The sequence below is a fragment of the Pyrus communis genome, chromosome 15 (genome assembly GCF_963583255.1).
Source record: "Pyrus communis chromosome 15, drPyrComm1.1, whole genome shotgun sequence".
NCBI lineage: Eukaryota > Viridiplantae > Streptophyta > Magnoliopsida > Rosales > Rosaceae > Pyrus > Pyrus communis.
The window spans coordinates 5,569,458-5,641,546 of NC_084817.1; the positions used below are offsets into that span (position 1 = coordinate 5,569,458).

Here is a 72,089-nt window from a genome sequence, read left to right on the forward strand (position 1 = left end):
TAAAAGGTAAGAACCTACAAGACAAGCTACAAAACAAAAAAGGAAAATCCAAAAAAAAATAGGTAAAAGAAAACCACACATCAAGAAGGGGAGATAAACCTGTAGGCCGACATACCCAAGAAATTTGATTGCAGAAAATGAAGAATCTTTATAGGAGGAGCGGCATGCCAAACAAGTGAAGATGAGAGAAGCCCTAAATTGGCCAATTTATTTATTAGCAATTGTATTCTCTTCTCGAAATGTACAATTATTCCAACGAGTCTGGAGCGACCAAAGAGGAGAAAAAAAACTAGAAATAAAGCAAGATATCACGTTAGAAGAGTCACTTTCAAGCCATAAATGTTGCCAACCTTGCGCGTGAGCCAACTCCACAGTAAGAATGATAGCATAAAGCTCTGCATAGAAAGCAGTGTTTTATAAAACTCACCCCAAGGCGCGACTAGGTGGCCTTGGAGGCGGGGCGTGAGGAAAATCACCTTTGTTTTGTGGGAGTGGGCGAAAACCCACCTAGGCTTCGTCGGGGGCGCCTGGGTGATCGAGCGCACCTGAGGCCTTCAATGGGCGTCCATTTTTTCTTTTTTTGAGTTGCCCAAATCTGAAATTTCTTGATCAGGGGCCGTTTGTCTGAAGAAGATGAAGTCGCTAGCGCCTTTTCTTTTCTTTTTTTTTAATATTTTTTTCTTTTAGGTTTAAAATGACCCTACTTTGCTAACATTTATTATCCCACTATCTTCCTTTATGTTCACTTTTTGTTTTTTATATTATTTTTTTCTCATATTCAAAATAGATAAGCATCTTTTAGTTTTAGTTTTTATTATTTTTTTAAGATAAAGAAGCATATTTTCTTGGATATTCTGCCAACAGGAAAAAAAGATAAACATATGTTTGTTTTTAATTTTTTAACGTTTTATTATTTAAAAGATACATTATCTTAGCCTTATTTTTTTTAAGACTACATATCTTACTCAAATATTACTCAAAACTCTCATAATTCATATAAATATGCACTTACTTAAGACTAAAAATGTTTGATTTCCACCCTATTTGTTTGATTGTTGATTAATATGATTGCTTGGTTAAATTTGTTTGTGAAGTGAGTTCAATTTGTTTGTGACATGTGCACTTTTGAATAACAATGAATATTTATTTTACAAAGTATTATATTTTTATATATTATATATAATTCTGTATAATATATATTAATAAAATTTAGGTCTCGTGAGGCTTTGCCTCATGCCTCAAGGCTTTCGCCTAGACGGGACTATCCATGAGACGCCTCGCTCGCGCCTCCGCCTTTTAAAACATTGATAGAAAGAAGTACAATGCCCCAAGCTCAGTGAGAAACCACTAAAAAAATAACCCGCAAAATCTCGGAAAATCCCACCACATGCCGCAAGACCCGGGTTACCTTTAGTAAGGCCATCTATATTCACTTTGACCCAAGAAAATGGAGGAAGTGTCATCAGGTATATGATTGGTTATATGTCATTGAAAAGAAAAAACATGCAGTTAACTGAAAACATCAAGGGGATGATTCAAATACTTTGCATGATATTCATTAGTGCCTCGTTTACAAAATCTGTTAAAAACCCTCGAATATCAAAATGTTGGCCAAAAAATATGAAACCTGCATCCCAAGCAACTCTCACTGTAGTGGCTTGAGATCGATTCTAACTTGAGTAACTTGAGATGAGGATGGTCGGAAACACCAACATGCAGAGGTGCGTCAAAATTTCTGTCCAAAAAAATGTTTGCTAACACATGTTGTATTTGCTAAGTGTTTAGTATCAGAAAATTCCTCTTCGACATTTATGCAAACCTCGCACCGTATGCTCTTTGTTCACTCATGAGCCATGTTACAACATCATCCATAAAATTGTATTTTTGTACAAAATCTTGTTGTTTTATGTTTAATCTTTGTGGGTGCCTTTAAAACTTTAGCTTTACTATTCAACAAATATTACGCTGACATCTTGTTCAAATCTTGTTGGCGGTGTGGGGGTTGGCGAGCTGTTGGAAGCGGCGGAAGCAGTCTCTCAAGTCTTGTTCAAATCAAATTATTAGTCAATTTTGATCTCAGCCAACTTTGCTTTGCAACAGGTACAATTCTCGTTGCCTCTAATTAATTAATTATTTATATAAACAGAGCATTTTTTTTACAAAATAAAAAAATATATATATATCTAATTTTGATTTAATTTGTTATTATCTTCATATTAAAAAGTATTTAAAATTTATTTTGTTCTATGAAAAATAAAAAATAAAAATAAATGCTTTGTCAGTAAAAGCTGTCATCAGGTATATGATTAGTTGCATGTCATTGAAAAGAAAAATATCCAGTTAATTGAGAACATCCAGGGTGGATTCCAATATTTTGCATGATATTCAGTACTTTCTCGTTTGCAGAATCTGTTAAAAACCCTCGAATCACACACTATTGTAAGTAATGAAATCTACAAGTCAAAATTTTAGTGTTGTAAATTATAAAACATGTAGCCCAGCTCTCACTGTAGTTTGTAATTGTTGCATTATTACCCTTTAGATTCTAACTTGGGATGAGGATGATTGGGGACACCAACATGCAGAGGTGTGTCAAAAGTTCTATCCAAAATAAAAAAACATTGCTACACACGTTGTATCTGCTAATTTTGGAAACACAATAGATTCCTTCAGGGGTGGAGATTAGATTACGGCACTTTGGTTCTTGAATACATACCAGAATTTCTTCCAAGATTTTTACATCAGAAGCATTCACTCACATGAACTTAAAAGCATAAATCGAAACTCGGACAGATTTCCCCCATTTTAACTTTTGAACACAGTCCTCGGCATCAAAAGTGTCAGAACAAAATTATACACAATGCTCGGCAACAAATTCTCAGACTCAAGTTCAAAAAGGATGTGATCGGAGACACCAACATGCAGAGGTGCGTCGTGTGAGTGCTCGTTAACTGTTGGTTGCCGAAAAATCTCCCTCGGCATTTATGCGAAAACCTGCGCACCGTATGCTCTCTATGTGCTAAATGGGACCCCTCTCACAAGCCCTTGTCTAGTACTCTCTGCAAATTTAGATCATGTATTAGGTCAGCATACTTGTTTTTTCTTCGGCATCTGCAAACTAGCTCCCTATTCACTCATGACTCATGCTGCAACAATATCCATAAAAATGTTATTTTATGGAAAACTTCTTTTGTGTTTAATCTTTATAGTTATCTTCAAAACTTTAACTTTACTATTCCAATTTATTCTTAAGAAAATTATTCCAATCTATTTTCAGAAGTGGTTGACAATGAAAGCTGAAGTTCCTGATAATATAAATTTTAAAATAGTCAATCATGATTAGCCCTCTCTATACAATAATTTTTCGTGTGTGCTCAAAGTATGTTACAAATATGGCTCGGAAAGATTTAGGTAAAACTATTAATTATCGAGTGATGTTATCCTATCAGTGATAGATTTTTTTCATAGGTTGCCCAACCTTACACCGTCAGATCGCTCTCTCATTTTCTCTCTCTTGTCAGCTAATTTCGTAAATGGCCTAACATAAACTAGTATATTTTACTCCATATCTTTCTGTTCTTTACTTTCTTCTCCTACCTTCTATTTTGAGGTGTCTATGTGAGAGCGAAAGATTTATCCTCTTTCTCCCTTACCATACAGCTATATAGCTGGCCTGCTAGGTTTCACAAAATAGAACAGGAAAGGGGCAAGAATTTTTTATTATTTTTGCATAGTTAAATATGGGGAGAGTGAAGCTTCAGATCAAAAGGATTGAGAATACGACCAATAGGCAAGTCACTTTCTCAAAAAGAAGAAACGGGCTTATCAAGAAAGCCTATGAACTCTCTGTTCTGTGCGATGTTGATGTTGCTCTCATCATGTTTTCTTCATCTGGGAGACTTAGTCTCTTCTCTGGAAATAAAAGGTAGTGATATTGTTATTCTTTTTGTTCAAGGAATATTGTTATTCTTTTTGTTCTTTTGTTTAATTAGCAGTCAGATTAATCTGTAAATGCTAATATATATCAAGGAATATTTGTTCTTTTGTTTTTTCGTTTGATGGTACTGAAGCATTGAAGAGACTCTGGCACGGTATATTAATCTTCCCGCCAATCAGCGAGGACGGTAAGCAGATATTGACCATCAGATTATGGTTATGATCACATTCGATCGGAGCGTGTAATATTTCTTGTGTTCCTTTTGATGCATGGTTTTTCATTTACCCTTCTGGTACGATGCCTTGATCTCCGTTTGGATCAACTTATGCAATTATAAAGTCAGCATAATCAAGAGGTAAATAAGCAGCACTCATAAGTTACATCCTTCCAAGAATTATATGTAAATTTGTTTATTTATTTGTATATATATGTTTTCAATTAGGGAAGTAATTTCACATACTCTTTTTGTCCTCATGCACACTCCTGTTTATTTCTAGCATTTGAGTTGAATAAAGAAAAAGAAAATCAATGAACAAAAACAAACATGGATGCGCAAAAAGAGAAAATGAAAAATTAATTTCCTTTCATCTATTAATATCTTTATCTCTTTCAGATTTTTATTGAAGTGATGGTTAAATATGCAGTTTCTCCAAAGCGTTCTTGGTAAATTGTGGAGGGAAGCTGATCAAACCTATCAAGCAACCAGGTCTTGGTTCCCTACTTGTCTATGTTCTTCACCCTGCTTAGTTAAATTTCTAATGTAATCTTTTACCAAAATTCCTGGTCAAATTTAGCTAGTCAATTTATTTGGTGAACAAACGTTGGTGAGTATAGCAGTAGTACTCTATTGTACTGACCGTATTGTGATTGTTGCTATGATTTCATGTAATCGATGGATGCAGTCCGATGAGTGGTACTGATTCGGATCAACTGGAGGTACTTTATGAACATATTCAAGCACAAACAAGTCGATTGACACGGCTTCATATTTAAATCCCTATTTCTGAATTAATTACAGGAGATTCAACAAGACATCGTATGCTGCAAATCACAATTGGAAGAAATGGGAAATCGACTAAGGTGCTGCTATATTTACAAAACCCTAAACCCTATAGCGCGCATGTCTCCGATCACCGACAAATTACTATAATTAGCAAGCATCCTATGTATGCATTCCTCTTATATATGAAGTGTCGATAGCAGGATCTTTGAAGCAGAGGATCTCTCTGAAATCAGGACATTGCATGACGCTGAGTACCGGGAACAGATCCTTGAGGAAACTCTAAAACGTTTGCGCGTGCGCAAGGTATGTTATATACTGAATACAGTACTTTGCCGGTATGCTCCTAGCTGCAACTACACCTGTTACTACGCATGTCGTTTATATTAATTTCAGCTGAAATTTATAACTTATGACATTAATTCATGGCAAAACATGTACAGCAAGTTCTGGAGGAGTATGATTCTTCTGCTACAATACTACAGGTCTGTTAAAGTAGCATTTTTGTGTGTACTTTATCTTTATAGTAAACATTTTTCGTCCTAACTGTATATGGAGAAACCTTTATAAGCATATCGCGGACATAGCTAGCCACATGATGTTATCCTTACAGGTGGTATAACATTTGTGGATGACAGAGTTTGATGTCTCACTTCTAGATTATATTATGCTAACACATATATTATAATGTGCATGAAGTAATAACATCACATAATGTTGGTCGTCGAAAAATTAATAACTCGTCATAAGAGCATATACTTCAAGCATGCATGCCAACAAGGAAATAACATAAAGTATTCTTTATTTAATATGTTGAACCGTGTATATACGTTTGCAGCTACCTACAGCTACAACAAATATACATGAACTTGTTACAGGAAGTCCACACAATATTCTAGTTGATTGGCTTCTACAAGGAGATCCACAAGTTCAGATTGTAAACTTTTTGAATTCAAATGGCTCTCTTCCCCTAAGGTGATTATAAATTATATTATATATACTGGCCAAACATGCATATATACAGAGAGCGCCCCTTAAAGAAACAGATGCCTTGTTTTTCAAAAAAAAAAAAGAGGAGGCTCCGGGGGGGGGGGGAATAGTTGAGGGCACCACACCACATCAGACTTCACTGGTCAAATTGTTTATCGTTCAATGAACCTCATAGATCATCTTTGCAAAATATTAGCCAATTTAGAAATATTTGAGGCATATAATTGAGTTCATTTGACGAACATTATGCTAATAAATATTGAAATTTCATCGAAACAACTATAATGGGGCAAATCTGGATTGAATTGAATTTTTTGAAGCATGATCTATAAATCAAAACTTATAAAATAGACGATTCAAATCATTGAAGTTTGAAGTAGAGTGAGTCCCACAATTAATCTTTTTTTTTTTTTTCTTTTTGCAAAAACTAAAATCGCTTCCTTTAAAGAACCTGAATATATATGCATACACACACATATTAATCTATATATCATTACAGTTATATATAGGTTAATGAAAAACTTATTAGTTTCGTTTAGTTAAATCAATGATTTTTTCCGCTTCGTGAGGATTAGAGATCAGCCAGCTGAAAGTAGATTTGACGCCATAGCTTCCCAATCAGCACTTGTTAGCGGACAAAATAGGAGTGTTGATGAGCATCGCAGCACAGGAAAGGGTTTGGAGGATGACAATAATGGTTTGCAGCGTCAAGAATTAGGACAAGTTATTGATGTCAACTTTTCCGCGTGGAAGGATTTCTATCCGACAGGTATTTCTCTTTTGCATGTTCTGATAATTATATCCTTAGAAAAAAAAATACATATATTATTTCTCTACAGTTCATGCAGCTAAACAATGACCAAGTCATGGTGCAAGGAATTGAAATAATTAAAAAATAAATAAATTTATTGACAGAAAATGAACACTTTCCTGCAGCTTCTTCAAGTGGACGAGGACTCTATATGTCATCACAGTTCAATCCACCACCAAGCATCTTGCACCCCAATCAAGATCAAAACCAACTTTGACATTTTGTATATATATTGTGGTTACAACTCGCATGATTTTACTGCCTTTCCTTCGAGTCTTATTACCATGTTGAAAGTCAATACAGAACTGTAAGAATCCGTAATGAACTTTTCCCTTGTTGCTATCATGCTATATAGTATATGCATGCATGGCGTTTTACATAGTAAAAAAAGTTACTCTTATCATATTTTTCATACCACATTTGTATCATCTTTATAATAGAGTTTCAACTCACATGTGTTGATAGGCCATTCCTCTATTAAAGAGATGATACAAATATGATGTGAAAAATGTGGTAAGTGTATTGGAAGTTAAGGTGAGGAGAAGGATAAGTATTATGTGCCTCTAGGAAACTAAGTGGGTTGGTCTTAAGGCAAAAGATTTCGAAAACACAATTTTAAGCTTTGGCATTCGGGAATAAACAGATCGAGAAGCAATGTTGGCATCATCGTGGAGACTCTAACAAAAGATGTACATGTTAAGAGGGCTGGGGATAAAATTATAGCAATCAAAATTATGGTAGGACAAGAACTCGTCAATGTGGTTAGTGTGTATGCACCTCAAGTTAGGTTAGATGAGACTCTAAAGGTGAAATTTTGGGAAGATCTTTGAGTATTGGTTCAAGGAATCTCTCACACAAAGAAGCTACTCACAATAAGAGATTTAAATAGACATGTAGGCAAGGAGACAGGCAATTACAGAAGGTTTCATGGTGGTCATGATTTTGGACAAAGAAACGAGGAGGGGAAAGACATTTTGAATTTTGCAATGGCCTATGATCTCTTTCTAGACAAGACCTCATTTAAGAAGAGAGAAGAGCATGTGATCACCTACAAGAGTATGTCATCGTAACATAGATAGATTTCTTTTTAATGAGGAAAGGGGTCATATAACTAGTAAGGATTGCAAAGTTATACCGGGAGAGAGTTTGGCTAACCAACATCGCATATTGGTGGTAAATGTACGTATTAAAAGAGATAGAAGAAGGAACAAACCCCTTAAATATCGAAGAACTAGATATTGGAATCTAAAAGGAGAAATACAAGTCACTTTCAACGAGAAAGTACTCACCCAATACATTTGCGATACAAAGGGGAATGCTAGTCAAATGTGAGATTTCATGGCTAACTGTATATGAAATGTTGCAAAAGGGGTATTGGGAAAGTCCAGGGGTTTTGGTCCACATCAAAATAAATCTTGGTGGTGAAATAAGGATGTAATTGAAAAGGTAGGCTAAGAAGGAATGTTGGAAGACCTTATACAAGGATAAAAGCACCATTCTAAAAATTGGCCTAAGAGCTAGAATTCAGTTTGCCAATGCGATTATATCCAAAACGTTAGGAAAAATCAGTGAGTTGTTAGACGCCAGCCTAGGTGCTCCTAGGCGACCTAGACGGCTGCCTAAGCGCTCCTAGGTGGAGTGCAAGATTTTCTAGGAAGAAAATCCAAATAAAACCCAAAATCGCAAAAACTCTCTCACTCAAATTTTTCTTAATAATCAGTTTTATCTTTTCTCCCACCTTCAGAAAACTAAAGCTAGGGCTCTTTCCCCTTTTTAGGAACGATAATATTCGATGTAAAGTAGAAGTAACCGCAAATGAGAAAATTGGTTAATTTGATTTGGACATGTGAACCGAAGACTTGGAAAATGGGTAAAAGAAAACCTATGAAGACTTGGAAAAAACTTTACAAACAAACATTGAGTACTTAGAGCTTACGGAAGACTTGACGCAAAATCGAGCGCAATGGCATTTGAAGATTTATACAGCCGACCTCACTTAGTGGGATAAGACTTTGTTTTTGCTGTTGTTGTTGTTTGATAATTTGATATTTGTTATTGCTAATAATTTATAGGGTAAATACCTGACACAATCTCATACCTCATGTTTTAAACATTAAAATATCATACCTCAATTTATGAATTCGTTGAAATGTCGAACATCTGTTAAATATTTATTCAATTGGAAAGGGACCATCTCCGGATCCATTCCACCCAATCACCTAATACAGGTCCTTGAAATTTTATCTAATGGCTAAAGTTAATATAACTTTTAAAGAAGTCTCATGTTTGTAGTTGTTGAATCAAATTTCAAAATTCGAATTGATTGATTGTGTAAATTTGATGGAAGTAATCCGGAAAGGATCCCTTCCTCATTCAATTTAGGTTTTGAAGATAACGGTGCAGGAGCCTCAGTCTTTATGCAATTGGAATAAAAAAATTAATTAATTAGTAAATTAAATAATTATTAAGGAAAGATTGAAAGCCATGAATGATGACAGATTAGAAATGAAAAGTTGAGAGTAAAGGATGAAGGGTTGAAGCCATTTTTCTCTCTTTCGTCCTCTGCTTTTCCTGTTTTTTCTTTTCCAGATTTATTTGTAATTGGGGAAGGTGGATGAGAGTTATGACGGGGAGAGAGTGGAATAGACAGAGTCGATGGTGAGGTGGTGAGGTGGTTTGAGTCGGTGGTGTTGATATTTTCGAATTTGGGAGATCAGTGATAGTCGGTAGAGGTGATGCGTCGGGTTTTGGGATTTGCATCTACTTTCAATCAACGGCAAGGAGAGGTGGTCCGCAGGCTCTCGCATAAAAACATCTGGAGAGGATCTGGTGATATTAAAGAAATTGAAATCCACAAGTCTCAGCTATGGTCAACTAGAGTTCAGAGGCTTTAATCTCTGATGCAGATCTGAATTTTAATTCAAGAGAGATCAGAGGCTCTGGCGGTGTGGGCTGGTGGCGATTTAGGGTGGGGGTGGTTAGCTTTCATGGTTGAGTGAGATCGGGGGTTAACGCTGATGGCGGGTTTGGGTGGGTGGGACTTTGGTGAGTAGTTTGGCTTCGACGGGAACGGCGACAAACGCCGTCATTGATTTTCTGCTTTTGCAGAAAGTAGAGGGGCGAGAGAGTTGGAGAGACAGAGTAAGAGGAAGAGTGAAAAGAGAGAGATGAAAAAAATAATAATTAATTAATTTTTTATTTAAGTTGGTTATGAAGTAAGCTTAGCTACTCTTACATCATCATTTAATAATTAATTTAACGGATGTCTAATATTATAACGAATTCATAAGTTAAAAAATGACATGTTAATGTTTAAAATATAAGCTATGACATTGCAATTACAGTATATTTCACATTTATTCACCAAGAGTTAATTCTTGAGTTTTGCAAAGCCCACTTCAAATAAATTTACACAAAGTTTCTTGTTCCTTATTCAAACAAAAGAGCAAACACCACCAAGCTCTTTATTCTATTTCTATATACACATATCATACAGCAAGTATCATCTTTAGCACAAGACTTAATTCTCCGGTTTCGAACCTGCACAAATTTAATTAGGGTGAGCATAAAAGCTTAGTAGGGACATTACACCTTAATATATATAACCATGAGGATATTATTTTCATGTAGTTAAAACATTAGAAAAATGATATGTATGAATACATAAAACTCCTTTCTTCAAACCCATAACATTAACCTAAACACTATATATGAAAATCAAAGAGGAAACTAAACATTTTATAATATGAAATTATGGGGTTTTGGCTAAAAGAGATTGACTATTGATTAACCAACCTCCTCGTACCCCCGTTAAAATTATTGGAAAGATGAATCAAATAAAAGGAATGAGAAGTCTAACCAAATAAAAGATTACTTCAACTCCTAGCACTCTTTCTCCTTCACTAGCGTTCTACAACTGAAACTATAAAGCTCTTTGTCTGACATTTTTCTTGTCGTTAATTCTCAGGAGAACTGACTCCCTATTTATACATGTGTTTGCTTCTTTTTAACTGGCTAAAAACTCAAACTAATCCTAACAATCATGAGGCCTAACTCTAGACTCTTCACACCACTTGTTTCCTAGACCTCCACCTCCTGCTTCCATAGGCTCCACAAGTTCTCCTGGAACTAACACTCAAGTGACACAAGCCACTGAGCCACATAAATTGAACACCTCATGCTTGCTAGCAGTAATAGGAGGAATTCATCTGACTCTCACATGGTAACTAGATTGAGATGAAAAACCCTGTCCAATGAAAATAACACACCTCCTGAGTTTAAATTCTTAGATAGTGGTAAGAGAGAAAGAGGTATGAAAATCACAAGCTCAATTGTACAATCAGAAGGAAATAAAAACAAATTTACCCCACGAATTACTTGTTGGCTACTCCAATTTGACTCTAGATAAGCATGGAATTATAGAACCAAAGACAAAATTAATCTCTTGCTTCTGAAATCGAAGAGGAAAAGCTATCGCTTTTCCCCCTTTTTAAGAATACGGACAATTTGAGAAAGAGGAGTTTGTGAACTCCTTTTTGGAGTAATCGTGCAGGAGGAAATAAACAAATTAAAATATAATAAAAATTAAAATAAAATCAATAAATTAATAAACAACTAACTATTATATTTGTATTTTTTTTTGTCAAATAATTATATATATCTAAACTACATATTAATAAAACACGGTTTGTCAACCAAAAACTAATAAAATTACTACTATACCCTTTAATACATAACTGAAAGAAGATACTAGAAAAGAAAACAATGTGGGCATTAAAGTAATTTTATACAAACAAGTTTTTACTTTTTTTTCTTCTAAACCTCACAGCTATGTCACTTTATCAATACGCTTTCAACTCATTATCTCTCATTCTCTCTCTCCCCTAACTATCAACCCCTATTTGTTAGGATGCCTGTCAACCTGTTAAAAACAAATAACTTCTCTCATAATTAACCATATAAATTTGCGAGTTAAATCATATAGTTGCACTACTAACTAATTAATAAAAATCAGATTCTTACAACAGAATTAAGAATGAGTATATTCAAGATAAAGTAAGAGTGACCGCAAATAAAGATAAGATGAGAAAAAATTGATTAAGGTGATTTGAACATGTGAACTGAAAACCTATAGATGCTCGGATTAGAAAATGTGACTATGAGACATATACTTAGGGGAAAAGGAGTAAATGAAAACCTATGAAGACTTGGAAAGAGACTTTAAGAAAAGACATGGAGTATTTAGAGCTTATGGAAGACTTGGCGCAAAACCGAGCGCAATAGCGTTCTAAGATTTATACCGCCGACCTCACTTAGTGAGATAAGACTTTCTTTTTATTGTTTGATAATTTAATATTTGTTATTGCTGATATTTTATATCACATTGTTTACGTTCCAAACATTGTTGAAAACTAGATGTTCAGAATATTGCCTTAATCACTAATTGTTTTCAATTAACACATGCGTATAAAATGGTAGGGTTATATTTCAATGAGTTCAAGAACTTGGACATGCACTACCTGGGATTGAGAATGCTGATAAGGGATATTTGCTTTTGCAATAATAGAGTCACCGTTGACAATACAAGCAAAAGCGCGTGTATAAAAAAAGACCAGTAAATATTAAAACCTAATAAATATAAGAGCAATGCTAGTCTTTGAACGGATTTTTTTTTTTTTGGTCAGAAGGTAGAGAACATTTATAAAATAAAGTCCAAACAGACATATTACAATGTACGTTCTAGTTCTACATGGTTTTTTTTTTTTTTTTTTTTTAAAAGAGCAATAGAGTGATTTTAATGATAGAAACTGGGTGATAAAGGGGTAACCTAGTGAGCATATATTCTTCATTGACAATTTTTTATTTGGAGAGAAATTTGCACAAGTAACACATCAAATAAATCCCTAAATTTGTACATTCTACACGTTAATATTGATGATAGAAATATCCTCTTTCTAAACCTAGCTACAGTCATCTATCGCATATGAACAAGTTTTAAAGACTCGACGCATCAAGCGTCAAGCACCACCTAGCAAAGACAATTTGACCAAACAAACACCTAGTACCTCCATCACTTAATTACAAGGTCGGAATAATCACTTAATTACAAGGTTTGGCATTATGTCCTCCTTATTTGTATTTCTCTTTTTATTTTAATAAGATTATGGGTTCAACCCTCTGTTCACCCAAAAAAAGTCATCATCATAACAACAGTCCCGATTCCCATCTAGGCAATAGTTATGTCACATCCCGGTCCAGGCCCCCACCCCATATTGGGCTCGACTCTCATACGAGAACTTCTCAGTGGATCACTCATTATAGGATTGCTCTCGCGCGCTATTCGCTTAACTTCGGAGTTCCTACAAAACTCGAAGTCAGTGAACTCCCAAAAAACCTCGTGTTAGGTAGAGATGGAAATATACATATAAAGCTTACAAGATCCATTCCCTTGGGTGATGTGGGATGTTACAATCCACCCCCCTTAGGGGCCCGACATCCTCATCAGCGCACCACGGTTAGGGTAAAGCTCTGATACCAAATTGTCACATCCCGACCTGGGCCCCCACCACATCTCAGGCTCGACTCCACCGTAGCACGATATTGTCCGCTTTGGGCCCCAACCACGCCCTCACGGTTTTGTTTTTGGGAATTCACACGAAAACTTCCCAGTGGGTCACCCATCATGGGATTGCTCTCGCGCGCTACTCGCTTAACTTCGGAGTTCCTACAAAACTTAAAGTTAGTGAGCTCCCAAAATGCTTCGTGCTAAGTAGAGATGAGAATATACATATAAGGCTTACATAATCCACTCTCCTGGACAATGTGGGATGTTACAAGTTAGGTTGGACTTTGATACCATTTTTAATAACCAAAAATCATATAAAAATGTTAGTGATCCCACAACCAATGCCAATTAATCGTCACATTCTGATCGTAAGATACATCTAAAATCAAATGCAATGATCTTGAAAGGGAATTGTTATTGACACTCAAAAAATCTTATTCTACACTCCAAACTTTCTATATTTGGAAAGAATAAAAAAAAACTATTTGTGAGGAGTGTAGAATGAGATTTTTGAAGTACTAATAACACTTCTCTCTTGAGATATTACGATGTACCGAAACAAGAAGTAGATATATCACAATTTACACTAGACCAAGTCATACATTAAAATTTCAACAAGTTAACAACAAAAAACTCTTGTTCCACAAAAATTATTCAAACTAAACAATAATGCATGGTACAAGAACCCAACTCTCCAAGCACAGTGCCCATAATTTCTTAGATTAGAAGTATCAATGAAATTGAGCATTAAACTCCACTGCCACCAATGGGAGCTTATCTTAAAACAACAAGAATTTAAGACAGAGTAATGCTATTCATATCATGTTTTTATACCACATTTCTATACCATCTTAGGTGGCATTTGATGTGGATAGCCACATCATTTGAAAAATTTACAAAACCCAAGAAAAGGAATAAGAAAAACTCCTCGTATACCACAATCATCATTTAATTAACTAGTTTTTTTTTAATTATTAGTTTATTAAATAATGAACTAAATTTAAAAATCTAATTAATTCAAATAATATGGTTATCCACATCAAATATCATCTAAAATAGTATGAAAATGTCGTACAAAAACATATTATGAATAACATTACTCTTTACGACAACACACGCACTTGGTTGTATGAAACGGGTATTTTTCCTTCTGGGTACTAAAAAGTAACAAGTCTGGTAATTAGACATTTCAAGTAACTAGAAACGGTCAAATCACTGGACACCAAATTTGACCAAGCATCCTACGTATAAGTTTCTGCATTGAACACGTGCAAGCTTTAATCTTTTTCCATCCGAGTTCAGAAGGAAACCCCAGAAAAAAGCCATGAATTTTCACATCACCGTAACATTGTTCTCTGTTCTTGCATGCATTGTTCTGAGTGTTTACTCAGCATTCACTCCAAGCATTGTCACAGACAAGGAGGCGTTGATCGCATTCAAATCAATGGCCAATGTCCCTCCAACTTTCTGGAACCAAAGCTCATCACTCAGCGCCAACTGGACCGCCGTTTCATGCAACCGAACCAGTGGGAATTAACGGGTTTTTTCTCTTGATCTCTCCGGCTTCGGACTCATTCCATAAGTCACCATGTTGGTAGCCTGACAGAGCTTCAAGTCTTGAACTTGGCACGAAACAATCTCAGCGGTCCAATCCCGCGATCCATAAGCAACCTCTCTTCCACCCTCACAAGTTTGAATCTTGGCACAAATAGTCTCACCGGTATAATCCCAATGGAATTAGGTTTTCTTCGTAAGCTAAAAAAACTTGATCTTGCCGGCAACGAACTCACCGGCACTGTTGCCTTGTTCATATACAACATCTCTTCGCTAGTTCACTTCACCGTAGCTTCAAACCAACTCTGGGGGTGAGATTCCAAGCAACATTGGTGTCACGCTTGCAACCTTCTCTACTTTCGAATTGTTTCAATCTGTTCACAGGGTAAATTCCAGCGCCTTTGCACAACAGTACAAGGATTCGAGAGCTCCGACTGTCCAACAATTTTCATGACGGTTCGGTTCCTCAAGGCCTTGGAAATCTTCCCTTCCTCAAAATGTACAACATTGGTTTCAATTGGATCGTTAGCTATGGTGACAATGCTCTTAATTTCATTACTTCTTTGACAAACAGTCGGTTAAGTTGGTTTGCAATTAACAAAATTCGGTTGGAAGTGCGTAATTCCAGAGTCCATTGGCAACCTCTCCAAGGTTCTGTCGAAATTGTACACGGGAGGGAATCTAATTTATGGTAACATACCTGTCTCAATTGGTCTATTCAGTGGCTTCTTATACCCACGTTCGTCGTCAAGCCAACGGTACTGCCTATCGCCTAGCCTGCTATGCACATAGACTATCTTCAACCGAAGGGTCTAAAGGGTCAAAGGGTCGAAAATAGCCCGAAAATCGTCTTCAATTGAAGACTAGGCTAGAGGGCCAACCGACTGGCCATCTTCAACCAACTGGCTAGCCCATTTTAGCTTTTTTTTTTTTTTTCTTTTCCACTTGCCCAGCCTTGATTCTTTTTTTTTTTTTTTTCTTTTTCTTCTTCTTTCAACCCACTTCAGGTTTAGGAACCTTTTTGTTCCTAGCCCATTTATTTATTAGGAAAATTAATGAAAATGGCTTGAAAACTTTGAGTTTTAACGATAAAGACAAAATAAAGGGTAAAGTGAATGGTAGTAAGATTGACTTTTTAGTATAAAAATGTGGTTTTTTGTTAAAGTGAATAGTACCACGAGCTTTTCGTTAAAACTCCCTTATTTATTTATTTTTTTAATAGTACACTTCTTTTTTTTTGGTTGTTTTTTATTTTATTTTTAATTTCTAATTTTTTCCTACATCATTTCTCATATATTTTTCACCATTTCATGATGTCTTATCTTATTTTATTTTAATTTTTCACATTCTATACTATAGCCCTTTGACCCTCGGTTGGAGATGGTTTTTTATGACAGGGCTAAAATGAGCCATCTAGTTCTTTGGCCCTCAGTTGGAGATGGAGGCAAACATGACCATGTACTGTTTATTAAAATATTAATATTTTGGAGAGCCAGAGGACTAAAATGAGCCCTCTAGCGAACCTTCGGTTGGAAATGGCCTTAGAAATGCTAGTCCTTGTGTTTGGTTAGATTCCCTTCCGGGCTTTGTAACCGACATCCCTTTTGAGGATGTCTTCTCTGTAATGGATTGAGCATTTGCTCCTTTTGTATGTCTTTCATCAATGAAATGAAAATCTATCGTTTTTATCAAAAATAAAAATACAATAATAAAAAAAAAAAAGGTCAATTCAGTAGTTTAACTATGCGAAATGTGAGCTACAATTCAATTTCTAGTGAAATCCCATCAGAAATTTGGCATCTGAAAGAGTTGCAAATGCTAGGTTTTGCAAGAAACAAATTGTCTGGCAAAATTCCAAACTCCTTAAGGTAATATCATGAAATAGAACCACATTGACTTACCGGACAATTCGCTCAACGGAAGCATTTCCGGAGAGATATTTCTAAACCTTCTTAGTTTGAGCACAAATTTGAATTTTCTCGCGTTGGTTTAGGAGTATTTGAGTAATGGGAGCTTGGAAGATTGGATAAAAGGTAAGAAAAAGAATGTGGATGGAGATGGATTGAATATTTTGGAGAGATTCAATGTGGCCATTGATGTGCCATGCGGATTGGACTATCTGCATCATGATTGCGAAGTTCCGGTTGTACATTGTGATTTGAAGCCTAGCAACATTCTTTTGGACGGAGATATGACTGCAAAGATCGGAGATTTCGGGCTGGCGAAGGTGCTCATGGAGAGAACAGAGAACACTCAACACTCTCAGCTCCACAAATGTCCTGAAGGGTTCCATACGATCCATACCTCCAGGTTAGTACTAATTCTACTGTCTTCTCACTTGAAAAAACATTTAGTTATATGTCCAGTCCATGGTAATTATTGATATATTTTGCATATTGTTAATATACTAAGTCCCGTAGATTGATATTCAGTCTTAGTTAATCATGATCGTTATAGCAAATGTGCTTGATTTATAATCTACTGACTTTGAGGATGAACACAACAATGTAGAGTATGGTTCCGGCCAGAACCCGTCAACAGCGGGAGATGCATATATAGTTTCGGAGTGATGTTGTTGGAGCTCTTCACTGCACATTCATGGATAAGTTTACAGCGAAGATCTTCGAAAATTCGAATCTTGCACTCTCAGGGGTTCGGATATATGAGGCTGGTTTTTTCATATTGCTGTGAATAACACATCAAAACCAATAGTCATGTACTATTTCTAACTCGTTTTGTTCCGTCATGTTTGGAGATTGATCGGTTCAAATTACAAAAACAAAAAAGAATTCAAAAATAAAAATAATGAATTAAACAAACGTCTAACAAAAAAGTGGAGAAACACTCAAGTTTTAATTGAAGTCTAAGCAGAGTAAGAAAATAACCAATCTAGGTTAAGCCTGTTTTTCGATTTAGAGAATCACGTACATGCTTCCGATCTTACTAAAGTGCAAGAAACCAACTCAAACGATCTAAACTTAGGGAAAATGAAATTCAATGTCGAATGAAATAAAGTAAAACATGACTTTTCAATTGACTTAATTCATACGTACAATACATTTGTTTTTGGAGATGAATTCTAAATTTAGGAAAGTATCACTTTAAACAAAAAAATCCAAATCCATCTCGTCCGGGTAACCAAATCACCAAACCCGCGAAGTACAATATTTTTTGCTTCGAACTTTTGAAATTTCAAAATTCGTAAGCCAAATCAGATCGGGAAAAACAAAAGAAAACTAACGAAAAGTTCAAAAAAAATTCCCTTTTAATGAAAAATCCTTTTTAAAGATATAGTTAATCATATCAAGGAAATATATAAATGTAGTTTTTCGTTAAAAGTGAACAATACCAGAAGTGTTTTGTTACTCCCAAAAAAACAAACCGGTCCAAAGAAAAACCCAACAATTTCAGGTTTACAAAGCGCGCAATCTTTTTAACTTTCAAAAATCCAATTAAAACCCCACCGCAAAATCAAAATTTGAAATCCTGTTCATGAGAAAGTCACGTGCGTTCCCCAAATTTGAAGTTCGACCAAACGAACGCGACAAACCGCTCCAAAAATTAATAAAAAAAATAAACCCTCCAAAATTCACGTCAAATCAAACAGCGCGAAAAGCAGAAAATTTTGAAGCTCTTGAAACATGGCGCTCTCCCTTTCTTTCTCAAAACTTCAAAGTCTTCAACTTCCTCTACAAATCCCCATCTCCCCCCTCACTTTCTCACACCTCCATCTCTCTCTCTCTCTCTTTCCCTCTCTCCAAGCCACAGCGAGTAAAGTCCAAAGCTCGGCACTCTCAGAGCAATGGTCTCTACCACTGTGGCGGAGCAAGTGAACTGCAGTCGGATCACCACTCGCGCGGCTGCCAAGAGGAGGGCGATGGCAGCCTTGACGGAGGATAACCATTTGGCTAATAAGAAGCGCGCGGTGCTCGGAGACGTTACCAATGTGGTTAGCGTCGGCGTTTCAGGGAACTCTAAACGGGTTGAGCTGCAGAAACCGAGTTGTTTGACCGAGAAGGAAAAGAGGGCCGAGGCGGCGCGTGAGTGTGAGGACCCCCAGCTTTGTGGGCCGTACGCCTCCGACATTTATGCCTACCTCCGCCGTATGGAGGTACTGAAAGATCCTACCTTTTCTAACTTTTCAATTTCTTCACTCGATAATTAGACTGGTGTTGGACTGTTAGATTCGATCTTGATATTGGGCTAGGGTTCTTGGGTTCAATTTTGATAATGGTAATTCCAATTTTGATGAATCCTGCAACTTTTTGGATTTAATCTCAATTAGGGTTTATGTTTTGTGAATTGGGGATTTTGGGTTTGCCATGAATAATGAGTATTTGTTGCTTAGGCGGAGCCGAGAAGAAGACCGTTGCCTGATTACATGGAGAAGGTTCAGAAGGATGCAAATGCTAACATGAGAGCGGTGCTTGTGGATTGGTTGGTGGAGGTTTCAGAGGAATACAAGCTCCTCCCGGAGACTCTTTATCTCTCCGTTTCTCACATTGATCGATTTCTCTCAATGAATGTCGTCCACAAGCAGAAGCTTCAGCTTCTGGGAGTTTCTTCAATCTTCATTGCCTCGTAAGCCTGCAAATCTGTGGATCTGTTCACTAGTTTGCCTGATTGGTTCTGTTTCTTTTGATCTGAAATTCATGATGCTTTTTTTAACTGATAGGAAATATGAAGAGATTGATCCTCCTAATGTGGATGAGCTCTGTGACATAACTGAAAATACATACAAAAAAGAAGAGGTATTTGATCTTTTACTTTCGGTTTTATACCCGATGGTTGTTTCTATTTGCATCAGTATCTTTAGGTAGATACATGTCCTTTATACTAAGTGGTTTTCTGGTGGTTATAAAGGTGATCAAGATGGAGGCTGATATACTCAAATCCCTAAAATTTGAAATGGGCAATCCGACTACTAGGACCTTCTTAAGGTAAGGATGAACATGACATTCAAAAAACTCAACTCTTTTTGATACATTATTTTGGTTTTCAAGCTTAAATGACCTTGGCTGATTGATTTTGCCCCTTTGGTGAATTGTTATACAGAAAATTCACTGATGTTGCTCAAGAGAGTTACAAAGTAAGCTTTCCTTCTCTCCTGTAACATATATGTGGATTTGAGAAGTTTATGGTCTCTTGTACTGACTAGTTGACTGTTTTGTGTGGTTTACAGACTCCCATTGTGCAGTTAGAGCTCTTGGTTGCCTACCTTGCCGAGCTGAGTTTGTTGGATTACAAGCTTGTCAAATTCCTGCCTTCTTTGGTAGCTGCATCAGCTGTTTTTCTGGCAAGATTTATGACTCAAACAAAAACACATCCTTGGGTAAGGATTTGATGAATTACTTATGCTGACTTCTATTGTTAGATGTATGAAAAGCAATTAGTAAGATACATTCATTCATTTCAGTGTCCAGAGCTGCAACAGTATACCGGATATAAAGCAGCCGATTTGAAAGAATGTGTTCTTGCCATACATGACATGTGCTTAGGAAGAAGAGCAAGAAATTTGAATGTTATTCAAGAGAAATACAAACAACCTAAGGTACTTTTATAAGAAATGTGTTTGACCTCTTATTTTCCAAATCTTGGAAACAATCATTCTAATGGAGTCATTTTATTTTTCGAATGCAGTTCAAACAAGTGGCACATATTCCTTGCCCTCAAGAAATACCAGTTCATTTCTTTCAAGATCTGAAAGCATGAAAGAGTGAACTTTTTGGCATGGTCTTATCCAGTGTGATAGGAAGATCTGGCTTTAAGTTGTATTTGACGAACTTAATGAAAGGCTGGTAATGTGGCCAATTGCCATTTTGTGAGGAGATGGCATGAGCTTCAATCTGCTTTCGGACCATCTTGATCAGTTGCACTTGAGTAACTTCTCCATGGTAGACTTTGGACAAGCTGGTTCTGTACGCATCATTTTTCGAATCAACACTGAAAGTACTGTGATGCTGGGTTATGGTTTAGCACTGAACCAAGGAGCCATTCCATCCCAAATGTGTTGCAATGATGTGTGCGTGGGATCTAATTGTCCAAGCCAGCATTTTTGAGCCACAGATGGAAATGGAACAATACACATGAGCAAGAGCGTTGCCTTGTCAAACTGAACAGCTAGCCTTGCCCTCTTCAAGCCTTCTCCCATTGATGAAACTAATTTAATGATCTCCCAGAACAAAGGACAAGAATGCTCATTGCTTATGCTCCCTTTTGAGCTTTGAAAATTATGTTTAGGTTATAGTGGTAGATAGTATTTCGTAGGTATAGAAGTGTTGTGATGCAAATTTGCAAGTTTGCTGACTTCCAAGTAAAGTTTGGTTGTATTGAGAATAGAAAATCACGAGCTATTACATATTTCTCTTTAAATTGGAAATCTCAAATTTTAATTACATGGTACATTTGAAATTTTAATAAGAAATACATTGAAAGATGGACGTGCGAGTTTGTTTAATGGGGAAGATGAGAGTAAAATAACAAACCAATGATAGTTGAGATTAAAATGATTGAGAATTTATGAATGAGGAACATATCAATCGGCAAGTATTTTTTTTAAAATCAAATTTATTCTTTTAATTATTATGGTAAATAGTAGATTGCGAGACTTCATTCAAACTAAAAATTGAAGGTCTTGGTTTGAAGCCCGTTGCTGGTGTGGAAGCCAGACTTGTGATCAGGAGAGGTTAAAATGCTTTTGTAAAGTCTTCTTGGCTCTCGAAAAGGGTGAATAACTGTGGCTTGCCATCAATTGTCTCATTTTCAAAAAAAAAAAAACTATAATGCTTGAGCAATACAACTTGAAAAAAAAAAAAAAATTAGTTCTTTAGATTTTGATTTTTAAAAGTTTAGGAAAAGATTAGTTATTTTCACCATCAGCGTCAAGGCATACCTACAACTTCGTGCCGAAATGATTTATGCATGACACTTAACTACTAGCTGTCATTGGTATGGATTAACCTAAGAATTTATATATCGTGCACCAACGAGGACTGGTAACAATGACAGTCAAATATTTTGGAGAAGGGGGGGGGGGGTGGTGTGGTGGTGGGGAGACGATACCTAAATATGACATAGTGGATGAATTAAGATTTCAAGTGTTTTTATAGTCATGAAGTTGATGGTAATTATAAATCGTATAGGTACATTTTTCAATTATTACAGGTGATATTGTGTATTTTATTCACGATGATTCGTTGATTCAAGGGTTAAAATCGTTAATATCACAGTCTCCAGGTAATTTTCCATTAGATAGCAGGACTAAGTGTCCACAAGATTCATAAACTATAAAGAAGGATTATGAGTTATTTTGATTTGGTGTATGACTTTAAGATGGATGTAGAGTTTATATGTAAAAAAAGAAAAAAGGATGAGGTTATAAATAATGTCACGTGACACGACGTGATTAGTTAAAAATCTTATCGAAATCTATTCTTAAGGATTCTAAACAAATATTGACATGTGCTGCAATGGGATTGGTTCAAAATCTTATTGAAAATCTGGACACATGACACTACAGAATTGGTTAAAAATCTACTCGAAAATCTATCCACAAAAATTGTACTTTGGATAATGACATGTGACATGATAAGGTTGGTTAAAAATCCAATCCAAAATTAAAAATAAAATTATTTTGGATGGATTGAATTGACTTTTTAAGCTTTTAGCCTTCACCTATATGTAACTCCATATTCTTGTCACATTTGAATTCACCTACAATTTATTTAAAGGAAAATTAATGAAAAAAATTTGAAAATTTTGAGTTTTAACAATAAGGAGAAAATAAAAGGTACAGTGAATAATAGAATGATTGACTTTTTAGTGTAAAAATATGATTTTTCGTTAAAATGAACAGTACTAGAAATTTTTCGTTAAAGCCCCTTTTATTTAATCTCTCGTTTTCTCTTGATTTTTTTTATTTTTAAATTTTGGTGTTGGTGTTTACCTCCACAAATCCTCATTGGAATGTCGGACTCCAAGAACACTGGCATAGCTCCGCTTTTAAGGCCAAACCTCCGGCATGGAGCCCCAATCCCAACAGCAGCACCACCACAACGCACCAGCTCACAAAGGGAAGCCCAGCCTCCTCACCTCCTTCAACATATGGCAGCCAACCCAGCGCATCCGCAGCATCGAATTAGTGTCCTTCTTGCAGTGGCTGCCTGGATGTGGACTATTACTCTCAACCCAGAGACATTCATCAAAGTGGTCAGAGATAAAGTTGCACATTGTTATTGTTCTCTAGATCGCGCTGTGCGAGTTGAGGATTTGATGCATCTGTACGTGCGATACCCGTCCTTGGAAAATTCTCCTCCTGAGTCAAAGTGGTTTCAACCGGGGAAGAACCCAAGAAAAAATGGATTACAAGAATTATCGAAGACGACCAATGCGAGTGCAGATCCAACCACTTTCACCCTTTTATGGCGCTCTACAATTCGTCTATTATGATAATATTGTAGGGCTGTTAATATTAACTTTCGAATTGCCACATGTTACCTTCCTTGTGTGGTCTAGCCTGTGGATTGTTTCATGGCGCTGTACTCGGAGAAGGGAGTTTATGGATGTGGCTTCAACTTAAGCTATAATGTGGTCTCTTGCTCTACGTCCTTCTAAGGTTGGTCATGACTGAAAAATAAAAAAATTGCGCACAACATGGGCAAACAAAGATTTGAGAATAAACTAACAATTAGATTGATCTGACAGTGTATATTATTAGTACAAAATATAATTACGAGAATGTTAAATATAAGATAATGATATATTATTATATTTAAGGCTTGATACATGACGAGTTTTGAGAGGATTGTAGTGCTATTTAGCAAAATTCAGTGGCAAGTTAAACCCTACACAAATTGTTTTCAAACACATGATGGCAGGCTCAGGTGAGAGGCGAAATAAATGTATACTATTTTTTTTTTCCAAACTTTAAAATAATATTGGTAAAGTAGAGTATTATTATTATCATTTTTGTTGGGTTTTAATTTATTTATTTGTTTTTCAAACATGGGTCTTTTATTTTTGTTGGAATGGCGAGTCAAAACAAAACAGGATAATGGTTCTTTACTTACAGTTAATGAATATTTACCATTCAAACATCATATTCGAAATTGTTTATTTTCCTTATCATCATCTAAATATCATATAGCAAAAACTTATTTAATTTTGAAATCTTTTAGCTACTTATATGCATAAAAAATAAATGAATTGTTCATCATATCTTCAAATTAAATAATATTTTACAACTATAATCATTAAATGATAATAAAGAAAATAAACAATTTTGATTATAATATTGAACGATAAAAGTTCGTTAATCATAAATAAATGAACAATTCCTCGTAAGAGAGGACGCGAGCATTATCCAACAGAACATTATTAAACATTAAGAATAATTTGTTTATTAATATCTTGAAAACTTCGATAAGTGTAAAATAAAAAGTAAAAAGAAAAAAATAGCTTGACCCAAATGCCCGAATGAATATTGCAAAAGACACATTCCAAAATTTCAAAAATTGAACCAATATTGAAGCAAAGGGCGAACCAAAACGTTCAGAAGCAGCAGAAACCCAAAGGCGCCAACTTTACTTTTCAAAATGGCGCTCTCATTTTACTCGCTACAAAACTCTCCCCCCTCTTTCTGAACATCTGACCCAAAACCTCGAAACTCACAGATTCGAGCAGAGGCAGCCATGGCTGACAAGGAGAACTGCGTGCGTGTCACGAGGTCGATGAAGCGGAGCGCCGAAGCTGTGACCCCGGAGCGGCTGGCCACCAAGAAACGGGTGGTGCTAGGAGAGCTCACGAATGCTGTTGTTCCGGTGAATAAAAGCTTCCGAGCAGAGAAGCAGATCAAGAAACGCGGCGCCAAAGGCAAGGCGAAAAAATCAGTGCCCGCGAAGGCGGCCCAGGACATTGATGCGTCGTCGGATGACCCCCAACTGTGTGTGCCATATGCTCGTGACATTTATGAGTATCTTCAGAAGCTCGAGGTAAAGGGTTATCGAATTGCAGCTTTCTTTCTTTCGAACTGGAATTTATTGGAAAAATGGGAGTTGGGTTTTTCTTATTTTTGGGTTCTTAATATATCAGTGGTTCTGGTTGCACTGAAATTTGATTTAGGAATAAAGGCTGAAGTTTTCTAGTGATTGGTTTATGTAATTTTTTGATTAGTCAAAGATTAAGCTGTTTTCAGGAACTTCTGCAGTATCTGTGTCCTGGGTTTGGTTTTAAGTGGAATTTACTGGAAAATGGGAGGTGGGTTTTGTTAATTTTTGGGCTTTTTATTTACCAGTGGTTCTTCTGGTTCCTCTGAAACTTGAATTAAGGATAAAGGCTGGATCTTTCGTGTGATAGTTTATGTACTTTTGATATGCAAAAAGTTTAAGCTTAATTAAGTAAGTTTTGTGGTCTATGTATTTTGGTTTTGATTTGAATTGGAATTTGGGGTATCTGGGCTAATGGTGATGACGGGTTAACGTTCAGGCGGATGAAAATCGCAGACCTTCACCCGATTACATGACAAAGATTCAAAAGGATGTCACTGCTAATATGAGAGGAATCTTAGTGGACTGGTTGGTGGAAGTTGCAGAGGAATATAAACTCCTTTCTGACACTCTTTTCCTCACCGTTATGTATATTGATAAATTCCTGTCTTTGAATGTTCTCAACCGGAAAAGGCTTCAGTTACTCGGTGTTTCTTCAATGCTCATTGCCTCGTAAGTCCAAGAATCAACGAAATTTTTAAGTGATGTTTCTTGTTGACATAGATCGAAATTTGTAATCTTATGATTAATGTGGCAAACAGAAAGTATGAAGAGATCAGCCCTCCACATGTAGAACAATTCTGCTACATAACAGATAATACGTATGATAGGGGCGAGGTGAATTTTCGTATATCTATTCCTAATCTTAGATTTTAATGTATTGCATCTCCTTTGGTTTTGTAATTGTAGTAGTTTAGTTAATACTTGTTCTCATTGTAAAGGTGTTAAAAATGGAGGCTGATATACTCAAGTCCTTAAATTTCAACTTGGGAAGTCCTACAATAAAAACATTACTAAGGTAAGAAGTCTTGGTACTGTTTTTCTTGGACATATTTTATCAATATGCTATTGAGATGCTGAGTTTGATAGCTTATTGGACTGATTAACGTTCATTCACGCTTTGGTTTGCAGGAGATTCACTAGATTTGCTCAAGAGAGCTACAAAGTAAGCAAAATCTCTCTTTCTTCTCTCTTTTTCTCTGCTACTTGGGTGTCAGTTCATGTGGGAAGCTAACAAATTGTTTTGTGGTCTTTACAGGATCCTAATCTGCAGTTAGAATTTTTGGGATACTACCTGGCAGAGTTAAGTTTGTTGGATTATGAATGTGTTCGGTTTTTGCCTTCTCTGGTGGCTGCGTCCGTTACATTTCTCGCAAGATTTATGATCCGGCCAAAGGATCATCCTTGGGTAAGAACTTGTTAGAGAACTTTTTAACATCATTCAACTCAAAGTATTGAATGCAATTGCTGAGTTGTTTGCTTCTTGCAGACTTTGTCCCTGCAAAGATATTCCGGATATAAACCAGCTGATTTGAAGGAATGCGTTCTTATCATATACGACTTGCATCGTAGTAAAAGAGGAGCGTCTCTACAATCCATAAGACGAAAGTACAAACAGCATAAGGTATATTCAGGCTAAAATTTTAACACTACTGATTTTGATTTCATTTTCCGCACCATAGGGATGTTCTGAATTGCATTGTTTTCTTGAAACAGTTCAAATGCGTGGCGACTATCTCTTCACCTGCAGAAGTACCAACTAACTATTTCGAAGATCCGAAGGCATGATTGTTTGAGTACAAGAAGACTAGGGTTTAGCTGCAAGATGAATCTGGGAGGCAGTTCTTTGAACTGAAAGTTTGTCAAAATCCGTTCTGGTGCCGCCGCTCATGCTAATCGTTGTGATATAATTTTGTAGGGTTTCAACACTCGATGGTTTTGCTTATTTAGTCCCCACTAGGGTTTGAATTTTCTTTGGTCTGTTGGTAGATTATTTGTTAGTGGAGAGAAGTTAGATTAGCAGGTTGATGTTGAATGGGTGTGAAAGCTTGTAATGTTCCTCGTGTTTTCAGTCTGTAGAAAATTAGAAATGTTGTTTATAGATCCCATGTCTTTTTTCCTCCTTTAGTTTCACTTGCATTCTGCTTGAAAGATTTGTATTTGGCAATCCAACACAACATTTGGCAACCAAGTTCTAATTCCCCGTGTTTAGATTAGACAATATGAGAAATGTTAGCAACATTCTTAGTTACTTTCTTGTATCAATCTTCTTACTTTTCTGATCCTATGTGTACTCTACTAGCCAACAGGATCCTCTTCGGATCCTTTTGGAGAAGATTTTAAAAATTTGTAAATTGTGTTTGTTGATCGTATATCATACGGTTTGTTTTTATCAGATATTGTTTGTATTTATTTTAAATAAAAATATTTAAAATGATTTTGATCGTACGATGTATGATGAACGAATATGATTCACGAATGATCAAGATCCTTATAAAGAGGATTTAGCGAGGATCCGGATTCCTCCATTGGCACTCAAACTAAGTTTTTAATTATATTAAATTCTTTGTTAGTATAATTAAAATTTAGTTTGTCAAACAGAAAGTAATTAAACTTTTGGCTTTGCGTTTTAGTGGAATACATGTGGCATGAGTACAAGTGAGGGTTGACATATTTCTTAAATAAATAACGGTCAAGTTGAAAGTGTTTTTAGAATAATTGAAAACATTTTTAGTGAAATTGTTTTTGGGTTTCAAAAGCTATTTCCAAGAAGCATTTCAAGTGTTTTTCCAGTATTCACTTGTATCTTTATTAAGAGTTGATTCCAAAAACACTTTCAAATGAGCTCAATGTTAATGTTATTTGTTCTTAAAATAGGATTCCACACTTAAATCGTTAATTAATATTATTATGTGACACAAATAAATCATCCGTTTCAATATCATATTAAAAGCATACAATCAATAAATAATTGGTAATCTGTGAAAAAATTTAAGAAGTTATACATTGAGATATAAACTTGGAATATTTTGGGAGTTTTATTGCTCGCCACCGCAAATTATGGTGTATGTTCATCAGACACATCTGTCACGTGTCTTTACTACCAACTATGGTTATTTTTAATATTAAATGTATATTTTCCGATTTTGAAAAAAAATTAACTAATATTAAGTGAAGGACACATAGAAGATAAAAGTTGTACGGTGAATATACACTATAGTTATAGTGTTGAGCAAAAATGCTCCCAATATGCTATGTTATAACCCCATGTCCCAAAAAATTTGATCCAGATACATAGCCAGTCCTACACCTTGGTTGATACTTAGAGCATTCCCAGTGAGGGGCTCTATATGGAGTTGAAAAAGTGGTGGATATAGCCCATTTTAAAGCTCCGAGGAATCTTTGGGGTTTTATAAAAAAATCTCTCCCAATGAGGGGCTATTTCTTTCGGGCTCTATATGGGACTATATATATTTACTTATGTAGTAATTTGATTATGCGATATATATAATTTTTTTGTTTACTTTTCTTAAGTTGATTTTTGGGCGTGCTATCTTTTTTTTTTTTTTTTTAAATTTATTTGTTATTTTTATTTTTTTTAATGAACCTTTCAACCTGAAAAAGTTCAAATTGTCACAAAGATTTTATCACTTATGAATCGTCCGTTGAATTAGATTCTCTTATCTCAATCTCATCCGTTGAAAAATACAAACCTCCACTTCGCCCTCTGATTTGATTTTCAAGTACAATACAACAATTTACCTAGCACTAATTGGTAAATTAGAAAGATAAAATTGTGAAAAAAATTATTTGAAAATTTCACCCACTAATGCCCATGAACGTTAAATCAATTTGAAATTTTAATTCTTATAGAATTTAAAACAATCATTAATTAGCCAAATTGCAAGAAAAATATGTAAGAAAAAAGAATTAAAGGAGAGTATAAGTGTATTTGCAAGTGAGGAGAGAGTGATGAAATTTTGCACACATGGGTTGCTACGTTTTTTGTGGGATCCATTGTTTTTTTAAAAGCTAGATGTAGCCCAATTTTAAGCTACCCAAGAAAAGAAGCCCAAGTGGTGAATCTAGCCCCATTTTCCAGCTCATTGTTGATGAAATTTCTCACTAAGACTTGAAATGTAGTAGTCTCGTGGAAGATAAAGCCTCCATTGGAGATGCTCTCTTACTGGCTGTGCAGAGAAAAATAGCCATTGGGCCTCCAGTGTGTGAAAGTATGACCTTTTTTCAACTGTAAGTAATAAAAACAACCATTGGGCGTCCAGCTTATTCAGTGCTAAGGCCCTTGTTAGTTATGTAACATCAATGTACTAAAATTGGCCGACTAGGCCATTTGAGATCATCTAAGCACTACGCGATTGATCAGCGTAATGATTAATTTTTTGATTTTTAAAAAATAAGAAAGGAGTTTAAACTCACCTAGTCACCCATCTAGCTTGTCTAGACTAGCTTGATTCCTCTAAGTTGACTTAAGCATGCTAGGTGGGTTTAGACGGTTTGGATGATTTTGTGACTTTTTATTTTATTTTATTTTTTATATCACTTAATTTTTTTTAATTCATTATCTCAATATAATTATGTTTTCTTTTATAATCTTGATTATGTTACCGTTGAGCCGCGATAGCCGGCGTGGCCTTTTGGTTGGATTGAGCTTTATGAACTTTTTACAGTTGGCCAAACTTAAAGTAAGAAGACTTAGGGCTGGTTTGGTATTGTTGTGTTTTGAAAAAACACTGCTTTTGCTGTATTGTGAGAATAAGTAGCTCTGAAATAAAGCAGCAGAGTGTTTGGTTAACTTTTTTCTAAAAGTGCTTTTGGAAAAAAAAAAAAAACAGTATTATAGTATTTGGTAAACTTTTATGTAAAACAACTGTGACTGTGTGAAATGATCAAAAAGAGTATAATATTTGATGTACCATTAATTTAATTTTCTTAACAAATAAAGGTGAATTACTAAATATTTTTTTTTTTTTTCAAAGCACAGCAATACCAAACTAGCCCTTCAATAGCACTTATGAACAAAAATGGTTTCTAAAAAAGCAAAATCCCACACCAAACTGAAACCTATCTTGTTATCCAGCATTTCATACTATGCTCTTTTTTGCTTAACTACTTAGCATAAACACTTCAGTTCAAGGTTCAAATAAAAAACCTCAAATGGGATGTACCTAATGTAACAAAATTAACTTTAATGAATCTCAAGATGCCATGCATCAAGTCACAACGAAGATCACCTTACACATATGGTAGAATCTAAGCATTTGGAAACTTAGCAACACAACATTGTCAAAGAAAATCGAGAATTTCATTAAGAGAAAAGAAAGGGCAAGTCTCAACACAAAACACTACACTCAACATAGAGGTATCATCCTACTCTCCTTCACTGACCACCAGACATCGTCTTGATAATATCTGAATCACCTGAAGATAATACCAAATGACAAAGTTAGCCAAATCAATTTTTCACAGGTCGGCAAACAAATTGCTTAGAATGATACGAAAACTATGGAGTACGTACATCAATGATGCTAAGGCAAGACACCCGGAAGTACTTTCCACATGTTGTACTGAGCACAGCATTGTCAGAAAACATAACAAATGGTAAGCCAGAAGAAAAATACAGGTATAGTAGGCAAACTAATTCTCATTTTATTAAAATAAAATGAATAAAAGTATAAGACTCGGGATTCTGCAACATATATGATCATACTTATGTTATACATGGGAGCACGAAGAAAGACCCAAAATACTAATCACTAAAGGGCATTCCTATTCCATACAGGATACAGAACTAGAAAATAAATATTGGGAAGCCTTACAAGATTTAACTTTAATTATCCTCAATGGTTGCTGCTGCGGTCTCTATGGGTGTTGGAATTGCAACTGAAGGAATGCCGTATGTATGATGGCTTGGGAATAATAGTTAGCATATTGTTCCTAGTGTTGGTGACTACAAGCGGTCTCTGCAATTTAAAGAACTGGACAAGGAGAGGAAAAACACAATGGTTCAGGTGACTACAAGCAGTCTCAACGATGAGCCTTTGCCTGTACATATCAGATGCGGCAAATGGATCACAAAGTATTGAGAATCTCACTCTTGCCTCTTCACAACCTTTCACCCAGTCAACTCAAATGTTGAATTTTGAATGATATCTTCTTTGTATTACCAAGAATGACATGCGGATTACAAGGGTGGAAGATATATTTAAGGAGATGACAGCACCCCTGCTTTTGTTATCAGTGTGCAGCACCCATACTTACAAAATCCTAAACAAATCTCCACTTACAAAATGATGGACTCAAGGAATAAACAATAACACCACTTACAAAATCCTAGCTAGTAAACACAGATAGAATACATAATCGTAGTAAACGATACAGGCACAGATAGTACGGATCTGCATCATTTTTGGATGACTGTCATGATAAAAAATATATATATAAATCGACTAAAGGAACCAAATCTAACCATATTTTTCTACAAATAAACAAAAATAGACAAATAAAATTAGCAGAAATCATGAAAAAAACGAAAAAAAGGATATTAATCAGCCTAAACCAAAAACTGTGAACCAAAAACTCAAACCTAGTACTAATTAAAAAGAATAACATAAATGAAGAATTCAGAAGAAAAAAATATAAAACACGATAGCAGATGGAGTGAGAGAGATAAGATACGAGCACTGATCAGGAGGTTGGAGTTTCAGAAGAGACTGCGAGAGCTTGAAGAAGACGATGAAACGGCATCGTAGAGGGGTGTGCTGAATTGCAAGAGACGAGGGAACGATGCAGGACAAATCAGAAGCAGAGTTCACAAATTAGAAGCAGAGCAAAGCTTTGTCCTTTCTTATATACCTAAACCCTAAGATAAATCAGAAGCAGACCTTCTAAAAAAAATAATAGAGAAGTAATCAATTTTTCTTACTTCTCTCTTAATTTTTCTTGTTTCCTCCACAAACCCTAATTTTTTCCCGATCCTCCATCCCCAATTTTTTTTTCCCGACACCCATACACTCATCCCTTTGATCTCCCCACCCCTCTTTCACTCTCACTCTCCCATCCCCAAATTTAAAAATCCAAACAAATAAATAAGGAAATTTTAAACAAGAGAAGCTTAACAAAGGAAGGACGCCGAGCCGGAGAACGCAACCTGAAGAACAAGAGAGATCACTGGGATTGAAGTTTTCTGGTTCAGGTTTTGCGAGAGGCGTGCTGAAAGTGTAAGGAAAGGAGGGTAATTTTGGGCTTATTGAAAAATTCATTAAAGATTATACTGTTCACCCGTGTCTTTCTATAAGCTAGTCTTTTGAAGCTGCTTTTTGCAACTTCAGGTTTTGGGCTTATTTTCATCCAAAACTTTGAAATAAAGTTGATGTAGAGTGTTTACCAAACACCAAAAACTCTCTCAACTTTTTTTGATACCCACTTTCTTTAAAATCACCTTAATACCAAACCAGGGCTTATTGCAGCTTTGGCCAACTTGGCATAAGGTTCTTCTTTTTCTTAGTTATTTCTTAAATTTCTTAAGATAGGTGACCAAATAAGTGGAATGACTAATATGTGCTGTATCGTTGTGGTACTTCGTGACGAAGTCCATAGTTATGCTGGAGGTTTTGTTTGCAAGATCCTGCACGTCAACCCAAGAGCGATAGAGTTCTTCGCTGCTAGGGAGGGGTGTGGTAGGCGTTGGAGAAATAGAGGTTTCATGTGATGCTTGAAAGTGATGTCCTCTATGTTGTTAACTCGATTGGCAGCCTGCGTGGTGATAATTCCACGTCTGGTTTAATGGCCGCTGACATAAGGATTGGCTTACACAGTTTAGTTGCTTCTTGTGTTTATCATGTTCCCCGAAACATCAATAAGGATTGGCCCACGCCAGGTTTTGTTTCTTGTTAGTTCGAGGAACCTCCTGATTTTATTCAAGACACTCTCTTAGACGATTGTATGCCCCCTTAATTTCTAATAAATTCCGTATTGTTTCTCTTAAAAAGAAATAGAATGACTATCAAAAGTGGAAACTGGAAATACTTGTTAGGTTTAAAAGGCTAAAAATACAATCTAGTCTAAAAAAGGGTTCTTTGTCCCTAAGATGAAATTGTGATCACATATATATGATTCAAGATTTGTACCACAAACTTACAATGACTTCGTCCTTACAATAGTAGTACTCTTTAAATCCTAAAAGACAAATGATTTTTACATACCTTTTTTGTCTTTTACACACTTGTTTATTTATGTTCATTATTTCTTGTTATGTATCCAATATAAAGGTTACAAGAAAAGAAAAGAGTACGTAGGAAAAGAAAAATGGCTCGACAAAATTAGTCGTCGTGATAAAAAGATCAAACACATGTTATGTGACTACTTTGAAATAGAGTAGAGATTGTAGAAACTCATAGTTATGTAAGAGAAAGTTTAGAGGCAGAGAGAGAAAGAATTGTAGTGAGAGAGGGAATTGTAGAGAAAGAAGTTGTTGCACAAAATGATTTCATTATATCTCAACAAAATGTGTACACACCCATATCTAAATAGGTACAATCAGTTATATCCCCAACTATTCTAACCAACACTGTCATAGCTTAGCTAAGCAAAGTTTAATCAGGTACATTATCATTTGATGGTCCTATTATATCCTTAACACACCTCTCAAGCTAAAGTTAGGAGATCTAACTGAAAGCTTAGAAGTTAACTCTGCAAATCGATCAGACGACAAAGACATAGTAAAAATATTTGTAAGTTGAAGAGGAGAAGCAAAATGATGCACACTGACTTTGCCACAGAGAACATTTTCTCTGATATAATGATAATCAATCTCCATATGCTTAGTCCAAGCATGGAAGACAAGATCGAAAGCCAGAGCAATTGCACTTTTATTATCACAGAAGATTCCAGGAGTCTTGAGAATGGAAAAGGAAATATCCTGTAAGATTTTACAAACCCAACTAAGTTTTGCAGCTGTATTGGCAAGAAAGCGATACTCAGCCTCAGTGGAGGACCTGGTAATAGTGCATTGCTTCTTTGCACTCTAGGATATGAGATTAGGCCCAATGAATACAAAATAGCCACTAGTTGATCGTCTGTCCACATGGCATCTTGCCCAATCCGTATCAGACCACGCAGTGAGGCATTGAGACCCTTTGGTAAACCATAGACCTGCATCAATGGTACCCTTCAAATATCGAAGTATTTGCTTCACTGCCTGCAAGTGAATGATCCTAGGAGCATGCATATACTGACAGACTTGATTCACAGCAAATACCAAGTAAGGTCGTGTCTAAGTTAGATACTGTAAAGTCCCAACAGTTAATCGATAAAATGTAAGATCTGAGGGAAGAGTGACTGAGTGATCCAATTTTGCAGAACCAACAGGAGTAGAGCAAGGCTTGACACCAAGCATATCTGTTTTCTTTAACAAATTAAGTGCATACTTGGACTGATTTAGAAATAACCCTTTCGCATACCTGTGAACTTCAATACCCAGAAAGTTGTGAATATCACCCAAATCCTTCACAGGAAACAGAGTTTGTAACTGAGCAATAACAGATTGACATATACTAAGATGAAAGTGATGATAGAATCCTTTTTGACAAACAAACTAGTGTCAGAGTAGGAAGGTAAGATTCCTAACAACAGAACCAGGCCCTAGAAGCTTGTCTTAAACCAAAGAGGAACCTGTTAAGCTTGCAGACATGTTGTGGTTTGGTTGAATCAACAAAACCTGGTGGCTGAATCATATAAACATCATCCTTTAAAGTACTATGCAAGAAGGCATTACTGACATCAAGTTGATGGACAAACCAATCATATGAAATAGTAATGGATAATAGAATTCGTATCGTTGTTGGCTTTGCAACATGATTGAAAGTCAAGTCCCTCTTGCTGATGAAACCCTTTTGCCACTAAACAGGCATTATATCGTTCTATGGAGCCATCAAGCCTATGTTTGACTCTAAACACCCATTTACAGCCAACCAAGTTTAAACTCAGATGAAAATGAACTAAATCTCAAGTACCAGTAGACTGCAAAGCTTGGAATTCTTCCTTTATGGCTGCCATCCAGTTGGGATTCTTTGAGGCTTGCAGAAATGTTGTAGGTGTTAGAGGAAGACAAGCAATGGAATCAATAGAAGCTGGAAAAAAATGTTTTGTGGCAGTGAAGACCTTTGGTTTGTGAATGCCAGCCTTAGCTCTTGTAATCATGGGGTGAGAGTCAATAGGCACATGGGCATGTGCTGAAAGTATTGTAGATTGTGGGATGCTTAAAGAAGTAGATAAGGGAGATGTAGAACTATCAGGTGTTGTAGAGACCTGATTCTGTGATGAACTACTTTGGCTGACAGACTGAGAGTAACTTGTTGCAGAATGAATTGGAATGGTGACAGTAATGGGGGGAGAACTTGAAGATGGGGCAACTGGAGGGGAGTCAAAAACTGAAAACATGCCAATCTTAAAAGGAAACAGCTGCTCATCAAATGTAACATGCCGGGGGACATAAACCCTATTAGTCATAGGATCAAAACATCTGTAACCACTATGATTGAGACTATACCCCATCAAAATACATAGCTTACTATTTACTTTAAGCTTATGAGAGGAGTAAGGGTGCAACCAGGGATAACAAGCACAACTAAAGGCTTTAAGAGTATGATATCTTGGAGGAGCTTTGAAAAGTTGTTCCCATGGACTAATAAAAGAGGATTGATGATGCAATCTATTGATGAGATAGATAGCTGTTTGAAAGGCCTTGACCCAAAACTTGGTTGCTAACCCACTTTGAGAAAGAAGAGTCCTACCCATTTCAACAATATGCCTATGTTTCCTCTCTACACACCCATTTTGTTCAGGGGTATAAGGACAACTTAGTTGATGGGTTATGCCTTGCTCATTAAGAAAGTTCTGAAAATTCTTGCTTAAAAACTCGTCCCCTGAATCTGACCTTAGACATTGTATCTTACAATAAAAAAGGTTTGAACTTTGAGAACAAAAGTCTTGAAAACTGGGTAGACATCATATTTATAAACCATAGGATATAACCAGTTGTAGTTAGTATAGTCGTTTACCAGAATGAGGTAGTATTTGTAGCCAGTACATGAAGCAATAGGAGAAAGGCCCCAAACATCAGTGTGTAGTAAATGAAAGGGCTTAGTAGAAGTACAAGGCAAAGTAGAAAATGGTAACATACCCTAATTTACACTCAGTACAAATAGAACCTGTATTGATAGAACCAATAATAGGAAGTGGGTTTTTATTGACAATAGTATGCAATACTATACTCGATGGATGGCTGAGTCTTCTATGCCACAAATGAATATATGTCTTAGTTATCATCAATGCCTAAGGAGAGAGTGCAATTCCAGAGGTACCATTAGATGCATCCTAGTAGAAAGGGTATAAACCACCTTCACATGGGCCCTGGAAGAGCATCCTCCCAGTTCTTAGGTCCTTTATATAGAATCCAAATGGGTCAAATGTCAGAGAAGCCCAATTATCATAGACAAACTTGTAAACTGATAACAAGTTATGTGATGCTTTGGGAACTAATATCACACCATTGAGGCGAAATGTAGCATTTTTAGTACGAATTAAAGCAGATCCAGTATGAAAAATGCACAAACCTTTGCCATTGCCATCAAAGAGTTGATCACTGCCAGTGTAAGAAATGGCAGAGTTAAGAGAAGTTGGATCAGGCGTCACATGATGAGAGGCACCACTGTTAGTTAACCAATAGGTCGGTGAAGGAGAAGTAGTGGCAGTCATGCCAGTGGGAGGCCCAACATGTGATCGTTGAGATGCAAACTGAGAAAGTTTCTCGCGATTGAGAGCTTCATGGCCATACTTGAGGCATAATTGACATTGAAGAGATCTTCTAGAATTATAATTGTTGGAGTTTTGACCAGAAAATGTGGATCTTGAAGAAGGAATAAGACCAGGAATACCTTCTGAGTTGTTGTCGTTGTTGTGATTATCTCCAAAGTTCTGATTTTGATTGTATCGATTTTGATTTTGAAATCGTCCACGAATGTTGCCTCTGTAATTATGAAAACTAGAGGAGCCTTGCTGAGCCGTGTAGGCATGAAACAATGTAGAGGAGGAGGAAAAATATGATATGGTCTTGCGTTTTTGAAGAGAAATTTCTTGACTAGGAAGTAATTCGTGTAGTTCATCAGGATTGACAGGCTCAGTTCTTGTTTCAATCGAATCAACAAAGGACTCATACTCTTCTGAGAGACCAGAAATTATGTAGGCAACAAGATCGGATTCAGAGATCGGTTCCCTAACCACATCAAGTTTATCAGAAATTTCCTTAAGAGAATTGAGATAATCAATCATCGAAGAGTCGCCTTTCTGGATAGTTTGAATCTTTGAGCGTAGGCAGTGAATGTGAGTACGAGAAGCACCAGAGAAGTGGCGCTCCATAGATTGCCAGAGAGATCTCGAATCATCCATGCCAACCGTTAATGGAAGAAGATCTTCAGATAGTGTCGAATTAATCCAAATCATCAGGATTTGATCTCTTTCGCACCAAGTCTCATATGCTGAATTTGGAACTCGAGATACAGGAGAATCAGTCACAAATTGAGGAGGACACAGATCGGTGCCATTAACAAGCCCTAAAAGCTTGAATCGTTTCAGAACCGGAAGGAAAAGACTACACCAGGTGATGTAGTTGTGATGATTGAGTTTCGTCACCACCATACCAATGATATTCTAAACTGTAATCGAAGAGAGGGATTGAATCGACGAATTTGTGACCTCGCCATGAGAGCCAGGATGAGCCGCCGGAGAAGAGGAGTTTGCAGAGTTCGTAGTAGTCACCATTAAAAAATCAAGATTTGAGAAGAGAAAAGAAGAAATTGAGAGGATTAGAGAAGAAATTGAGAAAATTAGGGCTAATGAGACCTGTTTGGAGAACAAGAAAGAGTGAGAAAATTCAAGAAAATGTAAGCGGGGGATCGAAGTCGGTGGACTATGGTGAAGATACCATGTAGAAACTCATAGTTCTGTAAGAGAAAGGTTAGAGGCAGAGACAAATAATTGTAGAAAGAGAGGGAATTGTTGAGAGGGAAGTTGTTGTACAAAATGATTTCATTATATCTCAACAGAATGGGTACCCACCCATCTATAAATAGGTACAATCAGTTTTATCCCTAACTCTAGCCAACCTAACTGTCATAGCTTAACAGCTAAGTAAAGTTTAATCAGGTACATTATCATTTGATGGTCCTATTATATCCTTAACAGAGATGCCTCCTTTGAGTTCTGCACTATTAGGATTTTCTGCTGCATATCTCTCAACACAAAAAGACTAAACAAAATCTATCTAAACTCTTGCTTCCAAGTCCGTCCAAGATTTTCAGGACGTACGCTTTCCATGCATGAAATTACCAGTCAGGGTAGCGTATCAGTCGTCAGAGAAAGCAGCTTGGATCTTTGAACAAATGGATGCCGTATGTCTTGGCAATTCATCGCGAACGAAGGGAAAGGAATGCTCAAATAAAGCAGGAAAACAAAGAAAGATTCAAAACTTTGGAAAGAGACTCACGCATGATTTGACCACTCAAATTAATCGATCGTCTACTTTAAGCAAATAATTAAGAATTATATTGTATGTCTCCTTCTTAAATAACAAAGAAAAGGAGAAAAAGCAAGAGATATTCGTATGGCAACCTTTTGCATGAAGGAAGAAAGCCCTTGGATGTATATGATGATTTCACCCTTTCCGATGTTCTAAAAAGCAACACATAGATTTCCAGGCCAATATCCAAACCCGACAACCACAACCCCTCCAAACAACTAGCTAGCACAAGAGCCAACTTTTCTATACTCTATTTTTGGGTTCCTCGCTTTCGTCCTTCAAACTTTTATTCCTCATGGTTTGGTCCATGAACTTTCGCAATTGTGTTTACCGAGGACAATTGCTCACAATCTATTACAAAAGTTGACAAAACAATCACGCTGCGTATCAAAAGAAATAAAAGAAGTCGTTTGTTGGAAGATTTTTAGATCGAGGTGAACTTGAGTTTCGAAATATCTCGAAAGAATTAGGTTGTCTTAAGAAATACCCTGATTATATCAACGACCTAGACCAATGGATTTGGTCGTTGGAGCCATTTAGTGTTTTGCTACATATCTACTCTGTCATTGTGAAGTTGTCATTCATTTTGGTCGATGCAATGTGCAATTTCGCCTAAAACACTAGCCAGCCCGCATTCAAGGCCTAGCCACAAGATTGTTGTCAACTTCTATAACAAATGTCACTATTCTCCTTATCATATACACTTTTTGAAAGTTTGTGGACCAACTTGAGATGGAAAATAATTTAGGAACCAAAGCGAAACCATTCCAAAATTAAGGAACACAACTGCAATTAATCCTTAGTTTAATAACACACAAACATAAAAAACCCTTATTTGTTTAATTCTGGGTTGGAGTGGAGTGAGATGCATGAGTGCCTTGTTTAAGGGGACTGGAAAGCCTGGGAGGGTTCTGACCAGAAAAAGAAAGCTAGGAAAAGTTCTCGTGAAACACAAAGAATATTATACAAAAGAAAAAGAAAAGCAAACAAAAATGAGTTCTCGTGGGAAGTGTCCCTTGTTTGCAGGGTATACTCAATTGCACCACATCACCTTTTATTTTCCTCTCTCTCTCTCTCTAAACTTCCAAACAAAGCCATGTAGCTTTTCCACACTCTGCCTTTTTAAAACTCCCTCTTCAGACCCCTCCTTTTTTCATCTTTCTTCTCTTAAACCTGAAAGTTGAAACCCCCCACAAGTCTCAGTTATGCAATTTCAGCAGTTCATCGTAATAATCTTGGTCTTTCTCACAATGCTGGCCTCCGGGGACAAGGAAAGCACAATGCAACTTGATGTGCAGAAGCTGAACTACTCGTCGCAATCACCGAATAAGCTAGCAGGGGAACAAGAGAATAATAAGCAGCAGCCGCCGCAGCAGAAGCATCGTTTGAATCCAAAGCACTCATTTGAGGTCTTCTTTTCAAGCAAGAGGAGAGTTCCTAACGCTTCAGACCCTCTCCATAATCGTTGAGGAATTAACGTCAAGAAACAAAAAAATTAAGGCGTAAGCAAGCACTCATTTTGTCAACTTTCATCAGGCTTCATTGGTAAATGGCTTTTTTAATTTCATAGCAAACGTGAGTTGGAACAGTTGGCTAGGTTAGTATGTCCTCCTCTTCAATCTATTTTGTTGTTTCGTATACGAAATCAATGTGTAAATTGAACTTGTTTATTATTATTATTATTATTATTATAAAGCCCCCTAGGGCCCCTACCCCTCTAGAAAAGAAGCCTGAAGTGAACCTGAAAATGCCTGTTGCTTTTGTAGATTGTCCATTTCCAGTCCTTTCCACTTCTCCAGTTTTAGGTCTTTTTCAGGATTTGCAATGTACCATTGAGAGATGAATTGTTATATGTAGTATGTAGCGTGATATTTTCTTAGTAGCCACGATTTTGGTGGCAATGCATTTGTTTGCTACTTATATGTGTCTTCTTAATGGGGCTTCTAAATACATATCTTCAGCAATAACATGAATATATTATAATTGTGACGTTTTATTTTAATAATATAAACTCACGTAGACAGTTATCTTTGTCGGAAATAATTGTATTAGTAAATCTTAAGAAAAATTTACATAAAGATGATGGGATGGTTTTAGGATTATCCTGTATGCTGTTGGCGTTGGCAGTTGCCATGGAATTCTTGCATTGAGAAGCAAAATCGAAAATTGTCTTTTGACCGTTGAAATCTGTACGGAAAAGATATGGTTTTTTTAGCTTAAATAATTTCTGAAATTAACATAATTTTTTATTTTGGTATCTGAGAGTTAAAATTAATAGAATTGATGCTTGAGTTTGTTAACTATCAATTATTTTGATTATTTCGTGAAAAATCTTCATCAAATAAAAATAAAATGACAAAAATATCCTCAAATTTGTCAAATCATTTTGGTCAATTGATTATTAAATTAAAGGTATTTTTCTGATTTAGTTTTTATTTAACTAAAAATTTTCACGGAATGATCAAATTGATGGTAAACAATGCCAAAAGATAATTAAGCCACCGTTTTGTCCTAACTATTATTAAGCCCGACTCTTCTTGGACTATCGGATTGTTTACTATCATTTGAATCTTTTAAGTATTACTCTTTTTAATAATATCAATTGAAGTGTTTTTTTACTAACATTAACAGTTATACGAAAAATTCAGTTAAACTAGTTTTTGATAGATTTAACTATAAGAACCATAACTTTGAACTTGATTACAATCAAACCATACATAATGATTACTACCAAGCAAAGGGAATAATGTAGCAGTAGTATTGTGCTTTGGACTTTATGGTCGAATTTTAAATGGAAGATAGCATGATTGGGCGTGGCTTGCAAATAGCCTCCAAGGGCTTGACCCTTGGCATGGTAAGCCCCAAACCCTCACTCATATCCACCTCCTCTTCACCAATCCTCTCCCACTCAAACGACTGAACCAAGCTTCCCAGCGCCAACCCAACAAACCTGTTCGCGAGGCTGGCCCCAGGACACCGTCGCCTTCCAGCCCCAAATGGAATCAGCTTATACCCTTCGGACCCCTCACCACTCCACCCTTCAAACCTCTCCGGCTTAAACTTTTCGGGGTCCTCCCATATCTCAGGGTTCCTGTGGATAGCCCACGCATTGATCACGAGCATTGTGTGACACGGCACGTCGAATCCCCCTACCACACAGTCCTCTGAGTTTTCATGAGGCACTAGAATTGGAAATGAAGGGTACAAACGATACGTTTCGTTGATTACATTTTGCAAGTAGTTCAGTTTCGGCAAGTCTTGCTCTTCCAACAGACGATGATCAGATCCAGTCTTGGTATCTATCTCGGCTCTTAATTTCGCCATTGCACCTGGATGGTTTAGCAATAGTGCCATTGCCCATTCTAGGGTTGTTGCTGTTGTGTCTGTCCCAGCGACCAGCAACACCTACAATTAGTATTGATTAGTCGAAATTATAATGCCGTTATTGTGTCTACTGTGCACACCTGTGATGTGACTTGGTCGTATGTAACGTGATCATGCTTACTCGAAGTACAAACATGTGCTTATGTGACCATTAGATGAAAGATACATACAAGCAGATGTGCACCTGGTAACGCATAATCACTCAACTATTTGATCAATACATCTACATACATCAAGTACTTGTGGAACGCATGACAGAGATTTTGTTTTTACCATCTGAAATTGGACGCGACTAATGGTAAGGCCTATAGGGATGCAACTCTGGCTTGAACAATCAATCGAACCCTAACTTACTTTTACAATTCGAGTTCATCAAGTTGGAAAAATATAAACTCAATAGTAGAAGATACGCTAAGTGACTGATTCAGGATTCGAACCTTAGGAAGTTTTGATGTTAAAATACAAATTTTTTAGGTAAAAACAAAATGCAAAGCGTTTCAGTATATTCATTGAGCATTTCGTCGAACACTTGGTGAGCTTGTTGTCGTCAACCAAACCAGGTTGAACACTTGTCAACATATATCGACATATGTCAAAACAATCCGATCAGTGATATCGAGAGAATTTGTCGATTGCTATCGATGTAATTTGTCGAGATATGCCTAACAGACATTTCATTAAACACTTGATAGACACAAAAGAAACTCATGCCCAAACATTCCAAGGGTCCTAAAAAAACTTTTAGATGTATATTTTCCATAAACCGAATAATTGTGGGACCACCTTGGTCCCAATGTACATGCGTGCCTAGGTACATTACAATAAACTTGAATTCAAATTGATGCGACCTAAGTTGCAGCTTACCTAAATACTGGAGAACTATATTTTTGTAGTATTTTCTACTGTTAAACTGAAAAAAATTACATTTTTGATTTCGACGAGTTTAACAGTGGCGTAACCACATGAAGACTAAGGAAGTTCAGGACCCATCCTGAAATTTAAACTTATAGTAATTGTCTACTGATTATTGTCCATCCTGGAATCTATACCTCTTGGAGGTATCTTCAGTCCTGTGGTCAACACCTGGTGATGGAAAACTACCTTTTGATATTTTAAACCCCCACCTAAAATAAAGTTTACCATATATAAACCCTTCTGATTTCTTTTAAACCTTTTATTTTTTTGTTCGTTCATATAAAACAAGGTATAGACATTCGGGAGGAAGATTCAATAATATGAAAAGAGAAATCTCATAATAATAGTTTGAGCTAATTATAACGTTATTATCAATGTTGTGTAAAATATTAACACAAATTCTATTTATTATAACTTCTCTCAATACTAATTTTTTCATAGAAATTTTAAAGCTCCGTCACTTTTATTTGATTAAAATTTGTCATGATATTACTAAAAAAAAATTCTAATTTCCCCTTTGGCATGAATTTTTGACTCGGCACTGGAGTTTGATACCAAATTACGAATGAATCATGTCTTGAGCCTAAATTCTCTTTGTGTAACAAAAAAGTTGCAGGATTAAGAAATTTACCAAAATGATTCCCTTGACGATTTCGTCGGTATATAAGTGGGGATCTGTTTGTTGCAACGCCAAAAAGTTGTCGATCATCAACTTCTTCAACTCTTCGCCGTTCGTTTCAAAACCCGCCGCCAAAATCCCACGGCGCTCCACAATCAAACTCTGCAAGAAGCCGTCCATCTTTTTCATCAGCCTCACCATCTTCTTCTCCAAACCCGTCGCATCCAACCACTGCAAAACCGGCAAAAAATCTCCCAAATTCGTCGCCGCCGATAGGTGCACGGCCTCCCTCATAACCTCCCGGAAATTCTTTGCCTCCTCGTCGTCTGCCACGTCTTCGCCGAGGTACCGCTTCTCCACCACCGTCATCGTCATCACGTTGAACGCAAGCTCCGTAAATTTGGACTTGAGCTCGACCTTTGATTTCTTCATGATCTGGTTCAGTAAGAGACGGACTTCTCCTCGCCGGACGGTTGAAAACGCGGCGAGGCGGGAGGAGGAGAAGAACTCGAGAGTCATGACGTGGCGGAGGTTACGCCAGTGGTCGCCGTAGGATGCCGCCGCGACGGTTGTGAAGTTGTAGTGGAAGTGTTTTCCGGCAAGCAGGCTTGGGCGGTTGGCGAAGGCAACGTCGTGCTTGGTGTAGCATTCTTCAGCGGCGGAAGGGGAGGAGACTAGGAGGACTGCCCGCGAACCCCATTTGAGGAGGAGTATTTTTCCCAACTTTGAAGAAAGGGAGTGGAGGGTTCGGTGGACTGGATGTTTTAGAAGGTGAAGGTGGCCGATGATTGGAAAAGATGGCGGGGATGGGGGCAGACTCGTAAATTTGTGTTTTGGTTTAAATTTGGCGAGGAAGCTGAGGAAGATGATGATGAGACCTGTAGTAGCGTACCAGAAGAATGGTGATTGTTCTTCCATTTTTTTCATTGTTTGATTTTTTTTTTATTTTTTATTTTTAATTTATGTAAATGTGGAGTTTTATAAATTTCAAGTGTTCTTGGCGGATTTGTTTTTATACTTTTAATATAACTTTTACTGCATAATTTTTATAAATATTTTGGCAATTGGTAAGCAAGAATCGATAAAACAGAGAGGAAAATAATGTAGGAGTAAAAATTTGGAGTACAAGAGATACGAGGATGAAGTTGACAGAGAGTTTCATGGTGGGGAGTGTAAGATACGAGGATTAAAATTTCGAGTGTAAGATACGAGAAGGAATGTGGTTGCCGACTAGTTTGTCTTCTTCAATTCTAATTTGGCATGATTCTTCTCCATTGGCGGTATGTGTTTTTTAACGTTCAAATTTTGTTGGTTTGTTTGATTTTTGATTTTCAAATGACTAGATATAATTTCATTTTTGTATGAAATTGGTGTATGTGTGCAGTGAAATATAAAGTAAATAAGACATAATATTTATGAGGTTCGGCAAGTGTGCTTACGTCCTCGTCCTTGGGGGAATACTAATACTTTTTTTCTTTATTTGAAATAATATGCATACAAAATAACTCTCATTATTTTCTCTCTAGCCTGACTCACTGATATTTTCTTTTGTATACATCTTCTTTCTTTTCTCTTTTTCTTCATTTCCTCTGTATGTTTCTCCTCTCTTTGTTCTTCAATCTTTTATAGGCAAAATGTCTACCAAACCCTATCAAACTTTTCAAACCTACCAAAGATTTTGTTTTTGACAATAAAGTAGTCATATTTAATTGCTTAATTATTACAACGGACATTCACATCTTCATTTACAATAATTTCTGATTAAATAAAAATTGTCTCATACCTTATTTAAAAACCAAAATTCATTGTGGAGACAAATTAGACGGAGAGCCATTGTGGAGCATTAAGGTTCACGGCAACGAAATCAGGCCCAAGTAATTCATCACCACTAATTGAGCCCGTTAAGTATTTACATGAATAATGACTGAAAGTGTTGTTTGATTATCAGAAATGTTGTTAAGTGCATTTTAAAATAAAATTTAGAAGATAAAAGCTAAGACGATTTTTTTAAAAGTGAAACTCTCTATGAATTCTTTGACACCTCATATTTGGCACAACGTTTTATAATGTTGGCACATAAATTAAGTTAAACTATGAGGTGGCAGAAAGTCCATAGAGAGTCCCATTTTAAGAGAGTCCCATTTTAAGAGAATCCTCTTAGCATTTCTCATTTTAGAACTGCTTGCACATGTTGGTGCTTCTTCAAGTGTTTTAAATTAAAAGTTCAACATATTTATATTAAAATCACCCTCTCAAAATCACGTATTCGTTTAAGTGTATTTTAACAAAGCAATCCCAAAAAGGCTCTAAACTTTGTATGAAGTGAAGCCCTTGGAGGCCATTTGCAAACCACGCCAAAGTCATGCCATCTTCCCTGTAAAAAACAAAAGTAAATTCGAAACTTTGGTTTGAAGTTTGAATCATATTGTCTTAAGAAAAATATATTTGCCGATCTTTTAGCATGAAAAAAGGACCGATCAATTTTCACTTCTATATTTTTAAGGTACAATTTTAGCACTTAGGACCTCCTTCTATTTTGTAAAGTTTTAACTTGTTATTGACCTTTTTAATCTGTCAAAATGTGTTTATTTCGGCATATGACAAATTGAGAGTTATTACTGTTGCGTCTAATCTTCCGTTATATGTGGGATCTACTTTGAGGCTGACATCTAAGCCACACTTGCACTCATTAAATCAAACTATACCATTGGTTGCCGTTTTGGGACATAATGCATCGATTTAGGATAGTCAAAAAATCATGATGAGTTATTTTTGTCCTCGTGGTGCAAATGTGGTTACACGTTTGCTCATAAACATGTTATAGACTTCCAACGTCGTCATTTTAATAAAGAATCAGATGATTAAAATTGAAAGTACAAATTGGTACGATATAAAAAATATGAAAAATTGAGATTTTGTGATCTCATTTTGAAAATAATCGCAAAGCCGAAAATTGTACAACGTATTAGCCCAAACTATTTGGTAAATGTGTAAACATAAGCGGCCGCTTCATTCGAAGGGCCTAATTCAAACCAAAGGCCCAAACCTAACCAACCAAACCCAGCAACCAATAAAATTGATTCCCATTCTGCCATGCCCAAACCCACCTCCCCTAAGGAATTGAATTCCTCCAAAAGTGGGAATCCAATTCCTCTTTTTACCTGGGGCCCGCATCACTGTTCATTCCTGTTGGGATGGTAAACGGAAGGTTGATCCGGAATTGGAATCATTCCCACTCAACTCATTCCGATTCCGTGTACATAAACACGCGCCTAAGGTAATCCATCCTTTTAAGCTTCCAATCTTCGCCTATATATAACTTTAAGGATAAATCTTTGTTTACTACGTTCATATTTCGTGGTTTTTAATATTTAGTATATCAAATTTTTTTCGTTTCAAAATCATACTTTAAGTGTAAATTTTGGGACAGTCTCATACATCCGTTAGTCAAACTGTTAAGTCTCCCGTTAATTATGACGTGATGCTCATGTGAATAATGATTGGACGCTACATGTCATCTATGTGGAAATTAAAAATAAATTATTTATAAAATAAATAAATAAATATAATAAACAAATTATATATACAAAATAATAATTTAGAAAAGAAAAAAAAAACTTCATCTTCAGCAAATCCCACCCGTACCCACCCCTAATTTTTTAACTTCAAATTTTGAAAGTAAGACAATCAAGCCGCTGCCGGCTGAGGAAATGGTGGAAAGAGAAGAAGCCAAACGATAAATAACAAGCTTTATGGGATTTGAGTCTCCAGGAGCAAAGGAAAAGTAGAAGAGAGAGAGAGAGAGAAAGAAGTATAAATCGACATCACCATTTGTGACTACCTGCGCCCACCCTCCCATCACCTACCTCTTCGTCTTCCCTAAATCCCACCCGTGCCTACCCTCCCACCCCAGTCGTCACCGGATACCCTCAATGTTCATGTGCCTTTCAGCTCGTGACTAGCAACGATTTGCATCCTTTACAACTCCTGGATCTGCCTCTGAATCTCTGCCTGAGACATCATCAGTTCTCTGGTATGGCGATCCCCAGGAAATCGGGGTTTGTCTGTGAGGCAGTGACAGGAGCCGTCAGAGAGGATCCATTAGGAGACCCGATCTGAATCGAAGTCGTGACCGGAGCCGTCAAAGAGGATCCATTAGCGTCGTTATGGGTGTCGCAGAGGGAGCTGAGTGGGGTTGGTTGGGGGTGTCGCAGTCGATTTCGTAGGAGTGATGCGAGGAGTCGCGGGAGTCCGGGTAGGAGTGGTGCGAGAGAAAGAGTGTTAGGGGGGCGGGAGAATGGGGGGGTGATGGGAGGGTGGGAAGGTGGGTACAGGTAGGATTTGGGGAAGATGAAGGTTTTTTTTTTATATTTATTTTATTTTATTAATTAATTAATTTATTTTTAATTTCCACGACACATGGCGTCCAGTTATTGTTCAAATGGGCGCCATGTCATAGTTAATAGGAGACTTAACAATTTGACTAACGGATGTACGAGACTGTTCCAAAATTTACACTCTAGGTACGACTCTGAGACGAAAAAAACTTGATGTACTAAATGTTGAAAACCACGAAACATGAGAGTAATAAAGAGATTTACCCTAACTTTAATTCTCTCCCACATTTGAATTCAATTCACCAACAATTCTGGACTGAAAAAAAAAAAAAAAAAAAAACCAACAATTTATTTACTCTCTCATTTTCTCTTTATATTTATTTTTGAATTTTAGCGTTAGTATTTACCTCCACAAATCCTCATCGAAATGTCGGACTTCGAGAGCACCGCCGCAGCAGCGCCTCAAGACCAAATCTCCCAACAGCATCGCCACCACGACGCACCAGCTCACAAAGGGAAGCCCAGCCTCCTTACCTCCTTCAGCATATGGCCGCCGACCCAGCGCACCCGCGACGCCGTCGTCAACCGCCTCATCGAGACCCTCACTACGCCCTCCCCTCTCTCGAAGCGCTACGGCACCATGGCCGCCAACGAGGCCTCCACCACCGCCCGCCTCATCGAGGACGACGCCTTCGCTGCCGCCGGTGGCTCCGCCGCGACCGAGGAAGACGGGATTCAGATCCTGCAGGTTTACTCCAAGGAGATCAGCAAGCGCATGCTTGACACCGTCAAGTCCAGGATCGCCGCTGCTGAAAACGGTGCGGCGGAGTCCGTGACTGCGAGCTCTGTGGTGGACTCCACTGCTGCTGCCGCCGGTGAGGATGTTAAGGAGGAAGAGTACTGATCTCTACATGTGTGTTAGGTCACTTTTAGCTTCGTATTAGGGCTTTCAAATCGAGATCTATTTCGTATTAATCATGGATTTCTTGTGATGCCTATATACTTAAAGACCTCCTTCAAATTTAAATTATTAGGTAATTTCGCAATCTTGAATTTTCTGGGTTTCTGTTAAGAGTATTGATCTACTGATTCGTGATCTGCTTTATTCGGAGATGTTTGTGCTGAAGGTCTTATACTCAAGTGGGTGCATTTGGAAAAGCACGGGGAATCAGCGTCCTTCTGCAGTGGCTTCCTTGATGTGTGGACTGTTACACTCAAACGGAGACATTCGTCAAACCAGATGTAGATAATATTGCATATTTTTATTGTTCTCCGGAATGTGCTGTGTAGGTTGTGGATTTGGTGCCTCTGTCTGTGCGATATCCGTCCGCTAAAAAGTCGAGATGGTTTAAGGTGGGCAGTAACCGAGAAAAAAATATATTACAAGAATTATCAAAGACGAAGAATATGATGCAGATCCAACTACTTTCATCCATTTATGACACTTTTTAATATATCTATCATGATAATATGGTGGAGGCTTATTAATAATTACTTTCGAATTGGCACAGGTTACTTTCCTGTGTTGTCTACATTGTTGGTTGTTTGGTTATTCTATTGTCTCTCCACAAGGGAGGCTGTACCCGCGGAGTTATGCGTGTGGCTACAATATGCTCCTCCTCTTGCTGTTCGTCCTCCTAAGACTGGTCATGACCAAAAAAATGGAAAAGTTGCACACGTCATGTCAAATAAAGAGTTGAGGCTAAATAGATATCTTTTAAGAATTAGCTATACAAAATATGGAGACACATAGAAGTTATCTAACTGATGATTTAATTAGACTAAAGCCATCATTGGTTTGACAACTTATGTGTCCTGTGTCTCCACTTTTTGTATTCAGCTAATTCTTGAAAGATATCCATTTAATCTCAAATCTTTGTTTACCATGACGTGTGCAACTTTTCCATTTCACTCATGATCAACCTTAAAAGGACGAACAACGAGAGAAGCACACTATAGCTAAGTTGAAGCCACGTCCATAAATTCCACTCTCTGGCATACAACCTCCTTGTAAAGAGTCAATAGGCTAACCAAACAACAAATAGGATAGACTACACAGAGAAGGTAACCTGTGGCAATTCAAAATTCATTATTAATAGCCACACCATATTATTATCATAGACACATTGCAGAGCGCCATGAATGGATGAAAGTAGTTGGATCTGCACTCGCATTGGTCGTGTTTGATAAATTTTGTACTCCATTTTTCCTTGGGGTTCTTCCCCAACTTAAAACACCTTGACTGAGACTTGTCCAAGGACATGTATTGTACGGAGAATACACCAAATCCACAACCTACACAGCGCAATCCGGAGAACAATAATATATGTACAACATCTCCGACCACCTTGACGAATGTCTCTGGGTTGAGAGTAATACTCAAGGACGCTGAGTATTGATCTGTTTTTTATGGGTAAACTTTTGTTGCATTGTACTGTTTTGAGAGTTTAGATTGTCCATATGATGTGATTGCAATGGTATGAGAGTTCATCAGAACCATTGTTCATTGATTTAAACCTTATTTCGGAAGTAGTCATTACTATTTTCTATGTTACGTTGATGGAAATAAAGTTCACAATTATAAGAAACTTTTAACCTTTGGTGTGGATTGTGGAACCAATGTGAGCAAATCTATAGGATATCATTTTTGGAAAGGTTCGATTTTCTTGTCAAATTAAGCTTTCGGTGAAAGTGAGATTGTCTAATGTTGCTCGTGCTCAGAGCTTTCTTGTCCAGTTCTTTTGTTGTTCAAGCATGTTAAACTCAAAAGTAAAACTCAAAAGTAATCTGCATTATCTGTGATAAGCAAATCTAATTTATTTCATTTCATTTTTTGTCTCTTTTTGTTGCACCCGTAGTAGATAATCTGGAAGGCAAAGACGAGTAATGTTTTTGGGTAAATGTTTTTTGCTTGATATTTTATAGTTCATAGAAGTTTGAACTTCCTTGAGGTCAACTAGGATTTGATTAAGAGTATTGCTGGTTTGAAATGGTTGAGTATATATATTACACTAGTATCGTGAGTTCCAGGCACTCACACCTTGGAAGATTGGTTGTTATGTTAGGTTGATGTCATGTAACTCTAATTGTGTTGCTGCTACCGCTAAGGATGTTTTTCTTGCAGATGCCTTGTTTTAGTGCATGTCTTGTTTGACAATAAGCGATTTTTGCTGCCCTGTTGCTCTCTAGCTTTCTGATGTCCTCTCACTGCAAGTTTCTCCATAGTGTTTTGGGGCCTATGTACATAATCTAATCTTTGTACTAGCTCTCAATTTGTCTGGGGAATTGATATTTGTTCTAGTTTTTCAGTTAGCTGAAACCTTGTTTGTCTTGATGATCGCACGCCTTTACTTGTTTGTCTGCATTTCTTTTCTGGGAGTGCAGCGGTTTGGCATGCTGTGCTAGATGGTTTATGCGATGCCGCATCAAGCTTTGAAGATGTATGATGAAAATACCAAATACATGTTCTGTATATTCTACCTCTTTATTCAGAATTTCGTTAAGCATTGTATTTTCGTTATCCGTCCCCAAATAACGTGATCGACGACTACATCATCAGCGTTGTGAAACGCTCTCCGTGTTGTGTTTAGCACTTGGCCTTTCCTAATTCATCCTTCTCTGTTAGAGTCTGATGCATCAAGTAGAAAACTAATGGCTCTTTTGAGGACTCGTTTGATAGGGTGTTTATATTTGCTATGAAAGTTGGGGTTATTTTTGTGCTTCCCAGAGTGGGTTGGAAATTGGCATGCTCTGATCAGCAAAGAACATTTGCTTTCATTATGTACTTTAGGGTTATAATTGTTGGTATATAATCATGCTTTGTAGCATCAATTTTAAAAAATTCTTTCAGAAATAGATGTGGTTAGGTCAGTTGGTCACGTGTCTAATCAGATTGCCTACCTGCACCTAATCGTAAATCTCTCTATATTTCGCATATCGAGTAGATTAGAATAATATTTTAGTAAAAAAATTCCTAAAAAACCGTTCACATGATAGGGCTGAAACATTTTCAAGTAAAAATTTAAATGGTAATACTAGGGAGATAAAATTTGCAAACTAAATAATATGTTATAAATAGAAATGATCATGTTTATCAATGCTTAGTAATAAACCAATCATCAACTTCCATGTCTTTTAGTTTCTAAAATTTTGTCTACAAATTTAACTTTCTTAGCATTAACCAAATTTAAAATATTGGAGCTCGTTTACGCACACAAATAGGACAATACTTATTGAATTAGTTCGGCTCCAATATGTGAATAACGAAACTCTAATACTACAAAAGAATATACACTCGGCAACATAATGAAATTATTGAAGTTAAAAATGTAAAAAATATATGTAGACTCTACAACATGTAAGTTTGGCTCCAATATGTGAATAACGAAACCTTGATACTACAAAAAAATAAATATGAACTAATTTTTGTAAAAAATTTGATGGGCTTGGGGTTTAAATTTATTTATGGTATCAGAGCTAGGTTACATGTACGAGTAACACAATATTATGTAACAACATTCACATAACATAATCCTGACACCACAATGGAATATGAGAACAAGACCCATAACGGGTACCCAATAGTTGGAGAACTCATGTCTTTAAATCCATACGCAATACTGTCATTGTGCGATGTGGGACAAATAAAACTAGTTGACACCAACACAACACACTCGGATCTTCTCCATTTTTATGCCATCTCTCTATCTGGTTATGATTTAAAATACTTGTATTTTGTTCTAAGTTGCCCAATAGTATATACTCCAAGGAGAAGTAGAAGTAGCTCAATCCAAAGAAGGTCTAAAAAAATGGCCAAATTACGATCCTATATGTTACCCTTTATCTCAGAGACGGTAGGTTTGACTTTCAACACAAAACGTGAAAACAAAAAAAAAAAAAAAAAAAAATTTATAAACCAGGAAATTTATCACTTGCAAGATATTCAAGTTTTAATTAAATTAAAATAATCAAATACTTTTAAGTTATTATATAACTCAATTTATTTTATATGCTTGACTAACTGGTCACATGTATCAGTCCCTGGTGAATGCGCAAGAGAATGATGTCAAACTATTTCAATTTATTCCTTAGCTTATTCGGTCGTCAACGGATTAGTTAGGCATTTGATTATTTTTTAGGTGGGTTGGACTTGGACTTTCTAGGATGAGATATTGCTAAGTAAGCAGGCCACCGTCTAAACTAGTGGATGGAATTTGTGTGCATTGCTAATTGGGTCGTTGAATTCAGCAAATTTTCTTTTATAATATGTATGTAGTTTGAAAAATCAACAGTTATATCTTGCATATAAGGATTTAATCGATCTCTACAACAGCTAAATTTTACATAAAATCCATATTTTACAACTAGAGATCTAATGAATCTCTACAATAACACGTACTAATGTAGCTGGACTCCAGATTAAGAGGTCTACTTATTCAACTAAAGATTAAAATGAAATTAAAATTGATTCTTTCTTTATAGTGATATATTATTTACACACCATATTCATATCTCGTAGGTGGGTAGTGGGTGGTGTCATATTGATATATTATTTACACACCATATTTGATTCTTTCTTTATAGTGTTTTTTGAGTTTAGGCTAGCTTTTTGAGAGAATCAACTTTGGTGATTCCAAAACATTTTTAAACGTTCAATGTGGCTTTTTATTTTCTATTAAGACCAATTCAAAGCAATATCTGTACCAAAATACATTCCACAAACCAAACGATGCCAAAGAGTAGGAAACGAAAAGGATCTCCATTTCCCGCTCTTACATTAATCCATGTGAAATTTGAGTATGATTGTCACATTGCGCAACGATATAAATCTTTTTTCAATTCATGTTATAGAATTTAAGTTAATAACATTCCGCAATGATATGATTTTTTTGTCCATTAATATTATAACAAGTGAATTAGTAATACTACATGATTATGTGATCCAAAGTTCCTAACAAAAAAAATTGAACTTTTAACTAAGAAAAAGAAAAGAAGCGAAGTCCAACTTATTCATGGAAACAAAATAGAAACCAAGCAAGGTTTTGATTATTTGGTAATACTCTTCAGCTGCAGGGTATAAACACAATGGAAACACCAATGTAAGGTGCCATCAGAAAGTAAAAACCAGAATTAACGAAATCCAGTTACTATTTGAAACTTATTAATTAACTAACAACAAACCGTAATCTGTTTTACAGATTGCGTAATTCTGCCATTATATGATGAACTAAGACTGAAAAATTACAAGTGTATATGAGAAAATCCTGGGCGGATCATAAACAAGATCCAAAAAGTCACACCTTTGTGCAGCATGAACATATAAATATCAAACAAAAGAATGAGAGAAAGAGATAGAGGAGAGATGGGCTGGAATTCATTAAGCTAATGGCCGGGGCCTTTTTTACTAGGTCCAGAGGCCAATCTAAAAGCCAAGCTCTTCATCGAAGGACGACGGTCCGTCCTGCTGCTCGAGTTGTAGTTGGAAGAAACAGCAAAGTTAGCCATTCCTCCCGCTGCCTCCTCAGCCCCATCACCACCTTTGCATCCGCCACTAGGGGTGGCAGCATTATAGCTCGCCGTCGATTTCAGGGTTCGGCAATCAACTTGAGCAAACTGCGACGACACAATCAGTACCATCAACCCCACCACAACCCACACGCAGCTGGAACTTGATCCTGCCGAGTTCTTCTTCATTGACATCTTCAACTAACAAAATCTTTAATTTCTATTCAATTTTTTTAGGGTTGGTTTATATTTTCGTTGTGTCGAAAAGGAAGGGCTCTCGACTCATATATGTACAAGAATTTTAGTTGCTGATGACGGTGTTGCTTAGCTGTTAATGCAGTGGGGTCAAATAACAAGATGTTTGACTTTCCTTTATTTTCCTGTGTGTTTTTTTAATTTTTAATTAAATAATATTACGAAGATTAAATTTTCAAGTTAAATTTGTATATCAAATTATGTGTTACCAATAAAAAATCGGCACGTTAATTGATATTTGATTAATAATTCAATAATCAATAATTATATCCTTTGGTTTACATAATTTGATTTAAAATTTTGGTTTTCTTAACATTACTTTATTTTATTTTTTTGTCATAGTTTACTTTTGTGGAATGACGTGTCAAAGGCTAGGGAGGTGTGCTTTTACTTTGAAAATTCTGGTTCGTCTGTGCTGTTGGAATTTGACTTTAAATATTACCAAAACATTGTATGTCAGCAACGAGAAAATGTTCGTTGGTCCATAAAATCTTTTTAAGTGTATCTGTGTGTGTGTCTTTTGAGCAGGAGTTTTTTTGCATGGTCACATTCGATACCCTCATATAGCTAGGTTCACACGGTCCTCGTCTATGATCGATCTAACGCGGGTGTGATATTACATCTGTGACGCGGTCGCTGTTTATTCTTTATTTTTCCCATAAAAATGCAGGACAACCGATTTGAGAGGGATAATTAAAAGCAGTGTTTGTTTAGAAATGGCTTGCATGACTTATATCCACTTTTCTCTGAAAATCTATTTTTTCTCTGTTGAACAGTCTTAGAAAATTGTGATCAAGAAAGTTGAGTTTACACTGTAAAATTAAACATGTAAAGTTTGGTGCACTGTAAAATATTTGTTCACATCCATACATGTATGCTCACATTTAGGGAACTTTCAAGCTTAATTAATAAGTTGAGAGCATAAATTGGGTGACAAGAATCACATGCGGCTATTAGGTTTCACATTTGGACCGACTTGATCTGATATGTTGAATGAAGTTGAGGTTCTAATGTAAAACCCATTAGCAATATTGAAAGTAATCTGACTCCTTACCACCACATGCATGCAAGACTTGATGAACTTCACATATTGCACGGTCATATATTGTGTTATTAAGTCACGCGTTATAATATAAATGCAAGATATCATTAGTAGTTTATAACCCCTTACCTTTGGTCTAATATATCTCTGAAAATAAAGGATAAGACGGTGATGTATGTAGTGCGGGGCAAAGGTGAGAGCAAGGAACAGTGATTCTTCAAAATTTAGGTTGGCTAAATTACTTTAAAAAAGAGTGGTACGTACGTGTATATTAGGTGTGTTTTCTTTACTTTCAAAGCATACTTAAATTAGTCCAAAGAGAGCTCGAATTTCAAAGGCTGTTCAAGGGGAGGCATTCGGTTGTGCAAGAATTTCAACGAGCCCTTTTAAAAAAAAAAAAATAAATAAATAAATAAATAAATAAATAAACATGCTCTTTCTTGAGTGTGTGGAAGACCACTTGGGGATTTTCGAACTCACTGTTAATTTACAGGCACGTAGGAAAGGAAGAGTTAGTATGAGACCGTGACATGTGTTTAACTTTGGTCCTTTGGAGCATGTAATATTGTACATTTCCAAGCGATGCCACTTGATGTTTTCTTAGGTGTTACTATTACAATATACCAAGCATACCCACTTGTTTCATTTATGGATAAATTGCAGATCGTTTGATCAGATCTTGTAGAATTATATTTAAATTAAGATATTTTAAAAGAAAAAATGGTATATAATTTAAGCTTCCATGAGCATGACAATCACAAAGTCTATAGGGCATAAAATACGAACAAAAGCGATTAGATTATGAAAATTCTGCTACCATAGCAAATTTAATTTAGGTTACAAATAATTTCGTAACTCGAGTTTGAAGGAAGTTGAAATTTCACTATAAAACAAATTGCTAATATAAATAGAGGCTAATTCCTTATAAGAACACGCACGGTTCCTGATACGGGTTGCTTACGCTCAATTGGAATTCATATATATATATATATATATATATATATATATATATATATATATATATATCATCATCATCATCATATCACATGAATATTTTAGTTTCAGCCTAAATCAATATCACAGCGTTCGTCTCCTAACCAAGCACGCTACTAACTCTAGGACAACTGTAATTTCAGCAGACTTAATTATTCTTCTCTTACAAGACGTTGATTCACTAAATCCTAATTTCAAAAACATATATCAAACCTCAAATGAAAAACTTGGATGGGAAAAAGGATAAAAATGCGTATCACATTGTATAAACTATTTATTGTTTTCGATCCAAATGTGTACATATCTTCAAGGTACGGTACAACTGAGACTTTTGGACAAGATTTCTTGCTAATGATCACATGAACCTCCACTTATTTTGGTGATACAGCTTAGAAATATAAATGCCCAAGAAAAATTGGCAACCCTAATTCGTGAGTCATAAGGTTGACAAATGACAGCTGAAGTCATAAACTTAAGGCAAAACAGCTACTTATGGGTGAGTTGTGTAGCATATGCGTCATAAAACAATGACCTGATTGGCATGTAAAGGAAGGAAATATGATATATTTTGAACTCCAACATGTTTTGATTTTGGTTTCTGGTCAACAACCTCAACATCAACACAGCGTGTTAAATAAGGCTCTCGTGAGCTTTGCAGACCAAAGAGTAGTACTACGTATTATGTGATATGTCAAGCAAAGACGGCGAACGCAATTGAGGGCCACGGACCACTGTATCCAGCAGGAGCTGCCGAAGATGGCGTCTGATCTGCCCAGTTGACACTTGACATTCTCCATCATATATTCATATGTTCACGGGCTCAGATATAATTCTACTTTTTGCAATTGAGATCGATTTCCACATGATGGATGCGAAAAGATCTTATAACTCAGTGTTGTAGATTTTCTTTTCGGATTTAGATATGCATTAGATATAGCTTGTGTTAATTCCTTATTCATATTTTAGCGACCCAGCCGGAATTTATGTTTACATGCTAATACATATAATAATCAGAACTCAACATATTATAGAACCTTAATTGAGCAATATTAATGATATAACCTGTAAGTGAGTTTAGATTATATATCGATTATTGATCCACTAGACAGATCAACTAATAGATTATATATTAAGGTTATTGGACTTGGGATTATATACATGCATGATCTCTTTCGCATAGATGACATACAAACACTGAGTTTAGATATGAAAGAGGTGTTAGATAATGTAAAAGTTTCATGCTGGGCATCTTACAAAACAAATCATAACTTAAATTAAATGGACATATGAATCATGTACCATTTTTAAAGACTGAAAATTTATTTGTATATGACCGAAAACTACAGAAGAAATTTGTACCAACCAAATTCAAGAAAAAAAAATTGGGAAGTAACTTAACCAACTCAATGACTTGCATGTTTGGGTTCTTCAAGCCTCCAAAAAAAATTAAATTAGGGTTGTTATAAGATCGGGTTGGAGGGAGAAAATGATTACTACAATAAACAAACAGTTCTTGTTTCACAAGAGTCCAACAGTCCTCCAATATTTTAGGGTTGCCCCTCCATTGTTCCGTGTCCTATATATATATGTAGACTTGCACAAGGCGTTGCTTGCGTTAATATATCAAAACAAAATGAAGCAGCATGGCATGATTGGCACCATTAATCATGCCTTCCAAATGAAGTTCTCAATTTTTTCTGTAATCATCTTTCTCCTCATCCTCTCGTCCGCCATGGAAATTGAAGGCTCGAGGTCTCTTGTAGATAAGCTGATATCTTCTAGCAGTTCAATAAGTAGCTGGTTGAAGATAGTTGAAGCATACTCTGGTGCTAGTAGGAGAGGGGCTATAGCATTTTCCGGTCCAGCTAAAGGCGGGGTTGGCCACTAGATCATCAAACTCACCGTGCTGCAATTGCCCCCGATGGATCATCATAGTTTTCTTTTTCTTTTTTTTTCTTTTTTTTTTTTTTTTTTTTTCAATTTGTTATTTTATTCATAGTTCCGTCTTTTTATTATTATTTTTTTTGCTTCAGTTGAGAAACATTTGGCAGTTCTTTGTGCAGAAATGCGTTTTTTCTCCTGCTTGCTCTTTTGGTCTCCTAAAATGTTGTTTGGATGGCAAGCATAATGTTGTCTTCATGTCCATGTGCAAATTAAATTAAAGTTTTTTCCCTCAAAATGAGAGAAGGGGAAACAAGGAGTGGTAGTTGTACGCGGGAAACAAGAATTGTGATGGCAAAAGTGAGGTTGTGCTTGGAAATTTAAAAAGAAAAATGAGGGGTGGGATATGAAAATTATCCAACAGGAAGATCCTCCTTGTGAGGATTTGGATGATCCGTAAATCGTGTTCGTTTTTGTCAGGTACTATTTGTGTTTAATTTTAAATAAAAAATTTAAAATGATTTCTGACCGCACGATGTACGATGAATATACACGATTTATGGATCCCCAGATTTATGGATCCCCAGATACTCACAAAGAGGATCCGGATTCGAAAATTATCACTTCACTTAATTTTAGCATTTTCGTATAATATTCCACAAGTTTCCTTTTAAAGTTTGTTTGCAATACTTACAAAGGGTAATACTTGCGTTCCATTATAACTAACAACAAACCATAATCTGTTTTACGGATTGCGTAATTGTGCCATTGTATGATGAACTAAGACTGAAAATTACAGTGATATACGTGCAAATCCTAGGCGGATAAAAAACAAGATCCAAAAAGTCATACTTTTGTGCAGCATGAACATATAAATATCAAACAAAAGAATGAGACATCTAGAGAGAGAGAGAGAGAGAGAGAGAGAGAGAGAGAGAGAGAGAGAGAGAGAGAGAGAGAGAGAGAGAGAGAGAGAGAGAGGAGAGAGGCTGGAATTCATTAAGCTAATGGCCAGGACCTTTTTTGCTAGGTCCAGAGGCCAATCTAAACTTCAAGCTCCTCATCGAAGGACAAAGATTCGTACTGCTGCTCGAGTTGTAGTTAGAAGAAACAGCAAAGCTAGCCATTCCTCCTGCTGCCTCCTCAGCCCCATCACCACCTTTGCATCCTCCACTAGTACTGGTGGTGGCATTAACACTCGCCATCGTCGATTTTAGGATTCGGCAATCAACTTGAGCAAAGTGCGGCGACACAATCAGCACCATCAACCCCATTACAACCCACACGCAGTTGGAACTTGATTCTGCCGAGTTCTTCTTCATTGACATATTCAACTAACAAAATCTTTAATCTCTATTCACTTTTTTCTTTTTGGTTTGTTTTCTTTGTTGTGTTGAGAAGGAAGGGCTCGCCGCTTGTATATATACAAGAATTTTAGTTGCTGATGACGGTGTGGCTTAGCTGTTAATGCAGTGGGGTAAAAAGATGTTTGACTTTCCTTGTTTTCCTGTATTTTTTTTTAACTAAAATCTTACTTTATTATTTTCATGTTTTATGGTTTTCAACATTTGATATATATATATATTTTTTTTTTTTTTGTTCCAGAGTTATACTTAAAGTATTAATTTTAGGATAGTCTGGCTATTAAGTTTTTTGTTAACTGATGACGTGACGTCCATGTAGACAATAACATGATGTCATATGTTATTAAAGGATTCACGTGGAAAGTAAAATTAAAATAGAAAAAAAAAAAAAAAAAAAAGTTAAATCTTAATCCCGCCCCTCACCCACCCCACCTTCCCCTTCCCAGATACCCACCCGCCACCATTGAAGCAGCCCTTTTCGAACCCTTACACCTAAGAGATTCCCGTCGATTCCTTCTCATGTTCCAATTCGGATCCAATCAACCATGGTGAAGTGACGGAGTTGGGCAACATCCACCCCGTCAATTCCTCCTTCTTTCTTTGCAAAATTAGAACTCCTGAAAATCAAAATCTCTCCCCCACGCAACAACACACTTGCAGGTCTACTCTAACCCGACTGCTTCAATTATGCAGCCTTCATGGCTGAGTTTGGAAGCTTGTGGGTCCCACTAAAGGAGTGGCTGGAATTGGGCATATGGAACAGATTGTTGCTGTGCTCGAATCTAATACACGACTTCTCGTCCTCATCCTCGTCGGGGAAGTTACGACTGTTATTCCGTCTGCAACAGTAGAGGAAGAATGTGTCGATGACCACTAATAGGGATTTTTACCACCTGTAAAAGTAGGGATAAAAACACTTAAAAATACTTGTAAGTGTACAAGGTTGTCATAGTATAGCCGCTCAAGTAAGGTCGTTTTCCACATAGATTGAATGAATAATTTATGTTAAAACCAAATCTTAATTAACTATTTGAAAACAAAGTTTGAAAGATGTTGATTTTATGACCTAAAATATTAAAAACGAATTTAATTAAAAACGATTAAATAAATTGAGAAAGTAAAGAAAACAAATGAAAATAGTTTTGAAAATAAATTTGAGCACTTGGGTTCCGCCGTCACCTTAACAAATCTAAATAATTCTTCCAACTACTTATGAATTACACATGCATATTTTGAAGGTTAGGTTTTCCTAAAGTATGCCCTACTTGGAACCTCCAACATAGAATGTATATCTAACATGCAACCTGTTCATGGCGTCCAGATCGAATGTGAACATGCAAGACTCATTAAGTTTTGTGAAAACCTTTTGAAAAACCATACAACCCTTAAGACATGTCATCAATCCTAAGAAGTTACACATATTAACCACAAGAAGCCAGCGCCAATTTCATGGACAACCCTCTGCCAAAATTGCATCAAATTATTTTTCTAAATATCCTAATGGTGGCCAATTATCAAAACAATTAGATAGTTTAAAGCACAATGATTAATAATTCAAAACTTGCATGCATAATATCATAAGCAAATTGAAAAGAAACTACATATTCTTGCTAAGGCTCATGGTCTCGCCCTAGCAAATGAAATTAGTTACGAACAATCATAAAACAAAATATTATTAAGAACGTGGATAGAAAACACCTTGAAAATAAACTTGAATCCTCCAAAGTAGTGTGTGCATTCTCCTCCTTCATCCAACCTAATAGCTAAGAAGCCTTATTTATACTACTACAAAATAAAACCCTAAACGGTCTTACAATAAAACTAGGAAACATGATAAAATAATAAAACAGAAAATAAAAAGGTTTCCTATTTGAACTAAAATTCGGAGTTCTCAGAAAATTAATCTTTTAACTAATCAAATCAACTCCGAATTAGTCCCAAAAGGTCTCTTTCTGAAGACGTCCCCTACAAATCCTCAGAAGTAATCTTCCTCAAAATATGCCATCTTAACCTACAAAATGCCCAAAACGTCCAGAAATGTCAATCTAGGAAAGCGGCGCGCTGGGCCTTGATTTCATCGCCATGGTCAAACGGCTTAGTAGAAAAATCTGGAATTTTGATAGAATCATCTTGAAAGACTCACGAACATCCTCCAATTTGAATCACTCCAAAATTCATCTGTTTGAATACTTTTTGCTCCAGAGGAAGTCGAATGTCCTATACTGAAAATATATAACAAAGTATCAAATTCTACCAAAATAACTAATAAATTAATACTAAGATTAGGGTAAAATATATGGTATAATATGGACTCATCAACCACCACAAGATGGCAGAAAGCACAACGGTGATAGCAAGGTCGAGAAGCTTGTGGGAGCTGGAGGCTGGGGGACGACGAGGGAAGAATTGGAAAATGGGTAGTTTGAGGGAGTTGGGTTCAGAGGAGAGAAGAGGGATGAAGATGGTGGTTGAGTTGTTGACGGCAAAGAAAATTATGTGGTAGAAATGGCTGATCTGAGCGAGGAAGAAAATGACGACGTGGGTTGATCTGAATTAGGAAATTAGGTTTTGATTTGAAATGTTGAAAACAAGGGTGAAGTGGGTTTGGAATGAGAGTCTTCGAGAGGTTATTTATTTATTTCGTCTCAATCGAGGGTTTGTCTTTTACATCCCCCGTCCGTCCGTCCCTCGCTCCTTCCTTTCTCTCCTCTACACAAACCCACCAAACCCTCCTACCAGATCCAGTCGATGACGCAGCCTGTCTTGGACTGCTGATCCGAGTTGCGGTGGTCAAAGAGATCGTTAACGAAGCACTAACGAGTCGGGTTGGGTGGGTGGGCGGATGGGTGAAGTCGAAGATGGAGGGGGGAAGGGTGGTGATGTATGACGAGTTGAAGAGGAGAGGAGAGGAGGGTTTGGTGGGTTGGTGCAAAGGAGAGAATTAAGGGATAAAGAAGGGAAGGTCAGGGAGGTAGAAGGCGACCAAATTTCTTTTCTTTTTTTTTTTTTTGAATTTTTAATTTCCACATGGACTCTTAATGACACGTGGCGCCCAGTCATTGTCCAAATTTTGGGACGATAAAAAATTCATGTACCAAATGTTGAAAACCACGAAACTTAAGCACTGAGATTCACCCTTTATTTTCTTGTGTGAGATCACGTGGCAAGCAAGGCGAGGGAGGTGAGCTTTTACTTTGAAATTTCTGGTTCGTTTGTGCTGTTGGAATTTGACTTTAAATATTACAAAACCATTGTGCGTCAGCAACGAAAAGAGCAAGAAAATATTCGTTGGTCGGAAAATCTTTTAAGTGTGTGTGTCTGTGTGTGTTTTGACTAAGAACTTTTTTCCATGGTCTTGTTGGATACCCTAATTAATATGGATTCACACCGTCGTCGTCTATGATCGATCTAACGCGTGTGTGGTGTTACATCTGTAACGCGGTCTCTCTATATTCTTAGTTCTATCTTTGTTCATAAAACGCAGGACAGCCAACTTCAGAGGGACAATTAAAAGCATATTTCTTTAGACATGACATGCATGACATATATCTCCTTTTCTCTGAATTTTTTTTTTTTTTTATAAATTTGTTGAATAGTATTAATTAGACGATTGTCATCAAGAAATTAAGGTTACATCATAAAGTTAATTGAGAATAATTTAAGAGGGTATCTAAGGTTTGATCCGTTGTAGAACAATTTTTCACATCCATACACACATGCCCACATCTAGGGAACTTTCAAGCTTAATACGTGGAGAACATATATTGGCTAACAAGAATCACATATGGCTATTAAGCTTTACATGTGGACCAACCTGACTTTGATACGTTGAAGGAAGTTAAGGTTCCACTGTAAAACCAATTAGCAATATTGAAAGTAGTCCAACTCCTTACAACCACATACTGCATGCAAGATTTGATGAACCATATCACACGATTATGTAGTGTTATTAACTTACGTGTCATAGTGTAAATGCACGATACCATTAGTATTTTATTAGTCTAATATATTACTCTGAAAATAAGAGATACGGTGATGTATGTAGTGCGGGGCAAATGAGGAGTAAGGAACAGTGATCCCGTGAATATATGAATATATGATGGAGGATGTTAAGTGTCAACTGGGCAGATCCGGACCACCGTATCCGTATCGTGTCTTGGGCTGCTGATCCGAGTTGCGGTGGTCAAAGAGATCGTTAACGAAGCACTAACGAGTCGGGTTGGGTGGGTGGGTGGATGGGTGAAGTCGAAGATGGAGGGGGGAAGGGTGGTGATGTATGACGAGTTGAAGAGGAGAGGAGAGGAGGGTTTGGTGGGTTGGTGCAAAGGAGAGAATTAAGGGATAATGAAGGGAAGGTCAGGGGAGGTAGAAGGCGACCAAATTTCTTTTCTTTTTTTTTTTTGAATTTTTAATTTCCACGTGGATCATTAATGACACGTGGCGTCCAATCATTGTCCACTTGGGCGTCACGTTATCAGTTAACGGAATATTTAACAGACAGACTAATAGATGTATGAGATTGTCCCAAAATTAACACTTTAAATATGATTTTAAGACCAAAAAACCTTCATGTACCAAATGTTGAAAACCACGAAACTTAAGCACTGAGATTCACCCTTTATTTTCTTGTGTGAGATCACGTGGCAAGCAAGGCGAGGGAGGTGAGCTTTTACTTTGAAATTTCTGGTTCGTTTGTGCTGTTGGAATTTGACTTTAAATATTACAAAACCATTGTGCGTCAGCAACGAAAAGAGCAAGAAAATATTCGTTGGTCGGAAAATCTTTTAAGTGTGTGTGTCTGTGTGTGTTTTGACTAAGAACTTTTTTCCATGGTCTTGTTGGATACCCTAATTAATATGGATTCACACCGTCGTCGTCTATGATCGATCTAACGCGTGTGTGGTGTTACATCTGTAACGCGGTCTCTCTATATTCTTAGTTCTATCTTTGTTCATAAAACGCAGGACAGCCAACTTCAGAGGGACAATTAAAAGCATATTTCTTTAGACATGACATGCATGACATATATCTCCTTTTCTCTGAATTTTTTTTTTTTTTATAAATTTGTTGAATAGTATTAATTAGACGATTGTCATCAAGAAAATTAAGGTTACATCATAAAGTTAATTGAGAATAATTTAAGAGGGTATCTAAGGTTTGATCCGTTGTAGAACAATTTTTCACATCCATACACACATGCCCACATCTAGGGAACTTTCAAGCTTAATACGTGGAGAACATATATTGGCTAACAAGAATCACATATGGCTATTAAGCTTTACATGTGGACCAACCTGACTTTGATACGTTGAAGGAAGTTAAGGTTCCACTGTAAAACCAATTAGCAATATTGAAAGTAGTCCAACTCCTTACAACCACATACTGCATGCAAGATTTGATGAACCATATCACACGATTATGTAGTGTTATTAACTTACGTGTCATAGTGTAAATGCACGATACCATTAGTATTTTATTAGTCTAATATATTACTCTGAAAATAAGAGATACGGTGATGTATGTAGTGCGGGGCAAATGAGGAGTAAGGAACAGTGATCCCGTGAATATATGAATATATGATGGAGGATGTTAAGTGTCAACTGGGCAGATCCGGACCACCGTATCCGTATCGTGTCTTGGGCTGCTGATCCGAGTTGCGGTGGTCAAAGAGATCGTTAACGAAGCACTAACGAGTCGGGTTGGGTGGGTGGGTGGATGGGTGAAGTCGAAGATGGAGGGGGGAAGGGTGGTGATGTATGACGAGTTGAAGAGGAGAGGAGAGGAGGGTTTGGTGGGTTGGTGCAAAGGAGAGAATTAAGGGATAATGAAGGGAAGGTCAGGGGAGGTAGAAGGCGACCAAATTTCTTTTCTTTTTTTTTTTTGAATTTTTAATTTCCACGTGGATCATTAATGACACGTGGCGTCCAATCATTGTCCACTTGGGCGTCACGTTATCAGTTAACGGAATATTTAACAGACAGACTAATAGATGTATGAGATTGTTCCAAAATTAACACTTTAAATATGATTTTAAGACCAAAAAAACTTCATGTACCAAATGTTGAAAACCACGAAACTTAAGCACTGAGATTCACCCTTTATTTTCTTGTGTGAGATCACGTGGCAAGCAAGGCGAGGGAGGTGAGCTTTTACTTTGAAATTTCTGGTTCGTTTGTGCTGTTGGAATTTGACTTTAAATATTACGAAACCATTGTGCGTCAGCAACGAAAAGAGCAAGAAAATAGTCGTTGGTCGGAAAATCTTTTAAGTGTGTGTGTGTGTGTTTTGACTAAGAACTTTTTTCCATGGTCTTGTTGGATAACCTAATTAATATGGATTCACACCGTCGTAGTCTATGATCGATCTAACGCGTGTGTGGTGTTACATCTGAAACGCGGTCTCTCTATATTCTTAGTTCTATCTTTGTTCATAAAACGTAGGACAGCCAACTTGAGAGGGACAATTAAACGCATATTTCTTTAGACATGGCATGCATGACATATATCTCCTTTTCTCTGAATTTTTTTTTAAAATTTGTTGAATAGTATTAGACGATTGTCATCAAGAAAATTGTGGTTACATCATAAAGTTAATTTAGAATAATTTAAGAGGGCATCTAAGGTTTGATCCACTGTAGAACAAATTTTCAAATCCATACACACATGCCCACATCTAGGGAACTTTCAAACTTAATACGTGGAGAACATATATTGGGTAACAAGAATCACATGTGGCTATTAAGCTTCACATGTGAACCAACCTGACTTTGATACGTTAAAGGAAGTTAAGGTTCCACTGTGAAACCAATTAGCAATATTGAAAGTAGTCCAACTCCTTACAACCACATACTGCATGCAAGATTTGGTGAACCATATCACACGATTATGTAGTGTTATTAACTTACGTGTCATAGTGTAAATGCATGATACCATTAGTATTTTATTAGTCTAATATATTACTCTGAAAATAAGAGATACGGTGATGTATGTATTGCGGGGCAAATGGGGAGTAAGGAACAGTGATTCTTCAAAATCAAGGTTGGCTAAATTGCTTTAAAAAGGGGTACGTACGTAAGTGTATATTAGGTGTGTTTTCTTACTTTCAAAGCATATACTTGAATCAATCCAAAGAGAGCTAATTTCTAAGGGTGTTCAAAGGGAGGAATTCAGTTGTGCAAGAATTTAAACGAGCCCTTTTTCAAAAACATGCTCTTGTTTTGAGTGTGTGGAAGACCACTTGGGGATTTTCTAACAAACTCTTATTTCACAGGTAAGCAAGAATAAGAGGACTTGGTATAAAACCGTGACTTGTGTTTAAATTTGGTCCTTTGGAGCATGTAATATTGCACAGCAAAGTTGGACGTTTTGATTTCCAAGCCATGCCATCATGCCACTTGATGTTTCTTAGATGTTCTATTACACTATGCCACGCATACCCACTTGTTTAATTTATGGATAAAATGCAGACCGTTTGTTAAAATCTTGTAGAAAGTATATAATTTAATATAAGCTTTTACAAAAGAAAAAAAAAAGTATATAAATTAAGCTTCCGTGAGAATGACAATTACATATAGTCATTATGAAAATTCTGCTACCAATGATAATAGATAGCAAATTTAATTTAGGTTAATAAATAATTTCATAACTTGAGTCTGAAGAAAGTTGAGGTTGGTAAATGAGGAGAGCCTAAAAATTTATAAGAATATGCATAGGGATGACAACAATTTGGTATGTGGACAAAAATCGCAAATTAACCATCGGTGTTATTCATAACCATACCCATTGGGTAAGGGGTGCACTATCAGTTAATGGTGTTATCCATCTTAATCAATGCAAAAAAAAAAAAAAAAAAAAAAAAAAAAAAAAAAAAAAAAATCATTTAACTAACATGTTCATTAAATATCCACATCCAAATCATCTAAAGCATAACAATACTTTCTAAAGGCGTTCATGATAAGCCAAATATGATAGCAAATTGCAGCAAATGGTATAATGAAAAAAGAAAAGGATGACAAAAGCACATACAATAGCAACTACGGGAGAACGACGAAACAAATTATAAAATAATTTAGATACTTGTGAATATATTATATATTATTATTTGGAGTGGATTTAAGAACGGATACGAATCAGAGACCCTATAACCTTATCAGAAACAGTAACCAAATAATATACATGATTTTTCTCCATATCTGAAACATATCCAAATTTTCATCCCCAAATCCATCCCATTTAGGCAATTATTTACGGTTATTGAGTTTAACGGGTTAAATAGTCATCCCCAAATATGCAAGGTCTCTTCTTCCCCATTGCGGAATGCATACTCTCAATACATGAATATTTAAATCAATATCAGAGTGTTCGTTACCTACAAGATGTTAATTCACCGAACCCTAATTTCGAAACATATATCAAACCCGAAATGAAATACTTGGATCAGAAAAATCGTGCCTATTTAGGAAATTTTGTTAAATTTGCGTATCACAGTGTATAGACTATTTATTGTTTTCGATCCAAATATGTATATCTTCAAGGTACCGTACAACTGGTATCAAACTTTTGGACAAGATTACTTGCTAATCACACGAACCTCCACTTTAATTTTGTTGATACAGCTTAGAAATACAAGGCCTATAAAAAATTAGCAACCCTTACTCGTGATTCATGAGGTTGTCAATGACAACTGAAGTCATAAACTTAAAACAAAATTGCTACTGATGGGTGAGTTGTGTATCATATGCGCCATAAAATGGTGACCTAATTGGCATGTAAAGGAATGTAAATATGATATATTTTGAACTCCAACATGTTTTTGTTTTTAGTTTCTGGTCAACTAACTCAACATCAACACAGCATGTTAAACAAGGCTCTCGTGAGCATTGCAAACCAAAGAGTAGTACTGCATATTAAGTGATATGTCATGCAAAGACCGCGACCTCAATTGAGGACCACGGACCACCGTATCCGGCACGAGCTGCCGAAGATGGCGTCTGATCTGCCCAGTTGACACTTAACATCCTCCATCATATATTCATATATTCTCGGGATCATATATATATATATATATATATATATATATATATGTATATGTGTGTGTGTATATATATATATATATATATAGATATAATTCTACTTTTTTCAACTGAGGTCGATTCCATGAATGTATCCGAAAGGAACTTATAACTCAGTGTTGTAGATTTTCTTCCCGGTTTAGATATATATATGTATATGTATGTATGTATGTATGTATGCATGTATGTATGTATGTATGTATGTATTAGATACAGCTCGTGTTAATTCCTTGTTCATATTTTATTTGAACCAGCCGGAATTGATGTCTATATGCTAATATAATAATCAGAAACCAAACATACTACAGAACCTTAACAGAGCAATAATGATATAACCTATAAATGGTTAGATTATATATTGATTATTGATCCACTAGACTTGACCAACTGATAGATTATATATTAAGGTTATTGGAATTGGGATTGCATATATAGCACGCCCTCTCATCTATATCATGTAGATGACAGACAAACGTTAAGTTTAGATATAAAAGACATGTTGAATAATGTATAAAGTCTCATGTCGGCTATCTTACAAAACAAATCATAACTTATGTTTAAATGGTTCCACTTCTAATTGTATCAAACCTTTTGCATGAAAACCTTACCCCTATTGATTGCACGGGTGATTAATAGGACAATGATAGATCACAGTCGTCTTTCTGAAATTTTAACGGTAAATGTGGTCGTTAAGCCTAATATATGAATCATGTACCATATTTAAAGATTGAAAATCTATTCGTATATATATGAACGAAAACTATAGAAGAAATGCGTACCAACCAAATTCAATAAAAAAAATTGGGAATTAACTTAACCAACTCAATGGCTTGTATGTTTTGGTTTACAAACCTCCAAAAAATTTAAATTAGGGTTGTTATAAGATCGCGTTGGAGGAAGAATGATTAATACAATAAACAAACAGATCATGTTTCACAAGAGTCCAAAAGTTCTCCAATATTTTAGGGTTGTGCCTCCATTATTCCATGTCCTATATATATAGTTGCACAATGTGTTGCTTGCGTCAATATATCAAAACAAAATGAAGCAGCATGGCATGATTGGCACCATTAATCATGCCTTCCAAATGAAGTTCTTCATTTTTTCTGTAATCATCTTTCTCCTCATCCTCTCGTCCGCCATGGAAATCGAAGGTTCGAGGTCTCTTGTAGATAAGCTAATATCTTCTAGTAGTTCAATTAGTAGCAGGTTGAAGATAGTGAAAGCATACTCTGGTCCTAGTAGGAAAGGGGCTGGCCATGCTTTTCTGCATGTTAATCTTTCTCCTAGAGCTCCAGTCAAGAAGTTGACCACGGCTAAAGCATTTTCTGGTCCGGCTAAAGGCGGGGTTGGCCACTAGATCATCAAACTCACCGTGCTGCAATTGCCCCGATGGATCATCATACTTTTCTTTTTAATTTGTAATTTTATTCAGAGTTTCCATATTTCAAGTTTTTTTTTTTTGTTTCTGTTGAGAAACATTTGGTAGTTGTTTGTGCAGAAATGCGTTCTTTTTACTGCTTGCTCTTTTGGTCTCCTAAAATGTTGTTGGGATCGCAAGCTTGATGTTGTCTCCATGTCCATGTCCAAGTTAAATTAAAGTTTTATTTCCCTCAAAACGAGAGAAGTGTAAACAAGGAGTGGTGGTTGTATGCGGGAAATAAGATTTGTGATGGCAAAAGTGAGGTTGTATTTGTTGGAAATTTAAAAAAAAAAAAATTAATGAGGAGTGGGATACGATGAAAATTATCACTTCACTTTAATTTTAGGGTAGTGCTATTTACACACTTATTTTACTTTTCACACATCTTTCTCAATTTTCGGCCGTTGAATCAAATGATTTGAAGAATATCAATGGCTAAAATTTGATAAAGGTGTGTCAAACGTAAAAATGAGTTTGTATAAATAGCTCTTTCTTAATTTTAGCATGCATGTAATAATTTCACAAGTTTCCTTCCAAAGTTTGCTTGCAATACATACAAACTTGCGTTCCTTCACGGGGAATGCACATATCCAATCCTTTATGAATAACATATATTCACCGTATAAATTTTTATAAATTTTATAATCTGAATCGTTAAATTTCTTAATCTTATTTGCAAATCATTTCTAGCCAAAAATTATTTGAATTAGATATCGTTTAGCAATCCAAAATTGTGTGGAGCAAATCGACCGTATGAATACCAAGTAACATATTCAAGATGAATCCTCCATTTATCTGATACATGGGATGACTAAACGATATCTGTTTCGCATAATTTTTAGTAGGAATGATCTCCAAATAAGATTAAGAAATTGAACAATTCCAATTATAAATTTCTACAATTATGATCCGTTATTTGCAAGTAGGGATAGGCACGGGGTGGTTCGGTGCGGTTCCACCCCTAAATTGGAACCGGAACCGAAATATATTAACGGTTCGATTCGGTGCGGTTCCACTTAAATTTATGACTAGAACATTACGGTTCGGTCTACACCGGTTCCCATTCGGTTCTTGCCGGTTTACGGTTCTTGCCGGTTTACGGTTCCTAATAATAAATTATTTGAACACCAAATCATTATGCATTCAAATACATCTTCTAAAACTGATTACATAAAGTTGCATACAACACATCTTTTTTAATGCAAATGTCTTTGGTAGTGGCACCAAGTCAACAAAAAAAGACAACTAAAATACATATGCACTGGTCAATCAGTCAACAAACAAAAAAATGATGAAACAAATTGCAAGTTTTCAGACTTCAGAGAGCAAGCAATAAGCAGCAGCTCCTGTACACAATTTTTCAACCTATTATACCATGACATGTGTGTGTATATATAATTTATTTATTTATTATCAATAAAACGGTTCGATTCGGTTCGGCCGGTTCTTGGTCATTCGAAACCGGAACCGGAACCGGTTTGAACGGTTCGGTTCGGTTTTTCACTCAAAGTTGACTTTTCCGGTCAACACGGTTTTTTTCGGTTTTTTTTCTTACGGTTCGATGCGGTTTTGCGGTTTTTATGCCCACCCCTATTTGCAAGTAAAGAAATGAGTCAATCCCCTGTTTGGGTTGGGCCGTTGGGCCTTGTGACAGCTGACTTGGAGATGGTAATAGGATCTCAAGTAATGTTGGAATCTTGCAATTGAGTTGGCCTTCTACCTAAATTTATCAATTGGGCTTGGTTTTGTACCCGGTAAAGTCCACTGTGAGCAATGAGGATCGGTCAAATGCTTTGTGCAGCCAGGTA

The 72,089-nt window shown here is 36.4% G+C and overlaps 5 protein-coding genes and 1 pseudogene across 5 annotated transcripts; 5 read left to right on the forward strand and 1 right to left on the reverse strand.

Annotated features, from left to right (window-relative positions):
• Positions 1-3,709: 3,709 nt before the first annotated feature.
• On the forward strand, positions 3,710-7,083 carry LOC137718823 (agamous-like MADS-box protein AGL66). Its single transcript, XM_068458361.1, has 11 exons — positions 3,710-3,925; positions 4,071-4,124; positions 4,277-4,292; positions 4,582-4,643; positions 4,840-4,873; positions 4,956-5,017; positions 5,141-5,243; positions 5,381-5,422; positions 5,776-5,912; positions 6,503-6,696; positions 6,864-7,083. The coding sequence occupies exons 1-11, from the start codon at positions 3,741-3,743 to the stop codon at positions 6,953-6,955; spliced, it is 981 nt and encodes a 326-aa protein (XP_068314462.1). The 5' UTR covers positions 3,710-3,740; the 3' UTR covers positions 6,956-7,083.
• A 7,671-nt stretch (positions 7,084-14,754) lies between these two features.
• On the forward strand, positions 14,755-17,299 carry LOC137716936 (receptor kinase-like protein Xa21; annotated as a pseudogene).
• A 1,184-nt stretch (positions 17,300-18,483) lies between these two features.
• On the forward strand, positions 18,484-21,254 carry LOC137718456 (cyclin-A3-2-like). The gene is made up of 8 exons (XM_068458011.1): positions 18,484-18,968; positions 19,206-19,438; positions 19,533-19,608; positions 19,721-19,797; positions 19,913-19,946; positions 20,040-20,189; positions 20,274-20,408; positions 20,498-21,254. The coding sequence occupies exons 1-8, from the start codon at positions 18,660-18,662 to the stop codon at positions 20,567-20,569; spliced, it is 1,086 nt and encodes a 361-aa protein (XP_068314112.1). The 5' UTR covers positions 18,484-18,659; the 3' UTR covers positions 20,570-21,254.
• Positions 21,255-24,436: 3,182 nt separating this feature from the next.
• On the forward strand, positions 24,437-26,688 carry LOC137718670 (putative cyclin-A3-1). Its single transcript, XM_068458219.1, has 8 exons — positions 24,437-24,846; positions 25,340-25,572; positions 25,662-25,737; positions 25,842-25,918; positions 26,032-26,065; positions 26,159-26,308; positions 26,390-26,524; positions 26,617-26,688. Exons 1-8 carry the CDS (start codon positions 24,547-24,549, stop codon positions 26,686-26,688), a joined length of 1,077 nt encoding a protein of 358 aa, XP_068314320.1. The 5' UTR covers positions 24,437-24,546.
• A 14,593-nt stretch (positions 26,689-41,281) lies between these two features.
• On the reverse strand, positions 41,282-44,339 carry LOC137716921 (cytochrome P450 81Q32-like). Its single transcript, XM_068456272.1, has 2 exons — positions 43,425-44,339; positions 41,282-41,899 (listed from the first exon to the last, which is right to left on the reverse strand). Exons 1-2 carry the CDS (start codon positions 44,337-44,339, stop codon positions 41,282-41,284), a joined length of 1,533 nt encoding a protein of 510 aa, XP_068312373.1.
• Positions 44,340-48,129: 3,790 nt separating this feature from the next.
• Positions 48,130-48,819, forward strand: LOC137717859 (MFP1 attachment factor 1-like). The gene has a single exon (XM_068457355.1). It carries the CDS (start codon positions 48,177-48,179, stop codon positions 48,651-48,653), a length of 477 nt encoding a protein of 158 aa, XP_068313456.1. The 5' UTR covers positions 48,130-48,176; the 3' UTR covers positions 48,654-48,819.
• The last annotated feature ends 23,270 nt before the right edge of the window (positions 48,820-72,089 follow it).

Bases quoted from the DNA above. Each gene is read 5' to 3' on its own strand.
- LOC137718456 (XM_068458011.1), top strand. From the start codon at position 18,660: ATGGTCTCTACCACTGTGGCGGAGCAAGTGAACTGCAGTCGGATCACC. The intron at 19,798-19,912 runs GTAAGGATGAAC...ATTGTTATACAG, and splicing joins ACTACTAGGACCTTCTTAAG to AAAATTCACTGATGTTGCTC. The intron at 19,947-20,039 runs GTAAGCTTTCCT...TGTGGTTTACAG, and splicing joins TTGCTCAAGAGAGTTACAAA to ACTCCCATTGTGCAGTTAGA.
- LOC137717859 (XM_068457355.1), top strand. From the start codon at position 48,177: ATGTCGGACTTCGAGAGCACCGCCGCAGCAGCGCCTCAAGACCAAATC.
- LOC137716921 (XM_068456272.1), bottom strand. From the start codon at position 44,339: ATGAAAAAAATGGAAGAACAATCACCATTCTTCTGGTACGCTACTACA. The intron at 41,900-43,424 runs GTAAATTTCTTA...TACTAATTGTAG, and splicing joins TCGTCAAGGGAATCATTTTG to GTGTTGCTGGTCGCTGGGAC.
- LOC137718670 (XM_068458219.1), top strand. From the start codon at position 24,547: ATGGCTGACAAGGAGAACTGCGTGCGTGTCACGAGGTCGATGAAGCGG. The intron at 24,847-25,339 runs GTAAAGGGTTAT...GTTAACGTTCAG, and splicing joins AGTATCTTCAGAAGCTCGAG to GCGGATGAAAATCGCAGACC. The intron at 25,573-25,661 runs GTAAGTCCAAGA...TGTGGCAAACAG, and splicing joins TCTTCAATGCTCATTGCCTC to AAAGTATGAAGAGATCAGCC.
- LOC137718823 (XM_068458361.1), top strand. From the start codon at position 3,741: ATGGGGAGAGTGAAGCTTCAGATCAAAAGGATTGAGAATACGACCAAT. The intron at 4,874-4,955 runs GTACTTTATGAA...AATTAATTACAG, and splicing joins CTGATTCGGATCAACTGGAG to GAGATTCAACAAGACATCGT. The intron at 5,423-5,775 runs GTCTGTTAAAGT...ATACGTTTGCAG, and splicing joins CTTCTGCTACAATACTACAG to CTACCTACAGCTACAACAAA.